Raw genomic sequence first — 72089 nt, 5'->3', positions numbered from 1 at the left:
AGTCAACCATTTTTATAAAAATTGGCGCTTACTTATAGGCGCCACTTCCTTATTGACTTCATTTGACCATCACCTCTTAAAGGTGCTTCCTCGGCTCATCCTGACCTCGCGCGTTGCCCCCCACAACAATGTGTAAGTACCTTGCTCTCTTCCTCTATGTCATGATGACTTTTCTCTCTACCTACTTGATCTAAGTTTTGTTTTACTAATTTTAAACTAAGCTGTGCCATTAAGCTGCCTCATATCCTTTCCTCTTTTCATCACTGTTGGTTGCTAGTATTCCAATGCTATTGTCTCCTCTACCTGCCTATCACTGTCATGTCACAGTGACCTGGCCTACTTCCCACACTGTGTTCCTTTTGCCTTAGTACACGCTCTCTTTTGCTGACTACATAGTCACGCAATATGCACTTCACTCATCTTCACTCATTTCCCATTATTTTTTCTAGCTCAGTCAGCCCGCCGCGCTATCTTCCGGAGAAGTCCCAGGGGTGCTCTGCGACGCTATCGCCAGTATCAGCTATCCTGTTTGGCCATTGAACTTACTGGTTTCCTGGAGCACCTATCTGAATCCTCTATTCCTGAGTCTCCTTACCTCGCTCACCATATCGTGAGAGATACCGTCTGTCTTGATCAGAGCACCCAATTTCACCTCACAACCTGTGATCAGTCTACTCAGACCTTCTACTGGCATTGGACACGCACCACCTCTCAAGGTGTCCAGACTGAGGATTTCCCTGTTGAGATTTCCTCTAATGATTCTTCCTCTGACTCCTCTTCATTTCCTAATTCCCCTGACATTCCCCAACTTTCTCCTGAATTTGTGCCTATGCCTTACAGTGTTCATGATATTCCTCAGTCTTCTCCTGACTATTCGCCCCCAACTTCTCCCACTGATTATTCTCCAACTTCTCCTCAGGATCCCGAGATTCCGTCTTCTACAACTGACCCTCCGGTCCCACTGATCCCATTGGATAGGCTGGCTGACTGAGTTGTAACTCCTAATGTTTCAATAAATCTCTCCTCTTTTCTGTTCCTTCAGTCCCAGTGTGGTTATTACGCTAGCATGCTGCCATTAATAATTCTGCATGTTTATTATGAAGACTATGAGGCTATATCTGATTATTATAGCTATTTTTAATCAGAGTTAACTACTTACTACGTAATAAATGGCTAAATTATTCTTGATAGATACACACTACTCTTTAGGCAGAATATTGCCAAGTCAGAGCTTAGAGCATTGAGTACATTAGCACTTAAGCTACTTTTAAGGCTAGGTATATAATTCAAAGCTGGGTATATTATATTTTCTCCGACAAACTAATTCTGTTTCCTTCCTGCATAGTGGGAGACATCCACTGAGACCTAGATAAAATCCTTACCCACACTCCATGCCAACAAATTCCAACCATCTTCCCACCTCATAAACTTTTTGTCCCTAACTACCTGTGCACAGAATTAATCACCTGGGCCAATAACTACATTGCCACTGGCTTCCTGGGCATTCAACATAACCTTCAGCTGCTCAAATCCATGTACTGGTGGCCCCTCATGCTGTCAGAGGTGCAGAAGCTGTCACCTCTTGTATGGTATGTGCTCAGTCCAAAGTCCTTAGAGCCCTTGAGATCCTCACAGACCTCCCAGAGTCGCAAGAAAGTACAACTGTCTTGGTAGTTATTCATAGGTCTTCCAAGTCCCTGTGTCTTATTTCTCTCCCTAGTCTATCCTCAGTATTTGTCACAGCAGAGCTCCTATTTTATCATGTCTTTCGTTACTTTGGCATCTCTGATGATGCAACCCAGGCCCTCAGTTTACCTCCCTGGTTAGGACCAGTTTTATGCAGAAACTGCAAGTTACCATCAGCCTCACATTTGGGTATCATCCTGTAACTAAAAGGTTAAGAAAGTTGAAGTGACATTAGATTTCTAATAGCAATTTCTCTGACATATTGAACTCAGGCATGTGAATACAGTGGTTGAGGGAACACTGGAAACAGCAACCAGGACTGTTGGGGGTCCAGAATTCCTCGGTGCTTGGACAAGGTGAAGGACCAGCAACTTTATATATTTATATGATGGAGCATGTGTTGTTAAGTTAAGAAAATGATATACAGATGAACCAAACAAAAAAGGGATGCTTTTGGCAAAAACTTTTTACTATGGATTTAGTTTCAATTTAGACTGACATAAAGAATTGGTTTGCCAAGATTGTATTAGCTCACTATAGGCTATGAATTTTGAAAAAGAAGAGACAACAGATAAGCATTAAATCATTAACAAAATCTTTTTTTTTTTTTTTTTTCATGGCAATTTGACAAAATAAAAATATACAATAAAATAGCATGTCCTGAATCCAAGTAACAGTTCTCAAATACCAGGGTGTATTAGTAGGGCAATGTTGAAGGAAACAGAACTCAGGTCGATTGTGTAAGAGGTGTGAGGATCAGTGGTGCTGAGTTTTTACCACAACTGTTGTGTGAAGGACAGAAGAATGGGTAAAGTTTCTCAGTGAAAGTCTGACCAATGAAAGAGTAGATAAGAGCCTTGCCACCAACATCATAGAATGAGACCAGACCTGCCTCATAATCCACAAACACCCCCACCTTCTGGGGAGCCTGTTTTAAGGAGAGGGGAGAAGGAGGAGAGTCGCAAGCCTCATATTTAGTCTTTTTTCTCAGCCACAATGTCCAATATCCGTTCTTAGGGCTGGTTATTATTGTCCCTTTCCTGCTAATAGACTCTTGGGCCACTCCTAAATCCCACTTAGTCTTCTCTCTGACCTGAACTTCATAGTAAAATCGCCCTGAGGAGAATCCTTCCTTTCCCAGCACACAGAAACAATAATCAAACCTCTCTGGGTTATGAATAACATTCTGTTGCAAGTCGCCATGTCTCACTTGTTTTCCATCATGAGACAGGATGAGTTCAGGATGAGCTGTTTCAGGATCCAAAGTCACATCCACTGAGAGAAAGAGACACAATTTACAACCATTTTATTACATTATAGAGTGTGTAACAGTGAATGCATATATATTTAGTCATATGATTAAGCAGAGTCCACACACCTGCATATTGTTGAATTCTTTTCAGATCTGTTTGGAAAACAGTAATGACATTCTATTATTTGAAAATCAAATCACAAATAAAATATTATTCTATTATATACCTGTAGTGAGGCCAGAAATGGAACAGTGGATGGGCCTTGTTCAAATAGGGTAAGCAAGGGTTCGAAAAGAAACACTTAAATGATTGCAGAAAATGGAAAGCTTATCCCTCAAGGAGTTTGTGCCAGGTAGGCCTATGCTAGACTCACAGACCAATTTAGTATCAGGAATCCCTGTACATCTGTTCATTCAGGCAGCGGCTCAGTCTGAATTGCCTGATCTGCAGGATATTTATATCAGGCGGTGCAGGTCCAGGGGTGAGCACATTGTTAAAGACACTCATCACCCAAATCACAATCTGTTTTAGTGGTTGCCATCTGGCAAGTGACTCCGATCACTCAGGGCACGAACTGAAAGACTGAACAGTTTTTTTCATTCGGCTATATGGACATTAAACACACGACCTCAGTAAAAACTGGATCAGTAATAACTGGATAACTGGTCACTTACTATATCATGACAACAATGCTATTGTTGTATGTTGTACATTTTTTATTTTTTACAGTCTGCATATTTGCACAGTATAACTTATATTCTCCACACCAGTCTAATTGCACATATGTTGTACATATTTTTCTTTTTCTCTTTTTCTTCTTTTTTTTTCTTTCTAATTAGTGTTTATCTGTTTATCTTCTGTTTATCTATTTATCTTTTTAATCTTTAAATTCTTTAAATCGTTAAATTTTTATTCCACACAGTCTGGAGTTGTTGCAACTGCATTTCACTACTGTTGTACAATCACGTATGTGACAAATAAAAATCTTGAATCTTGAATCAGTGCACAAATGCATGTAGGTGTGAGTCAAGAGCATCTTAACAGAAAAGCTTTCCCAAACACACAGTGTTAGACAGTTTTAGAATGGGGTTCCTAATAATTTGGTTATTGGCTTTATTTATTTATTTATTTATTGGATATGCAACTTTGTACTGCAGCCAACCACTAGATGGCATCAGAAACTAGTCATTGGAAGACAGAGGAATCACTTGAAATATTTCTGCTTATAAAATCCTTACTGACCATGAAGTTATATATTCTTACCAAATTCAGCAAACTTGTCCATGTCCTTGATGAGAATCTCTAGAAGCTGAGACAGAGTTCTCCTCAACAATTCCACAGTCTGTTTATCCTTTTGAATAAAAGAAGTATATTGCTTTGTGTGCCTTTAAGAAGGTGATGGGAATTGGTTATTGATTATTATTATTATTGACTCACTTGTTTGCGTTCTGAGGTATGTCCGGCTTTTCCACTGTCCTTCTGCTTGTTCTGCATAACCTCTTCTGGCGTTGTTCCTAGCTGAGTCTATGATAAATGTATATCATCCATTAAATATTCCAAAAAAACCTCGATTTTTTCAAAGGATTTTTTTCTATTTCTAAATGTCACCTTTTTGACTTGACCTTTTTGCTTTGTAGGAATCATCAGTCTGGATGCAGAACTGAAACATACAGATTCAGTCCTCTCTACAGAACAGCTCCAGGAGTCTCCCATGTTTCTGACAGAGTAGTGCTCCAGGTTCTCCACAGAATGAATCAGTTTATGTTTGAAATGAATAAACTGTCTTCAAAGTCTCCAAGAAATGAAAGTGATTTCAATTAAACTTCTGGGAATTTCCTCTGTAGAAACGGATTGCAAAATCACAGCGGCAGTGTCAACAACATTCTTTAAGGCAGCTCATGAAGAAGTTGTGTCCACACTGAGCAGTGTAGAAATCTGATGTGAGAGATAGAGATAGAGATAGAAAGAGCGAGAGAGAGAGAGAGAAATGGTTCTTGTTTAAACTCAGTAACTAAACAGTCAAAAAAATAAAATTATAAAACAAATAATAATAATAATAATAATAATAATAGATACAAGATATACTGCAGTAGTAATTTAATGAACATAAATAATAATAAACTTTAAATTATTTCAGGAATGTCAAAACATCCAACTTTTAGATGGAATTGAAAACTTCTATAAAATATGTCTAATAACATTTGTTGTTAACATTTGTCTGTGATACAGTTAACATAGACAGTTATTTTTTAAAATGATTCTAAACAACACTATCAGTGACACTACAATACAATACAAAATGTATTATTAAATATATAGTATTTATTACACTTTCTTAGAATTTACCCAGAGTGGTTCGAGTTCTTTGGTGGTGTTCAGCTGAATTGATCCGGATTTTCAATTCCAAGAAGCTTTAAACCATACCTTTCATTTCACCTAAATTACATCATGACGGCGCTGCCGGTGGTTTCCTTTCACCAAAAAAGAAAAAAAAATTTGCAATTTCTGATTTGTGCCTCTAGTGGGCAGAAAATCCCACAATTGTCAACAGCCCATGATCCTCCCTACACTTTCAACAAAAAGAAAACTCAAAAAAAGTGTCCATTTGTATAATTTTAAGGCTATTTTGTGGGACTTGGTTATCTCATTATAATCTATAGTTTATATATATATATATATATATATATATATATATATATATAATGTAATGCTTTTTATGACTGTGAAGAGACAAGACAAGATCAAAGATAAGACCATTAGTCATATGTCTGCAATATAATTAGACACAAGCTTAGATGTGTTTTATTGTTTTCAGTAATTCTCTAGTGTGTGAATAAACTAAGCGACAATATTCCGTGACCAGTAGATGGAGACAAAGCTTCTTAAATCTAAAGCAGCAGTGATCTTACTGTATACAATGGCACTGAAATGAGATCTGTGATACACCTATAGACTCTGTGGGACTGAGATTTGAGATTTTTATGCAACTAGCTTAATTAATGTTTATATTTATCTAATATCTGGTTGCAGTTAGCTAGCATGAGCAACACTTGACTAGTCCTGGGAAGCTTTTATTGTCTTTTCGACCATATATAGCTTATGAAATCAAACATCAGATGTCCTGCATTTATTTAAAATAAATTGCAATTAACAATTAAGTTTATGTTCTGTGATTTGATTTGTTAAGTGAACTACGGTAGCTAGCTGAACTAAATATCCTGACTCGCTTATGTCTGTTAAGGTTGTTTCTTGTTTAATTCATTCCACACATCACCAGGGTAACTGTGGATATGTTATAACAATATGATTTATTGCAGGACTGTTGGACTGGATGAGTTTTAGCTCGGTGTTCCTAATAAACTGGCAGCTGCATATATGCATCTCCTTGTAGGAGGTTGAATGAGTTTGTATGAAGAACGACTATTCAAGGAAAACTTATCCATCATCTCTATGAACCTATATTATTAAATAATATGTTTTGTTGACCGGTTTCCTCCCACAGTCCAAAGACATGCTACTAGGCTGACTGGAGTCTCTAAATTGCCCGTAGTGTGTGATTGCGTGAGTGAATGAGTATGTGTGCCCTGCGATGGGTTGGCACTCCGTCCAGGGTGTATCCTGCCTTGATGCCTGATGACGCCTGAGATAGGCACAGGCTCCCTGTAACCCGAGGATAGATCGGATAAGCGGTACAGACAATGAAATGGAAAAAAAAAAAAAAAAAGTTTTGCTGAATACAATAGCTTGCCGTTTTTATTTTTAAATATTTATCCAGCTTTTTTCTTGGATTAAATTGAGCAGTTGCTTGTTTTTATTGATATTGACTTTGCTTATTGCGCATGCTTATGGGAATGTCTTTATATGATGTGCATAGAATCATGATGAAAATATTAATGTGTACATTTGGTAAATTTATTTAACGGTATGCAAGCAATCCATTCTATCAAAAATGTATTAGTCTCTTCAGTGCTGTCTTTCCATCATTCCCCAATAGGGTCACTGCTGCTGTCTTTCCATCTTAAACCCATCTTAAACATCTTGACAGCAAGGAACTGTTTGAAAATATTGAGATCTATGTGAATTATGTGACTACGAGGCAGCAAGAGCAACAGGCTCTGCCTGCATACAGGCTACTGTTCTGAAGCTGTTATGTCATCACGGTTAAAAATACGACAAATGATATGCAAAGGTACAAAGATTTACCTCCATATCGATGCAAAAACTGTGATAAATGTTTTTAAATCCATTCATGTAGACAGTCTGCCATTGCAGGTCCACGTGTAAGTTGTTACTATAGTAATGGTAACATATTAGAACGAATACATGAAGGATAAGAAACAAAAAGATTGTACTATACTTTTGGCTTCACATAATAAAGTTCACTCAGTCCGTTCAACAGGCGTGATAATCAGTGGTGCTGAATTTCTACCTCCATCGTTAAGGAAGGGGCAGAAGATTGGATAGAGTTTATCAGTAAAACACTGACCAGTGAAAGAGTAAATATGAGACATGGCATCAACATCATAGAAGGAGACCAGACCCTTCTCATAATCCACAAACACCCCGATCTTCTGAGGAGCCTGTTTCAAGGAAAGGCGAACATGAGGAGATTCACAAGCCTCGTATTTAGTCTTATTTCTCAGACACACGGTCCAGTATCCATTTTCCGGACATGCAGTAACGCTTCCTTTCCTTGTAATGGACTCTTGAGCCACTCCTAACATCCACTTTGTCTTCCCACTGACCAGCACTTCGTAGTAAAATCTCCCAGAGGAGAAGCCCTCTTTTCCCAGTACACTAGGAAAACGATCAAATCTCTCTGGGTTATCTGGGAGAATCTGTCGCTTTCCTTCATGGCTCACTTGTTTCTGATCATCAGAAAGGAGGAGTTTAGAATTTGCTGTATCAGGATCCAGTGTCACATCCACTGAAAGAGGCACATAGTCATGTAATAAAACTGCTTCCAGTATACTGTATACAGTAGTGAATATGTATAGATTTGTGTCATGTGATCAATAAGAGCTCACACACCTACATACTGTTGAATTTCCTTCAGCTCTGTTTGTGAAAAATAAAAGATAAGTTGTTTTTAGATGATACAATATGATCAGTCAAATAGCTGTATCGGTTTTAAATAAAGAAGGTAATACACATTTATATCAAATGACACACTGTGATTAAAGAAGGAGGCACCATATACCATATACCAACTTTTTAAAGACTCAGGCTCCCTAATAGTTTTTAAAAATACATCAAACCTTGTATAGTTTTTATGTCTTAGTTATTTATTATATTAACTTATAGAGAAAAAGGTTTCGATGTTTTGCAAAAAAAAAAAAGTTTTGATTTACTAACATTAATTGTCCAACAAAAATTACAGAAAAATGTTTGCATGTCAGTAAAATAGATTAAAAAAAAGAGAATGCTGCAGTCAGGGATTGCATGCAAAATCAAAAGTTAGCGGGACAGAGTCTCCTGAAAAAAACTGGCAATAAAATATATCAGCTGATTTTCTTTATAAAATTACACTAAATGAACCTAAAGCTACGGATGCTTTATCTAAAGACAAAAGGACATCAGATTAAAAACTGACTTTGTGTACTTTAGTGCTAAGCATTTCTTTATATACAAGACTTTTGCTGTACATATCTGGTGTCAGGATAGTGGTGACATCCTTTTCCTTTAGTAGTTTTTTATCAAGTAAATAGAAATACTCACCAAATTTTAAAGGCTTCTCCATTGCCATGTTGAGAAATTCTTGAAGCTGAGAATGAGCATACGTTTGAGGCTTCACAATCAGATAAGTCAGGATCCTGATGCCTGTGTAGTGTTGAAAGAAACGGAATGCTGCTGAGATTTATTTCACTTTCCTGTCTTCGGCGTGACATCATGGAGCCCCGCCCACAAGTTTCAGCCACCAGGTGGTGACATTCTCCCAGTGAAGAGTGTATTGGATGAATCCCTGTGTCTTTTTTCTCTCATTTTAAAAATGTCTTTCTCAAGGATTCCAATTTGTCAAGAACAGAAGGTGTGGTTGTTTTGAAAGCAATTGACTAGAAACGGATCCATGTTTTTATTGTAAGCTGTTAGTTTTGCGTATCCATCTAGACCATGGTTTCTGAACTTAAATTCCAGAGAGACAATGTTTATGCTTTAAATTTTCCCTACTCCTGATTCAGCTTATCTTCTAATGCTCAAGTCCTGAAAATTTTAGCTGAAAAGCCCAGAAAACCAGAGTGGTATCAAGTAGGAATTTCAAAGAGGGCCTTTTTTTTGGCTTTTCCCAGTTGGAGATTGGAAATAACAAGTTGCAACTTTGAATCAAACTCAGCATTTCCTATGTGAGAATATCACAGCTCACTGACCCAAATGGGAGCCCTGATACTGTAACTCTACCTGTCTAATCACACACTTTACTGTGACGCAGGAGACTGGAATGTCTGGGGATATGAGAACTGCGATCACTTGTTGTATATGCAGCTGTCGGCTCTTTGTAAATTACTGTACAGACTAAATAGAAAGCGGCATGTGTTTAGTTACCATTATCTCTAAAAATAAATTTCAATCAAACTATCTTTCTATAGACTATTTTTCAAGTACACAGTTTAGTTCTTAATAATTACAGAAATCAAGTGACATAAAATAATAATAAGATCTTCTAACCTCAAAAGCAATTGTCTAATTTCAGTGTGTATTGCTTTCATACTTATTCTGTGAAGTTGTTTTCTGTGGAAAAATAATGCTCAATAGAGGTGATGACCAGCGGTGCTGAATTTTTACCACCATTATTAAGACAAGGGCTGAAGAATGGATGGAGTTTCTCATTGAAAGTCTGACCGGTGAATGAATAAATATGAGACTTAGCCTCAACATCGTAGAAGGAGACCAAACCTTCCTCATAATCCACAAAGATCCCCACCTTTTGAGGGGCCTGTTTCAGTGTCAGTGGAATGAGGGAAGATTCACAAGCCTTGTATTCAGTCTTATTTCTCAGCATCACAATCCAGTATCCATTTTTTGGATTGAATATAATTTCCCCCTTCCTGTTAATAGACTCTCGAGCCACTCCTAAATCCCAAGCTGTTTTCCCTCTGACCTGCACATCATAGTAAAATCTCCCAGAGGAGAATTCCTCCTTTCCCAGCACGTTGACACATCGCTTAAACCTCTCTGGGTTATCAGGTACATTCTGTCCCTTGTTGTCATATCTCACTTGTTTGCTATTATAAGACAGGATAAGTTTAGAATTTGCTGTATCGGGATCCAGAGTCACGTCCACTGCAAGAAAGAGAAACATTATTCAGAGTGTAATACCGAATACAGGTATATTTTGATTATGTAATGAATGAAAAACTACATGCCTGCATACTGTTGATATATCTTCAGTTCTATTTGAGAAAAAAATCACTGTTACTTTTAATTATAATTCAATAATAAGAATAATTTGTAAAAATGAGCTATATATATATATATATATATATATATATATATATATATATATATATATATATATATATATATATTGTATTGTAAAAAAAATAAAAAAATAATTCATTTTAGGACACCGATGTTGTAAAGTTCCTTGAATTATACTGCTTTCTCTATTCTGTTAATATTGATAGGTTTCCTGAAACATTTTGTGCCCCTATGTGAGGGACATCTTTGAAGGACCCCCTGTGTTTGTATTGGCTGGGGTATGTATGGTTTTGCCTTGCAGGGTATTAGGAGCACCAGGGTCCTGGAGGAATGTTGTTTCATTTCACTGTGTACTACACCAGCTATATATGGTTAGAATGACAATTAAAGCTTCTTGACTTAATTAGGGGTCTGAATGTTGAGAGTACAGTGGCTGAGGACTTCCCCATGCCATGTGATGACATGTCTGCCCTTTAGGCCAGACAAACCATGCTCAGCCCAAGTTCCCTCTAGTGATTCTTCAGGAGTTTGACATATGCAGGGGATGCTTCCTACACCTAGAGGAGGGCCCAGAATCTTGCTATCCATTAATTTACCCCAAGCATGTTTGAGTTCGAGACATGATTGGCCCAACTGAGCATACATGAGATCCAGGTAGCATCCAGTGGTGCAGCAGAGTTCTAATAGGTATTGACTAAGCCTAGAGTGAACATGCAAAGCAGTGGCTGGAATTTTCTGATTTGCCCTATAAAAGTGACAGGCTATGAATGCCTCATTGCAGTGAGGGCACCACAGGCAAGTTTGCAAATGTGGCATTCTAGGACTGAGGCTCACATACTGTGACAGAAAGGCAAGTATCCTAAGCTAGGTAGGTTGCCTGAAATTAGGGCAGTTAATGTTTAGAGGATGACCCGGAACCAGTGTAATATGGGAGAGCATGGCCAGGTCTACCTATCAGTAGGGATGTCCCACTCATAGGTGGATCTCAAACATGAGATAAAGAAAGAGAACCTGTTAAAGAAGATTCTTACTGATTATGCTTACCAATCTCTGGAAGTTTTTTAATCTCCTCATTGAGAGACACCTGAAGCTGATTCAGAGCTCTCCTTAGTGGCTCAATACTCAGAGGAGAATGACATTTGACATAATTCCAGTTGTTGTTGTGTAAAGGTCCATGGAGAAATGGGTAAATCTAAAGTCCAGAAAGAGCAGAAATCCCTCAGCATGAGGACTGTTGTTCTGTCATATCAATATTAAGAAAAAGAGTGTCTCTAACCTGTAGGAACATGAGGTGATCCTGTGTTTGTAAGAGCTGCACCATCTCACTGTTTTTCTTCTTTAGCTCAATTATCTCCTGCTCCAACTCTCTAATGAACTGTTCAGCCTGCCTCTCTGCTGCTTTGTGCTTTTCTTCCATCCCTTTGAGCAGGTCAGCCTGGCTTCTCTCAATACAGCGCATCAGAGCACTGAACATCTTCATGCTTTCTGTTTTTTCTTTGTCTGTGTGTTTCTAACACAAGAATAGATTGTGTTATTTTTTGATAGAAAATTCAGTGCAAGTTAGCAATCATTAGTTTAGACACTTGTTTTGGACTCACTTTATTGAATTCAATAGACTGTTTGAGCTCTTCAATCTTTTCCTGTCGGTTCTCGATCATCTTCTGAACATGTTTCTGTGTCTCCACGAGGTGACTCTAACACGATGATACAAATATGATGCCACAGTTAGAACTAAATAATTTAACGAATATCAAAACAACAAATGCAAATTCTCAGACTATATAAATCTCTCACCTTCTTCTCTTGACTTTCCTCCTCCATAGGAATAGCATTGTGAGTTTTGTGGTCTCCCAAAATACAGAACTGACACACACACATCTGGTCATCTCTACAGAACAGCTCCAAGGGTCTCTCATGTTTTTGACAGATATAGTCCTCCAGATTCTCCACAGGGCTGATCAGTTTGTGTTTTTTTAATCTAACTGTCGTTTTATGGGGCAAAAAATGAGTAATGCATAAAGAAACCCCACAATCTAGACACGACCATAGAGCCTCAGCCTTTTCCTTGGTGCAGGTGTCACACAGAACTCCTTTAGGTTTGAGGTATGGAGGTTGATCTGCTCCACTGCTGGATTTCACCTGAACCGACATCTTAAACTGTGCAGTCAGTTCAGAAATAAAAGTATTTACCCGGAGCTCGGGTCTTTTAGGGAATTCCGCTAAGCACATTGGACACTGGTAATGTGAACTGGTGTCCCAGAACTCTTTGAGACAGATCATACAGAAGTTGTGTCCACATGGAGTAGAGACTGGATCAGTGAACACATCCAGACAGATGGAGCACTGGAGCTGCTCTTCGTATAAGAAATTGCTAGAGGAAGCCATGACTAACAGAAGAGACAAAGATATTTTTAGATGAGTCTAAATTTTGCTGATTTTTCTCTGTGCTAAGTACTTTACTGTTTTTTTATGCAATGTAAACATATTTAAATGAAAACAATTAGCATTCACACAACCTCTCCTAAAACCCATTTCTCTACTGCATTGTTAATAAGATCCTCACCACTCCCATAAAAAAGTTATTATTTTATTTGAATAAAATGTTTCTTAATGCAAGTGTTGTAACGTTGTAATAATGAATAAAACACAGGACAAGTTTCATAATAGTATTAGAATGGTGCTGAACAGGTTGCACCAGTAGCAGGCAATAAAAGCAAAAGAAATCTCAAGTTTACCTTTTCTCCTCTGTCCGTTTTTTTCTTCCTCCCTCAGATTTCACCTCCAGTGGATTTAGTCACTCGAACACAATCTGTGCCTTTGCGTGGAGATGTTGTTCTGATGAAGGCATCGGCATTCTGGTTAGAAACTGGTTATGCAGTTGGCAATTTCCAAACCTGAGTGACATCACGAAGCCACTCCCAGTGTTTTTGTTTTTTTGCTTAGTTTCAAATATTTCCCACCAGATGGCAGGCATTCATGTACAAATCCCGGTAATACATTTCTCCAGAACATCTTAGGGACGACTCGAGTGTTGATTGTGATCAGAGCTGTGATTCACAGGGGTGGTTCTTTAACTCATTGTCTACACAGTAAATAGGGCTGAAGACATTGTGCATGTTGTAGCACCAGAATGAGGTGTGTTTATGAATGAACAAAAGGTAAAGCATGTGTTAGTTACATAAAAGCGTGTCTGACGTTAAGCTGAACATCATTATAAAAAAACAATAAGGAAGTTCTGCCTCACTACGTCTGTCTAAGGAATCATACTGTCCAGTCATTAGTGGTATGTGACCAGCTTTTCACTGTTCCAGTCAAACATGGTGCAGGTTACAACCTGTTATTCTCCACCTCCAACCAGTAAAAGTCAGAGAAAACTTCTGTTTATCTTTACAGTTCATCTTGTCAACTTTGGGAAGTAAGGTACCAGTCAACACCCAGTTCTTCCCAGTTCATGGAGTGACGTCAAAGCAACATGGCTACACAGACTATAAACAACGTAAAGTTCCCTGCTTCTATTTTTGCTCATTTGTAAGTCACACTGGATAAAAGCCTATGCTAAATGAATAAATAGAAATATAGACATATGCAGTTTTGAGAAGCATCAATCTTAGATCATTTATGTAAGTGATGTAACATGACATGATTTTACTGGCCAATTTGCTGCTGTCCAAATGTTTGAGATTCACTATAGAATAGTTTTTCACTTCAATTCATTGTCTGTACCGCTTATCCGATCTATCCTCGGGTCACGGGGAGCCTGTGCCTATCTCAGGAATCATTGGGCATCAAGGCAGGATACACCCTGGACGGAGTGCCAACCCATCTCAGGGCACACACACGCTCATTCAATCAATTCAATTAAACACAATTTAGAGATTCCAATCAGCCTAGAAGCATGTCTTTGGGCCCAGAGGAAACCCACCAAGCACAGGGAGAACATGCAAACTCCACACACACAGCGAGCAGGAGAGCGAGACTCAAACCCAGGACACCTGCTAACCACTAAGCCACTGTGCTGCCACTATAGGATAGTTTTAATGTTTATTTCTCCACCCTGCATGTGCCACCAAACATGGCGAGATGGCAAATTACTACCTACAAGGCACCAGAAATACAGCAGTAAATTGTTCGACGTCGATAGTGCAACTCCAGACTCCCGTATTTCCTCCTGATCTCAGGTTACTGTTTGGGTAGGGCTCTGGATGTTCTCCTGAAATCTGTCTCCAGGTCCTACATTTTCCTTTAACCTCCCAAAACATATTGAGGTGTGAACATGTTTCCAAGATAAACTCCAGATCCAGTCTATCCAGGCCCCTTGACCAAAATGAAGTGCTTACTGAGGTGTTTAAACCAAAGTTAATCCCCCCCATATCACTGAAAGCACTGGACTCAAGGAAAATCAAGATACATCATGGATCAGAGGTGGCTTTACCTTTGAGATTACTGGATGGTTGAGTTTACTCAAGCACAGACTTATGTGTTACTTCTGTCATATCTCAAATCAATAACAATTTAATGCTTATAATCTCATGTATGAAAATTGAATCTGCAGTTTTTGCTCAGCCCTTCTCATGTTGGTGGTTAACATGAACAATATGTACTGCCCCTGCTAAGATCTTCATGTAATTAACACATGGAATCATTTCAGAGAATCCCCACATTATGTCCAGAAAAAGTAAGAAACTAGTGAATTTTTTAAATTCTTATTTTATTACAGGTCTATCTATGCACTACACTGTGAAATGTCTAGCTTTACATAGGAACCGGCTGATATTTATTTTGCATTAACAGTGTGTTATTTCCTGCATATTATTCATATGATGTCACATACTGACATGAATACACTTGTTCTTTTCACACATCTTGCCCTTTCAGACCTGAAGTGCTTCTGGTTTTTCAGTATTGTGAGCCTCACAAAAATATCGTATACAAATGACTAACATCAAAAAAAATAAAAAATAATAATAAATAAATAAAAACACCTGGGGAGGAAAAAAAAGATGTGATCAAGAAAAACCTGATGAAGCTAAAAATAATCTCAGGCCAGCACAGATTATTAGGGATGGAATGAAGGAAGTATGAGGAGTAAATAATAGTGTCTTTATTATGTTAACCAATTATTTAAAAACAGGGGTGTGTTTGGAAAATGACGCTTGAACCAGATTTACACATACACCAGTAGTGATGGGAGAATGGTGTACGTCTAGGTAGTACATTTTATTTTAAAATATATTTTAGGTACAAGCGAGGAAACAGGCCACATTATACTTATTCCAATGTCAAGTGGGCAGGGTAACACAACACACACACACACACAATATAGTTCGCAAAATTAAGTTAAGTATATTCACGCCCTGGTGGTGTGAAACCTTTAATAAACTTTTTAAAATATTCATTTAGTTTATAGTTTAATGAACACTTACAAATTAGCAAATTTTACTCAATGGCTCATTTGATCATTTATGTCCCTGAGCTTATTGCTCTATTTTGGCCCCTAGTGGAAACATTAACTTAATTAATTAATGCATTATTAAGAACAGCGCTAAAGAATGGATATATTTTTCCATTTAAAGTCTGACCAGTGAAGGAGATTTGGTATCAAAATTATAGTAGGAGATCAGACCCCCCTTATAATCCACAAACACCCCGACTTTCTGAGGAGCCTGTTACAAGAAGAGGCAAACAGGAGGAGAGTCACAAGCCTCATATTCAGAGTTATTACTCAGACATATCACCCAGTGATCTAATCACTTTATGTTATCGTCTAGTTTCTGTGGCAAGTTTCCATGGTTCACTTGTTTCTCATCATCAGACAGGATGAGAGCAGGACTTCTTGTATCAGGACCCACAGCTACATCCACTGAGACAAAAACTTCATTTTTATAAAATGTGAAAATAAATTAAATCAAAACATTTAAGAAGCAACACACCTGAATATTGTCAAATTTGGAAAACAATTATAAAGACATTATTACTTTCTGTAAAACATAAATGTTTGCCTGTGATGATCGGGATTGTTAGACAATTAGAATCCCCACCAAATTCCGATCTTTTTGCTATACACTGATGGCATTTGGATTGAGATCACAGGATTGATAGGAGACAACAGATCAGAATTTCAGCTGTTGCTTCCTGATATTTTATGCATTTTGTAGGTGATAAAATGCATAGGAATAGATAGTATTAAAGTGAATAACATATTCGGTTGTGTATCGCATGCTTGCAATAGCTGGATCAAGGCGGTGACCCAGTGACATCATCAATCTGATGCATTCATCTTTTGTAATGCTTTTACAGGTTTCTACCACAGCTTCTTTCGGGGTTTTTTTCCCCCCAAGTAAACAGTTTTCTTGGAAACCATGGCTCATCATTATAGGGAACTGATTTTTTTACGCAGACTCTTAACCATTTTTTAGAATCAGACTTACAGTTCAGCTCAACATGGTCCTTGGAGCAGTTTAGTTTGGCTGAAGCCAAGGATAATACATGCACATTAAGATTTAGCACCACCTTCTGGCCACTACAGTACTCTCACATGCCTCAGAATGGCCTCTTTGGGGCAGATAGATGTCGGCAAGTTCAATTATTTATATTACATATTTTTCTCTTAAAAATATTTTTTGCCAAAATCCAATTTTTTTTTTATGGATCAGGTAGTTATCAGTAGTTCCTAATACTCGGGAACCTTTTCCATTTCCTCACTGAGAGATTTTTGAAGCCGAGACAGAGCTGTCCTCAGAGTCTCCACAACGAGGCAGTGCTGGTTAAAGTGGTAAATTACATTTTATGGACCACTGACAAATGTCGTTTTCCTTTCCTTGTATTACCAGATCTCAGTACAGTTTTGATACTACAGATAATACTCATTTAGGCAGACTAGAAAATCCAATTCATGTGAAGGACACAGATTGTTTCCGACTCAAATCTTATGTAAGTAGCAGTTTGTATCAGTCTCTGTAAACGTTAATAGTGGCTGGCAAAATTATTCAACCACCTTAAAAAGTCATCAGATTCATTACATATGACACACACTGTTCCAGCCACAATTTTCTATTGCAAACTGCTATGCTCTTAGTTAAATAAAGCAAAAAGGGTCAGATAATTCTTCATGACATATCTGACATGTGTCTCATGCCATCAAACAGCATCTTCACTGGGTCACTGTCATGCTTTCTTATTTTTATGCTGTTGACACAGTGCTGTATGTTTTTAGCCAGTCCAGATGATATAGAGTTCCCTATAAGAGCAACAGAAAAGAGTTTACAGGATGTGGGGATATCATGGTCTTTCCTTCGGAATCTTTGCATAAAATAAACTAGTTATTACTTTGAGTCTGAAAGTTATTGTAAGGACAAGTTACTGTAAATTTGTAAGTTACTTAAGTAAACTGAACTCATTTCATATCATTGAAGACATTAACAGAGTGCCTTCAAAAACGTACAATAAAATTTTTAGCACCACATATTTTACCACAAGGTGGCACTAAAACTCAAGTAGAGAGAAAAAACACTCCAAATATAAGACGACTAGTCTCACTTGATTGTGCTACCTTTACATGGCAAAAAAAAACAAAAAAACCTTTACATAAAAAAAGATTCCTTTTACATAATCAAATAAAATTATAAAACCCCAAACTAGCAATTATAACTTAATTACAACAAAGGTTCAGTGATGGTGGTGTAGCATCGAAAAGCTTCGTTTTAATTTAAGTACTAAAACCCATGAACTAAAATTTTTCTTTTTTAAGTAACAATACTAGTAACAAACTGTTTTTTCTTCAATTTTCCGAAGATATGTTTTGTATTTATTCCAATAATTTTGTGTTTATATACATGCACCCGAACATCCACGTGATGTAAAAGAAAATGTGATTCATTAGACCAGGCCACGTTCTTCCATTGCTCTGTGGTCCAGTTCTTTCGGCGGTGCACAGGGGTCAGCATGGGCACCCTGACTGGTCTGTGGCTATGCAGCTTCATACCCAAACTGTGATGCACTGTGTATTGTGACACCTTTCTATCAGAACCAGCATTAACTTCTATAACCAGAATTCACTTATAACTAATATATACCCACTAACAGGTGCCATGATCAGGAAATAATCACCTGTCAGTGCTCATAATGTTATGCCTGATCGGTGTACATATATTTTTCCCTATTTAAATCTATATAAGTGAAAGAAAATCCTTTCCCTTGCACATCCAAACTAAGTATTTTTATTCTAAAGCACATTATACCAGCACATTGTGGGAGTAAAAACCAGGCCCTTGTATCATCTACATCTTGCTTCAGTTCCCCTTCAGCTGTGTTAACATCAGAGTCTCCTTTCAGCGTGTAAGTGAGGGCAGTTAAGATCTTCTGAGAAGAAATAACCGTTTCAGACCATCTGTCATCTTAAGTGAATTCTCTGGGATTAAATGTTTTCATTCTCATATTCCGGTGTTAAATAAGTTGACCCCCAGAGCTGTAACGACGGCTGGAGATACCGGTGCGTGTGTGAGAGAGAGGAGTGATTCATGACCGGCGGCATTAAGTTTGCGAGCTGTAATCCATTATAAGGTAACGGGCTGAAATAAATCTCACCATAATTGAAATCAATCCCTCATAGCGGCGGGACAAGTCAGCTTTTTAAGACCCAATTAGCCCTTTCTGTGAGCCGCACGTCAGAGAGATAGAGAGATAGAGAGAGAGAGAGAGAGAGAGAGAGAGAGAGTGTGTGTGTTTGGAGATGAATAAAGAAATATCCTCTCTTTCTCATCTCACACTCACTTTCTCTCACTAATAGATTTATGAGCAGCACACGCAGGCTTAATTTGTGTCCGGCGAACAGATCGGCCTCGCGCCGTGTTTCATCACTGGATGTTTCTTTAATTATATGTCAGAGGCCATAAAACTTGGAAACCAATTCTCCAACCATACACACACAGACACACAACCAAACACACACACTGATAAAAACACAAACACACACACACACACACAGACACACAACCAAACACACACACTGATAAAAACACAAACACACACACACAGACACACAACCAAACACACACACTGATAAAAACACAAACACACACACACACACACACACACACACAGACACACAACCAAACACACACACACACACACACACACACACAGACACACAACCAAACACACACACTGATAAAAACACAAACACACACACACACACACAGACACACAACCAAACACACACACACAGACACACAACCAAACACACACACTGATAAAAACACAAACACACACACACAGACACACAACCAAACACACACACACACACACACAGACACACAACCAAACACACACACTGATAAAAACACAAACACACACACACACAACCAAACACACACACTGATAAAAACACAAACACACACACAGACACACAACCAAACACACACACTGATAAAAACACACACAGACACACAACCAAACACACACACTGATAAAAACACAAACACACACACACACAACCAAACACACACACACTGATAAAAACACAAACACACACAGACACACAACCAAACACACACACTGATAAAAACACAAACACACACACAGACACACAACCAAACACACACACTGATAAAAACACAAACACACACACAGACACACAACCAAACACACACACTGATAAAAACACACACAAACACACACACAGACACACAACCAAACACACACACTGATAAAAACACAAACACACACACAGACACACAACCAAACACACACACACTGATAAAAACACACACAAACACACACAGACACACAACCAAACACACACACTGATAAAAACACAAACACACACAGACACACAACCAAACACACACACTGATAAAAACACAAACACACACACAGACACACAACCAAACACACACACACTGATAAAAACACAATCAACACAGACACACAACCAAACACACACACACTGATAAAAACACAATCAACACAGACACACAACCAAACACACACACTGATAAAAATACAAACAAACACACACAGACACACAAACTGATAAAAACACAAACACACACAGACACACAACCAAACACACACACACTGATAAAAACACAATCAACACAGAGACACAACCAAACACACACACTGATAAAAACACAAACAAACACACACAGACACACAAACTGATAAAAACACAAACAAACACACACAGACACACAACCAAACACACACACACTGATAAAAACACAATCAACACAGACACACAACCAAACACACACACTGATAAAAATACAAACAAACACACACACACAGACACACAACCAAACACACACACACAGACACACAACCAAACACACACACACTGATAAAAACACAAACACACACACACAGACACACAACCAAACACACACACACTGATAAAAACACAATCAACACAGAGACACAACCAAACACACACACTGATAAAAACACAATCAACACAGAGACACAACCAAACACACACACTGATAAAAACACAAACAAACACACACAGACACACAAACTGATAAAAACACACACACAGACACACAACCAAACACACACACACTGATAAAAACACAATCAACACAGAGACACAACCAAACACACACACTGATAAAAACACAAACACACACACAGACACACAACCAAACACACACACTGATAAAAACACACACAAACACACACACAGACACACAACCAAACACACACACTGATAAAAACACACACAAACACACACACAGACACACAACCAAACACACACACACTGATAAAAACACAATCAACACAGACACACAACCAAACACACACACACTGATAAAAACACAATCAACACAGAGACACAACCAAACACACACACTGATAAAAACACAAACAAACACACACAGACACACAAACTGATAAAAACACAAACAAACACACACAGACACACAAACTGATAAAAACACACACACAGACACACAACCAAACACACACACACTGATAAAAACACAATCAACACAGACACGCACAAAAATACACACACACAGACACAACGAAACACTGATAAAAACACACAGACACACACACAAATACGTGCACACACAGACACGCAAAGAAACACACACACTGATAAAAACACACACACAAACACAGACACACACAAAAAAACACACACAAACACAGCCACACACACAGACATGCATGTGCACACACAGACACACAAAGAAACACACACACATAAAAACACACACAAACACACAAAAATACACACAGACATGCACGCGCACACACAGACCCGCAAAGAAACACACAAAGAATGATAAAAACACACACAGACACAAAAAAATACACACAAAAACACAGCCACACACACAGACATGCATGTGCACACACAGACACGCAAAGAAACACACCCACACTGATAAAAACACACACAAACATACAGACATGCACGCGCGCACACAGACACACAAAGAAACACAGACGCACATAAAAACACACACACAAAAATACACACAAACAGCCACACACACAAAAACACAGACATGCACACGCACACACAGATACACACAAACAGAAATGCAAACAGACACAGGTACGTACACACACAAACACAGCCACATACAGAAACACACACAGACATGCACGCACGCAGACAAATACACACACAGACAAACAAAAATAAACACACACACACACAGGTAAAGAAGCGCACACACAGGGAAAAAAACACACAGAGAAACGCAGACGGACACACACAAACACCGAAAAACACACACACAGAAACACAGGTACACACACAGGTAAGACTCTGGTACGCATTCACACAAATACACACTGACAAACAGAAAAATGCACGTGCGTGCACACACACACACACACAAACATACACAACAAACACAGGCACACACACAGACATATACACACACACACAAACATACACAACAAACACAGGCACACACACAGACAGATACACACAACATAAACACAGGCACACACACAGACAGATACACACACACAAACACACACACAACATAAACACAGGCACACACACAGACAGATACACACACACACAAACACACACAGGCACACAGACAGATACACACACACAAACACACACAACATAAACACAGGCACACACACAGACAGATACACACACACACAAACACACACAACAAACACAGGCACACACACAGACAGATACACACACACACAAACACACACAACAAACACAGGCACACACACAGACAGATACACACACACACAAACACACACAACATAAACACAGGCACACACACAGACAGATACACACACACACACACACAACAAACACAGGCACACACACAAACACACACACACAAACACACACAACATAAACACAGGCACACACATAGACAGATACACACACACAAACACACACAACATAAACACAGGCACACACATAGACAGATACACACACACACAAACACACACAACATAAACACAGGCACACACACAGACAGATACACACACACAAACACACACAACATAAACACAGGCACACACACAGACAGATACACACACACACAAACACACACAACATAAACACAGGCACACACACAGACAGATACACACACACACAAACACACACAACATAAACACAGGCACACACACAGACAGATACACACACACACAAACACACACAACATAAACACAAGCACACACACAGACAGATACACACACACACACAAACACACACAACATAAACACAGGCACACACAGACAGATACACACACACAAACACACACAACATAAACACAGGCACACACACAGACAGATACACACACACACAAACACACACAACAAACACAGGCACACACACAGACAGATACACACACACACAAACACACACAACATAAACACAGGCACACACACAGACAGATACACACACACACAAACACACACAACATAAACACAGGCACACACACAGACAGATACACACACACACAAACACACACAACATAAACACACACACACACAAACACACACAACATAAACACAGGCACACACACAGACAGATACACACACACAAACACACACACAAACACACACAACATAAACACACACACACACAAACACACACAACATAAACACAGGCACACACACAGACAGATACACACACACAAACACACACAACATAAACACAGGCACACACACAACATAAACACACACACACACAAACACACACAACATAAACACAGGCACACACACAGACAGATACACACACACACAAACACACACAACAAACACAGGCACACACACACAGATACACACACACACAAACACACACAACATAAACACAGGCACACACACAGACAGATACACACACACACAAACACACACACAAACACACACAACATAAACACAGGCACACACACAGACAGATACACACACACACAAACACACACAACATAAACACACACACACACAAACACACACAACATAAACACAGGCACACACACAGACAGATACACACACACACAAACACACACAACATAAACACAGGCACACACACAGACAGATACACACACACACAAACACACACAACATAAACACACACACACACAAACACACACAACATAAACACAGGCACACACACAGACAGATACACACACACAAACACACACACAAACACACACAACATAAACACACACACACACAAACACACACAACATAAACACAGGCACACACACAGACAGATACACACACACACACAAACACACACAACATAAACACAGGCACACACACAGACAGATACACACACACACAAACACACAACATAAACACACACACACACAAACACACACAACATAAACACAGGCACACACACAGACAGATACACACACACACACACAAACAGAAATAAAAGAGTCTCAGATCTCAGTTGCAAATAAAATTCCCCCAAAACATATTTAATCATTTGTACATACACTCTGATACATAGATATTTCTCTCTGTGCTCAGATGGCGGTGTTAATGACGGTCAGGCTGTTAACGGCTCACAGCGCTGGATTTCGAGGCAGCCCCGCGTCCCGTGGCCTTAACAGCGTATTGCGGAGTTCCCCTCGGGTTGAGATAGTAGGCGGGGCAGATCGGTGGCATCGTTTTCTTTTTTTTTTAGTTTTTAATCATTAACAAGGATACTGCGAGATCGTCCTGCTGTACAGAGGAAAAGAAAAGAGAGAAAGGAAGCATTTTCCAAAACACTGTGCAATAGATAGAGAAGGACACATACACATACACACACACACACACACACACACTCGTATTCGTTCTGCAAAAAAGAAGAAAAAAAAACAAAAACAAACACACACAAACACTGAAGGCGAACAGCAGAGAAATGAACAGGCACGTGCTGGAGCCGGAGAGAGGGTTTTAGCCTTATTGCACAGACGTCAGGGTTTCAGTGCCGACGGTTCGAGAGGACGTGCTGTTTGTTCAGTGCACAAAATGAAACACGGCCATGCTGAGGCAACACTGACCGAGAGAGAGAGAGAGAGAGAGAGAGAGAGAGAGAGAAGCACACACATTTATATAAAAATCACTCGCACTAACCAGCTAACTAACTCTCTAAATCGTACACACGCTTGTAAAAACGTCACGTGACGCAAACCTATGGGAAGGTCTTCACTCGCACCTTCACCTGTCGATCCTTCACTAGCAGGGACGGACAAATCAGAACGCCGTTCTCTCGTTATGCTAAGAAATCTAGCGGCTAATTTAGTTTAATCTCAACATGAATATATAACAATCTCTGTGATGAATAATGATGGGATTATTTCAGGTCCTGGTTCGGGGGAAGATCATCATCATCATGTACCTCCTATTATTTATTTTACACTCTAGTGTGTAAAGCTTTAATGTTACATTTGACAGCAGTTTGTAGACGCCCTTATCCAGAGCGTCAATAAACGTTTTATCTTATTATAAAAAGTAAGCAATTGAGGGTTGTGGGGCCTTGCTCAGGGGCCCGGAGGTGAAATGAGGGACTTCAGTTCATGACCTTCCATTCAGTAGTCAAACACCTTCACCAGTAAGCTACCACATCCCCCATAACATCTGCATGGAGAAAAAGTGATAGCTGTTGTTGCCTGGTGGAGATGATTGGTGTGAAGAAGACCTCTAAACCTTCTGTCTTTATTCTGGTAGATGGGATATTTCTGATTTATTCCAAAGTCTTATTACATCTAAAACACTATAGATGTGCAATATACCAGTCCTGGGTTGCTGATTTGTCCATCCCACACACACACACACACACACAGTATTAGTGCTTGAAACCTTCATCGGTCGTCCTGTAAAAGGAAACTCCAAAGGGAAAAAGGAAATTCTAAAACAAACCCACGCTCTTATTTATCAAATAGCATCACCACCACGTCCTGCTACCTTACTCAATCACCAGGTCAAGACAAGCTGCGGAAATCAATGTTACCCAGAAGGCACTGTGAGCTAAAGCGACTTGAGCTGAGGCGCTAGTTAGGAATGTAACATGGAAGAAAACTAGTAGCTGCTGGCTGTTCAGAGAACTAGCTCATTAGTTTACTAGCGAATGCAAGAAGAAATAAAAAGCAACATATTTAGAAAAAAAAAAAAAACTAGCTAAGCGCCAATTAGGCTTAAACTACTTTATAGTTAGTGGGCTAGCAAAGACGATAATTAGCACAGCAGTTATTAAGCATGAGTGGCAAGCTGTGTAGTTCGAAGAACATCAATGAGATAGAGCTAAACAGTCGAGTCAGGACATGATTAGCAAGAAAAAGAGAAAGAAAGAAAGGAAAAAAAAAAGTGGAATTTCCCTGTAGCTTCTGAGTCAATCATGCTAGCCGGTTATTAGCAAAGCTAAAAAAAATCACGACACGCTGTTGCTAACGCTAAACTACTACTATGCTAGTACGCGCAGGGTTTAGAAGCTTTTGATCTCAGAGCAAAGCTAAGTCCGCGTGTTAGCATGAAGAACCTCAGCGCTACATCGTCCTCACAGTCACAGCAGCGTCTCGTCCTACGTCCAGCACCGGCGCTACAAAAATAACCTAGCAAAAATCTTTGGTGAGTTATGCATCGCGTGTTTCGCTTTGTTTTGTTCATGTTTTTTTTTTTTTTTTTTTAACGATGTGCAGTGCTTTGAATGACGGCGTCTCGAGCAGTACAGTCACTTCCTCATCCGTGTTCAGGATTAAAATTCACTGTTGCCTCGGCGTCCGAGCGTGTCAAGCGTTCCGTTTCCTTCCGTCTCACATTTGCGAATCAAGAGCCCGCCCCCTGTTTGGTCACCGTGGCGACGGCATCCCGCCGGCTCTCAGCTGAGCTCGAAGCCCGAGGACGACTCGATGGCGTAGAGCAGCTTGCTCTTCATCAGCTGCTGGTCGTAGAACTCGGGCAGCTTGAGCAGGTTCATGCAGGTGCTGGCGGTGGGAAGGCGCTCCAGATCATTCCCTCCGTTATGGATGCAGAAGGCGGGGTAGAGCTCCTGAAGAAGAACCGGAGAAGGAACACAGGAGAACTGATCACACACATGAGCGTGGAGATGATGGAGTCAAACTGCAGCACAGTATCACTGTGTTAATGAAACAATTCCTCAGGTCTCACAGCTGATCTGTCCTGAGTTTCAAAATCCACATTCTCTGTACAAATATACAGCTGCTGTGGAAGATAAGAGTAAGCAGCTAGGAGGAAATATGGTTCTTCTTTTCTTCCTTCCTTCCACTTTCCCCCCTCTTTATTTCCTTCCTTCCATCCTTTCTTCTTTCCTTACTTCTTCCAGCCTTTCTTTCCTTCCTTTCCTCTCTCCTTTCTCCCCAATCCTTCCTTCCTTCCTGTAAGAGATTCCTACTTTTTGTCACTTAAAGCATATCATAACAGACCCAAGAGATCTGCTATACTCTAGTTTGAATCCTTTCCTTCCTTCCTTTCCTCCCTCATTGATTCCTTCTTATTCCTACTTCATTCATTTCTTCTTTTTTCCTCCTTTGTTCTTTCTTTTCTTTTTTCTTCCTTCCATTGCTCTCTCCTTTGTCCCCTTTCCTTCCTTTCCTCTCTTTCTTCCTTTCCTCCCTTCCTTTCTCCTCCTTCCTTCCTTCCTTCCTCTCCCTACTTTCCTTCCCTCTCTTCCTTTCCACTCTTCCCTTCCTCCCTTCCTTCCTCTCCCTACTTTCCTTCCCTCTCTTCCTTTCTACTCTTCCCTTCCTCCCTTCCTTCTTTCCTTCCCTTCCTATTTTTTGCCACCTAAAGCATATCATGACAGACCCAAGAGAGCTGCATATAGTTTGAATCCTTTTCTTTCTTCCTCCCTCCGTTCCTCCTGTCCTTCCTTCCTTCCTCACTTCATTTCCTCTCTCATTCCTTCCCTCACTTCATTTCCTCTCTCATTCCTTCCCTCACTTCATTTCCTCTCTCATTCCTTCCCTCACTTCATTTCCTCTCTCATTCCTTTCCTCCCTCCTTTCCTTCCCTCCCTCCCTTCCTTCCATCATTAAATCCTCCCTTTTCTTCCTTATTCCCACTCTCCTGTCCATCTTCTTTTCTTTTTGTGCAAGATCCTTTATTTTTTACCCATGAAAGCCACATTTCTGCAGTTTGAATCCCTTCCTTCATTTCTTCCTACTTCCTCTTTCCTTTCCTATCCATGCACATCTGTTCCTTTCCCTGTTCTTTCTTCCTTCCTTCTCACGTCGACCAAACATTTAATAATGCATGGTTTAAAAATATTTTTCTTTTCGAGAGCAGCATGTCTAAAATTCTTATTTTATTGTATTTTTTGGTCATTTGAAGCAGGTCATCAGCTTTGCCCTGTGGGAGCTGTAGATCTGAATCCTGCATGAGGCGGATGGGAGTCAGAGTCACTCTGACGGCTAATCGTTCATCACTGAAATCAGCGCTGGGCATGAGTGACGGCTAATAACCCAGAAGGTCACCGCTGCCACCAGATCCCACAGCAATTCTCTGGATCTGTTAGAGAGTGCGTGAGCGCCGGGGTTAGAACCCGATTAAAACCCATCTCAGGGTTCTGCTTTAACGGCGCCATTTTTCTAACAATTAACGTATTAAAGTATCGTTGCTTATGGAGGAAGTGTCAGAGCAGGAGCCATCGCTTTGGGAAAAGGATTTCCATCATCTTTTTTAAATGGCTTCCTCTGACAGGGCCATTTCTCCCTTAATGAATCCCCGGGTGTTTAACGGCACCTAATTAAGGCCGCGATGGCTGGAGATGAGGTAGAGGTGAGAGGGCAAAGCGGCTTGGACCGTCTCTCTCTCTCTCTCTCTCTCTGTGTCCGCTCCAAAGTCAAATTCATTAAAAAGCATCTCTTTAATTCTTGCCAGTTAAAGTTCACACTTTTTTGAGGAACTTTTCCTTCATGTCTGCATCAGGAGCTACACCATGAACAGAGAAAGACTTTCTGATCAGAAGACATTCGATTCAGAGCCTCGATTAAATCGTTCCTCAGCTGTAAGCTTTCTTCAGTTGAACCCTGACATATTCTATAAAAATCCTTTCTTTCTTTCTTTACTTCCTTCCTCTTTTCCTACATTCCTCCTTTCTTTCCTTCCTATCTTCCTTCCTCCCAACACGTTTTTCTCTACAGAGAATCTGTGACAGAACCTGTTTCTTTAAGAGGGTAGTTAAAAATTAATATATTTATTTTTCAATATTATTATTATTATTATTATTATTATTACATGTTATTGTTGTGATATTAGCTATAAAACCTATTTATTTATTTATTTGTTTGTTTGCTTGTTTAAATCCTATGATGCAGGGTGCTGTGAATAAATGAAAACCTTTTATACATGGATGTTTTTATACATGGACTTCTGTTTTTTGTTGTTGGTTTTGTGTGTGTGTGTGTGTGTGTGTGTACTGACTTTAAATCCCAGCAGAGGAGGACGTGAGCAGCTGGTGACGAACTTGAGCAGCTTGCGTTTCTCCTCATCACTGAAATTCTCCACCACATCCCAGAAGATCTTGATGACCGGGTGAGTGGGTGAGTATCCTCCTGCAGAGCATCAGTCACATTCATCAGTCAGTTACTCACTCACTCACTGCCTCACTCGCCCACTCACTCACTCACTGCCTCACTCGCCCACTCACTCACTCACTGCCTCACTCGCCCACTCACTCACTCACTGCCTCACTTGCCCACTCACTCACTCACTCACTGCCTCACTCGCCCACTCACTCACTGACTGCCTCACTCGCCCACTCACTCACTGACTGCCTCACTCGCCCACTCACTGCCTCACTCGCCCACTCACTCACTCACTGCCTCACTCGCCCACTCACTCACTCACTGCCTCACTCGCCCACTCACTCACTGCCTCACTCGCCCACTCACTGCCTCACTCGCCCACTCACTCACTCACTGCCTCACTCGCCCACTCACTGCCTCACTCGCCCACTCACTCACTCACTCACTGCCTCACTCGCTGCCTCACTCGCCCACTCACTGCCTCACTCGCCCACTCACTGCCTCACTCGCCCACTGCCTCACTCGCTCACTGCCTCACTCACCCACTCACTGCCTCGCTCGCTCACTCACTCACTGCCTCGCTCGCCCACTCGCTCACTGCCTCGCTCGCCCACTCGCTCACTGCCTCGCTCGCCCACTCGCTCACTGCCTCACTCGCCCACTCGCTCACTGCCTCACTCGCCCACTCGCTCACTGCCTCACTCGCCCACTGCCTCACTCGCCCACTGCCTCACTCGCCCACTGCCTCACTCGCCCACTCGCTCACTGCCTCACTCGCCCACTCGCTCACTGCCTCACTCGCTCACTGCCTCACTCGCCCACTGCCTCACTCACTGCCTCACTCGCCCACTCACTCACTGCCTCACTCGCCCACTCACTCACTGCCTCACTCGCCCACTCGCTGCCTCACTCGCCCACTGCCTCACTCGCCCACTCGCTCACTGCCTCACTCGCCCACTCACTCACTGCCTCACTCACCGCCTCACTCGCCCACTCACTCGCTGCCTCACTCGCCGCCTCACTCGCTGCCTCACTCGCCCACTCACTCACTCATTCAATAATTGACTCACTCATACACTCACTGCCTCACTCGCCCACTCATTCATTCCCCCCACCCACTCACTCATTCACTCAGTCATTCACTTACTCACGCATTCACTCACACATTCAGTGAAACAATCACACATATAGCTGTGTTTATTAATGTTTGTACCATGATTTGTGTCATCAGAAATCAACTGAAATGCTCAGTGTAAGTAACAGGTGTGTGTGTGTGTGTGTGTGTGTGTGTGCGTGTGTGTGTACCTGAGTAATTGGTGAATTTCTTCAGGTCATCCAGACAGATAGGCACATGTGCACCGGAGACCAAAACCTGCGCGATATTATCAAATCATTCAGCACACATACACACACACACAGATAAAAAGAAGCTTAACACCTTATCCAAGGCTATGAACTGATTCTGTATGGTCGTGTTATTTCTTTCTGAAGCAGGAAGTCTGAGTGTTACGAATTGTGTGACTGTACAACCAATAGGGTTCGAGATGCACCACAGTCCCGCCCAAAGCTAACTGATAAGTCAAGTGGACGACAAGTGTGTGCGTCTCAATCCACTCCTTAGTTCACTTCTCATCAGGTAGTCCGCCATTTTAAGAGGTCTCTCTCTCTCAATCTCTCCTCCTTTCTCAATCGTAAAATCCTTCCAAGAATGTTCGCTCGATAAAAAAGATCCCACAATGCACCACAAAACCCAGGGAGCATCAATGCTCACTATGTTCGATTCCTTACAGGAAATTACATCATACATGAAGCTGAAGAGTCTCAGCTTAAAGAAAGAAAAGCTGGACAAAAACTTTCATCAACTTCATCTACAAAAGTAAGAAAAATGTTAAAATGTTTAGTGATATACTTTCAAGCTTTTCTACTTTACTTGATGCACAGTTTATTTGACTTTCAAGTGTTTAATCATTTGTAAGAAATCCACTAGCTGGAAATAAATTTTTTTAATGCACTTTAAACAACAATTAGTTGTTTAAATCCTCGCCAGTGGCGATGATTTACAACACGGGTATGTAGTTATGACGCTGTAATAATAAATGGATCATCAGTGAATAGGTGCTGAGAAAATGTGTTTGCATGATAAAATAAAATAATAAAATAAAATAAACTGGAGAATATTTCCAACACTGAGGTACATTTAGAAAAAATAAATAAATAATTTTAAATAATAAATTAAATAAAATAACACTCATTTTAATGTCTGGAAAACTCAATACATGCATTTAGTGTGTATTTTATATTATATTTATGTACACAAAAAAAAAAATATATATATATATATATATATATATTTCAGCTATTTATTTTTAATCATTTTAAGAACTTTAGTACTTTTTATACGTTTTTAATATTACTGATATTCAACTCTCCTGCAGTTTTGACTCATTATTTCTTCTCTTGGTTCATCTTTGGTTGTATATTTTGATTAATGTGAACTTCTTGTGTATCAGTTTAGCTAATTTAATGGTGGAACTTTCTCACTACACAGAAAGGAGCAAGGTGACACCAGACTCGTAAAGTAAAATTATGTAAACAGCAGGATCAGATTTCTGGTAAAAAGGAAAAAAGTGAAAGCTGTGTGTTTGTGTGTGTGTGTGTGTTCGGTTGAGCATTACCTGGATCTCCTGCTGGTCAAACATGCGCAGCCACTCGAGGTTGAGCACGTTGGCCAGGCCCTGTCTGAATGCCAGGCAGTGAGCTCGGATCTGTTTGTTCAGCCGGTAATCGGCCACTAAATGGATGTAGGCGATGCGGTTCGCCGTGGTAACCGGGATGTCCTTCCCGCCTGGCTTCAGCTCAACCACCTGGAAAAAAGCAGACAGAGTGAGAATTAGAGGGGGAAAAAATGATGGAGTGATGAAGGAACTCTTTCATATACAATGACGACAAAGTGTCATACAATTCCAGCAGTTTAATCGTAAAACTGTTAACTCACCAATATTTACTTCAGCACACAAACACACACTGAGTCAGAGACAACATACACACACAAATACACACACACAGGTGGTGATTATGGCTAGATTCTGGTTTTTACCTTTAATACCTTTAATCCACACTGGATAAAAAAAAAGTGTGTGTTTTCGTGTTAAATGAATGTAATGCATATACAATGAGCCGGACATTAGCTTCAGAGAGAGCGAGACTGTGAGAGAGAGAGAGAGAGAGAGAGAGAGAGACATGCTTTATCATCCAACTGTTGGTCTCACAGTCAGAGTCAGGTTCAATTATTTACCTAACCACAGAAAAGCAAAAAAAGAAGCAAAATACTAAATGAGTGGGAGAGAGAGAGAGAGAGAGAGAATGGATAGAGGGAGAGAGAGATGGAGAATAGACGAAGTGTGAAAAAGCAACAGACAGATAGATAGATAGATAGATAGATAGATAGATAGATAGATAGATAGACAGACAGACAGACAGACAGACAGACAGACATAGAATGAAAAACAGACAAGCAGAGAGTGAGTGAGAGAGAGAGAGAGAGAGAGAGAGAGAGAGAGACAGTGAAAGACACAAAGTAAGATCGATAGATAGAAAGACAGAAAGAGAGAGACAGAGAGATAGAGAGTGTGATATCTAACCTGAGCCTCTCCCAGGTCATTGTTGACGATGGTGAAGTTGAGCCCCAGATCCTCCACGTCTCCCTCGTAGCTCTTGAGGAACAGAAGGTTCCGGTACATCTCGGGGTCGAGTGAAGCCAAGTGATGAATGTCCACGTCAGCGCTGGTCCCGAGCAGCTTGGACAGGAAGAAACTGGCAAACGGCAGCTCTACTAACATGTTCTCATACAGAGCCTGAGGAGGGAAGAGAGAGACACATAATTAACATTCTAAACGAATCAACATGCACTTGACTCACGTTAGTTGTGGCTTCACACTGAAACGACCCAGCTGGCTGAGGGAGAAGTAAAGAAACCTTTATCTATTGTGCACAGAAATCACTCGAGTGCTGAAAATACACTGCAACCCAAAGCACACGACATGACTGCTTCACTTCCTGCAGATGAGTCGATTCCAAGTCGATTCCTTTTCTCACTAGAGTTCACTCAATGGTAAATGACACCTTTTCACCCAGAGAGAGAGTGAGAAAGAGAGAGAGAGAGAAAGAAAGAAAGAAAGAAAGAAAGAAAGAAAGAAAGAAAGAAAGAAAGAAAGAAAGAAAGAAAGAAAGAAAGAAAGAAAGAAAGAAAGAAAGAAAGAAAGAGAGAAAGAGAGAGAGAGAGAGAGAGAGAGAGAGAGAGAACAAACCAGGCTTCCATTCAAATACACTAAACAGTGCACACGGTGCTGTGAAAAAGTATTTGCCCCCTTCTGATTCCCTCCACTTCGGTCACTCTAAATGGTTTCCAAACCTTATACAAGATATAAGACAAGATATAAGACAAGGAAAATACATACAGATATCTGTACCACTTTATTAACACCTGTGTGTGTGTGTGTGTTTGTGGTCTAATCTAACCTAATTATCAGTTCAATTTGTAGTAATAAAAGGGGGCAATTACTTTTTCTCAGATGGGCTAGCTAGGGGAGAGAGAGAGAGAGAGATCTATCTTAGACAGATAGAGAGAAAGAGTGAAAAAGAGAGATAAGAGAAAGAAAGAGATGCAGTGATTCAGAAATCAGCTTCTAGTGTATGAATTTTGAAAGGTAGTATGGTCTTAAATAGGGAAAAACATTACTTTGTATTTTAGTGTAATAAATATGCAAAACAAACAAACAAACAAAACAAACAGAAGAAATCATGAAAGAGCCATGATGCTGGGTGAATACTTTTTGTAAAGGTAGAGTAGAAAACCTTTTCCCGAGAGTGGTTCTATATTATATACATGCACCAACAAAATGCCCCCACGGGACAGATAAAGCAATATTCAATTCAATTAGATTCAACTCGCACCAAACTTCTCCGGAGCATTAAGAATCCCAGCAGAGCCATGTTCCTGTTCGACAGCGTTTTACAGGACACGGTGGGACACGGAGGATCAGCAGTCCCGAAAACTTTCCCCAGCATCGAGTCCTGACCTTGACCTGAAACCGGACCAGTCGTAAAAGAGCCGCAGCTAATGCAGTGCAACCGTGCTAAAAAACCCCATTTCAGGACATTAAACTCCGGCGAGCTCGTATAACGGATTGCACTCACCCTCCTGGCCACATCAACTAAATGGATTATAAATTTCCCAAATTTCCATAATGCACGCATCGAAAACACACAGGCAGCTCGTAAATCAGGGCATTTTTCTAAACACGGGTTAATTGTGAGACTTGGAGGCAGAGAGGGGGAAAAAAACAAAAAACACATCACTTCATTTTTTATGCAAAAATAATCCACTTAGCGGCAGCTCGCCTTCACTCCGGCGGCAGAGTGGAAACGTTTGCGACATACGCTAGGCCCCTTGAAACCTATCAATAACGCCGCTGCCGGGAACAAGCGGCGAGAACAAACACGGAGGCGGATCCCCGGTCGGCCGACGTTCTTCAAGCGGCTGTATTATTTATCACTGTTTATTGCTAGAAATTGTGCCAAAATGACTGTGGATTTGAAAGAGAAAAAAAAAGAAAAAAGAGGATTAATGGCAGCGGTGGCTTTTAATATCAGTGAGTGCAGTGGCAAGGTAATTAATGCAAATCGCAGGTCCATCAGTGCGGCCCGGACGCGGGCGACTTTAAACGTCTGCCTTCTGGTCTCTGCCAGGTGGATTTGTTAATTTACTACATTAAGAATCGATATAAAAAAAAAAAAAAAACATAACAGACTGCTTCAGGAACGTCGACGCCATCGGTCAAAGTGTGACCTTCTACTACCCTCAGAAACTTTTCTTAAGAATTGTAACCAACAGAGAGATCATTATGTCCGTCGCGGCTTCAGATAGACAGTGCACACGGTGCTGGGCTTCCAGGATATTGATCCTTAAGGCATTGAATTCTATTACGTTTAAATTGACACCAATCAATACATCATCATACTGGTCCACTAAGACTAAAAAGTCTTAATGAGCCTCTTCCTGTCTACACTGACGGAATTTATCGAGATCGCTGAATTCTCTATGATGAGAACACAATTTGGACTTTTAAACCTTCAAATCAATTTGATGATTCTGCTGAAAGTGACAGGAATACGATTCTGATTCTTCACATAATGATTCAATATTTAACTGAGATCACTAAATCTACTACCATACAGGATACAACGTTTATTCTTAGCGTAATGACTTGATATTTGATTGTCGCTGAATATATATTAGATTCCTAACATAATAATTTCATATTTTCACAATACCACAGAATCAGATACACATTTGATTCTTAACCTGATGATTCAATATTGGCTGATGTCATTGAATTCACTATAATGTGATACAGATTTATTTTTAGACTTTTAAAGCATCAAGTCGTATTTGATGAAATGACTGAAATTTGAGATGACACTATGATTCATAAGGTAATGATTCAAGGTCACTGAATCTGCAATGATACGATGCCATTTATATTCATAATGTAATGATTGAGTATTTGATATCACAGAATCTCGTGATACAATTTAGTTTCTTAAGGTAGCCATTCGACATTTAATGCTGTCAATGAATCTGCGACGAAATGACACAGTTTGGATTTTTAACGCAATGGTTCATATTTGGTGACACAACTGAATCGCCTAGCTTATATCCAAAATTTTAGTCACTTTTTAATGGGTTTAATGGTGTGATGAAATGGAGTTACTGTGACCACAGTGCGGTTATCGTCCTATAAGAATGACACACCATTTATAGTTATGTAACAAGTTGGTTCCTGATTTCATTTAATTACAGAAGGAGAAAACAGTCACTGTGTATTCTGACACCTTTGTATCAGAACCAGCATTAACTTCTTCAGCAATTTCTTCAACAGTAGCTCGTCTGTTGGATCGGATCACACGGGCCAGCCTTCACTCCCCACGTTATCAATGAGCCTCGGCTGCCCATGACCCTGTCACTGGTTCACCACTGTTCCTTCCTTGGACCACTTTTGATAGATACTGACCACTGCAGACTGGGAACACCCCACAAGAGCTGCAGTTTTGGAGATGCTCTGATCCAGTGGTCTAGCCATCACAATTTGGCCCTTCATCAAACTCGCTCAAATCCTTACACTTGTCCATTTTTTCTGCTTCTAACACATCAACTTTGAGGACAAAATGTTGACTTGCTACCTAATATATCCCACCCACTAACAGGTGCCATGATGAGGAGATCATCAGTCTTATTCACTTCACCTCTCAGTGGTCATAACGGTATGCCTGATCAGTGTAGAAACGATGCCGCATCAAAACATAAACCCATTTTTAACCCGTACTAACCCTTTTTTTTCCCTCTCAATAGTGCCACAGATTGGACCCCACTATCCAATCTCACCAGTGACTTTTACTGATATAAGATTTCCTTTCCATAACAGACGGATTTTAATGCCTGCTGATGTAGAAGCGTTTCCTGTGTGTACATATAAACAGCATTTTAGCAATTTCTAGACTAATTTGGGAAAAAACAACTAGCTAAGCCAACAATTAACCATTCCCACATCCCTTCGGTTGGGCTCGTATTGTTCCGAAGTGTGCAAATATAAAACTAATGGATCGGACACGACTCTGGAAGTCCTCCATGAGCAGGGGTCTAAATATTAGCACAATCAATTTCTCCCTGTAATAAACACAGTCTGATATCTGATCGGCGTTATGACGTTATGCTTTTAACGAGTGCACCTTTAAAACAAAGCGGTAATAAATTCAGTAAGTAGTTTAAACACTTTATTCGAGTCCATCAAAGCTCTAACGGGAGTGTATCGCATTAGCCTGGGCAATGCGGACAGACCTTAATCATGAATTAGTATAATGAATGCTTGTGTGTGTGTGTGTGTGTTCGATACAGCAACAGTGATGTAATTCTAATCTACATCAGGTGCCTTTATAACAGCACTAAACAAATATCAATAGCCCACTCTTCCTGCCACTCTTCAGCGTATTTATGAAGAGAGAAAGAGGGTTAATTGAAAGTCAAATTCAAATTAATCTCCCAAACCTTAATTGCCCCAGCCATTAGTGACCAAGTGACTGGGGGAGGGGCCCATTTCTCACTAAGAACTCTGCTCCTTGCTGAACAGTGTGTGTGTGTGTGTGTGTGTGTGTGTGTGTGTGTGTAGGGTCTCTAATAAGTGGCCCGAGATGCCTCGTCAGGAACTGCGTGGATGCTCGTGACTGTAAAACAGATCAAAACTCTATTAGCAGCAGAAAGGGTGCAGGTTATTTATGACGCCGGCTGATTTAGCAGCACAAACACGGCCGGTGGCTAATGGAGGGCCAGAGTCGAGGAGCCGAGCAGATCGTGGTGTGAGGTCATTTATTTAGGCGGACTATATGCGGGTGCATTAATGAAAAAAAAAACAGGTTTGTAAATCAGTGTGTGTAAAAGCCAGAGGGATCGTGACAGATCTGATCCCCAGCAACAGAGGATGGGATTTCTGTTCACAGCGATCTGAAAGAGGTGGAGTTAATGAGCAAACCTCTGATATTTGTCTTTTTGTTATTACAGACATGTTGAGCTGGAAAAGTGTCAGGATCACAAGCCTGAAGGGAAGAGAAAGGGAAAGGAATGGAAAAGGGAAGGGAAGAGAAAGGGAAATGAATGTAGAAGGGAAGGGAAGAGAAAGGGAAATGAATGTAGAAGGGAAGGGAAGAGAAAGGGAAATGAATGTAGAAGGGACGGGAAGAGAAAGGGAAATTAATGTAAAAGGGAAGGGAAGAGAAAGGGAAATGAATGTAGAAGGGAAGGGAAGAGAAAGGGAAATGAATGGGAAGGGAAGGGAAGGGAAGGGAAGGGAAGAGAAGAGAAGAGAAGAGAAGAGAAGAGAAGAGAAGAGAAGAGAAGAGAAGAGAAGAGAAGAGAAGAGAAGAGAAGAGAAGAGAAGAGAAGAGAAGAGAAGAGAAGAGAAGAGAAGAGAAGAGAAGAGAAGAGAAGAGGAATGGGGAAGGAAAGGAAGGGGGAAGGGAAGGGAAGGGAAGGGAAGGGAAGGGAAGGGAAGGGAAGGGAAGGGAAGGAAAGGGAAGGAAAGGAAAGGAAAGGAAAGGAAAGGAAAGGAAGAAAAGTGAATAATTTAATTTAAAAGACAAGGGGATTAACAAATAAAAACATAACGAAAAATACGAAAAAAAACAATATAAACAGAGATGGAGATGAAAAAGTAATGGCCCAATAAATCCAGATGAACGGATAGTGAACACGACACACATGAAAGCGGCTGGGAGCAAAAACAGTGTCTGTATCTAATCAGCTGTTGAAATCCAGTCTAGACTGAAGCTGTGAGAATTGATGTTGATAAAAGGTTCTGTTGACTTTTCTAATCTAATCATCATCATTTGCTCATTTCTTGGTTTAATCCAGTTCTGATAAAAGCTAGAGGAACAGATCAACACAGCAGTGTGCCTTATCACCAGCTCTCTACACTCACACAGACACATAACACAAATCAAACACTGCCTTTATTACTGCAGCCTCACACCACTGCTTAATAATCCAACCACACGCTCTGCTAACCCACACCAGCAGCTAGCTCACTGTTAGCCGCGGAGCAGAGGATGAAGTAATACTGCATGCCAGGAGGATTCAACAACAGCTAACTATGTAGACAGAATAAATGCATATTGTCCTCTGTACTCATCTTTAAAGATTCGACATGTTTTCACCATCAGCTGTTTTTATTTTCCAGACATGTCATGTTGTCAGTCACTAATCAGATCAAAAAGGGAAAATAAACTAGACTTGTAGCTAGCAATGTAGCTAGACCTATGGTTAGCCATTCAGCTAGACTAGTAGCTAAACTTGGAGCTAAACGTGTAAGCCATGCACTAGACTTGTGGCTAGCCATGTAGCCAGGTTTTTAGCCTTGTGGCTAACCATGTAGCTAGACTTATAGCTAGTCATGTAGCTATCGTTGTAGCTAGACTTGTACATAGACTTGTAACCAGGTAGCTAGACTTGTAGCTAGACTTTTAGCCTGTCATGTAGTTAGTCAAGTAGCTAGGCTTGTAACAAGCACAATAGCTAGACTTGTAGCTAGGCTTATAGCTAGTCCAGCAGCTAGACTTGTAGATAGCCATGTAAATAGGTTTATAGTTAGCCATGTGTCTAGCCTTGTGGCTAGGCATGTAGCTAGACTTGTAGCCATGTATCTAGCCTTGCAGCTAGACTTGCATCTAGACTCTTAGCTAGACATGTAGCCATGTAGCAAAAGTTGTAGCTAGACTTTTAGCTAGCCCAGTAGATAGTCTGATGAGCTGCCTTGTGCTAAAAAATTCACATAAATGCATATGATGGGCTGAGGCCAAGCTGGCTCATGTCTAGAAAACAGACCACCAGGAAAAACTCAGCATCCTGTAAAATGTTTCGACGAGAAATGGTGACTCTTCTACACAAAACCACTGTTATAGTTTAATATCGTGATTATGGGCCTCAGATCACAAAGTCAATATTTGAAATCCATTTCAGACGGGGGCTTTAACTGTACCAGACTCCTATCTTGATTGGATGATATGTCATACTATACAATACGCTGATGTCAAAATGTGGAGTTCCTATGCAAAAGCTATCAGTTATCCAATTTAATGCCCCTCCCATATACGCACCTTCCCCAGTATCCGGCCAAGGAAGTAGTAGTGGCGTGTGAAGCTCTCTCCTATAAGCATCTCGGCCGTGGGGCTCGGGTACAGCAGTCCCTCGTTAGTGGTTCTGAAGAAGCCCTGGTTGGGGTTGAACCCTGACTTGAGCAGCTCGCTGAGGAACTCGCGGAAGATCCCCCCGCCGTCGATGCCGGCTTCATCCAGGCCGTGAGCGTTCAGCAGGTGCACCCGGATACGCTTCTTCAAATCCGGCTCTGAAACCAGGAACAGGAAGTGATTTAACACTCATCCGGCAAGGCAAAAGGGCTTCTTGTAAAATTCCTTGCCAAAATTTGTGTGTAAGAATGAGACGGTGAGTTCGGCAAAGAGAAATCTTCTAGACCTTTTTATTGCAGGCTGCTGCAACACAATTACACAGACTTTTAATCAAACCACATTAATTAGCTACAACTCTGACTCAACCCACTGATCGACCACCCAGTCCACCCACTGACCTGCTCTTCAACACCAGTAGGTACTTTAGGTAAGATTAGGGTTTTTTTTCCTCCCAAAGTCTCTAACAATTAGATTAATTAGGTTCATGAAGCTCCACCCACAGGATCTAGAGTGGTCTGTAGAGTGTCTATCAAATGGCTGAGAGGTGCATCCAAACACAAAGATTGAGGTTTTTCTCAAAGACCTAATACACTTAATCTGATAAAGCTCCCTAGCTACCTACTTAACCCACTACTGTTTATTTTTTTTGTCCTACAAGTTACGTATGAGTAAGTAATAAAATCTTTAAAAACCTACTGTTCCTTTAAAGCACCTTTGATAGAAGTGCAGAATATTTTCCATCCTGTTAAACACATACTCTGACATCTCAGTGTTTTAAGGAAGAATTGAGTGAAATGTATCTGTACATCATTTTCTCCTCTCAAAATGTACTATAAATAAATTATAAAATAAGTCTATATATAAAGCTACTGTACACTTCTGGACATTTAGGCCATGCCCCTTTACTTATCGATTTTTTTATTGTTATCAATAAGTACTAATAACGCACAGTGATGAGTTCTAGATTGTGATCAGAAGGTGTTGGTTAATTGTCTATGGCATCAGTAAATCAGGTTTATTTTTGCAGTGGAACCTCTGCATACAAACCTCGGCCTCCTTAAGGATTAAAATTTTGCAAGAATTTTGCATCAGCATATCAAACATTTTCAGCATACAAACGAACCGAATGCCGGCCAAGTTGCACGTACGTCTGGGAGGCGTTCAAAACTTGTTTGAGTCAGTGGAAAGCCAAGCGAAGCAAACCGAAGCCAGGTTATGAATTTTCAGATTTTTTTTTTTTTTCAGTCAGTGAAAGCTGTTTGGAAAGAGTCAACCCACCATACCAGTGTTACCTTCGGCATGTGTTCAAAAGCTAGGTGATTTTTTGGGTGTTTTGTTGTTGACAGATTGGTGGCGTGGGTGGTCTGTTCTATTTTTAGCCCAAGCTTGGTGGCAACGACTTCCTGTGAGGGAATGCTTGGCTTGGGTCAGTTCTTTGCAAGCAGCCATACAGTTTAAATATGCTTCCTACTGGTAAAATTGGTACGTTTACATTATTTCCTATGGGATTTGTTTCAAAATACAAATTTTCGCCTTCAGAACGAATTAAATCGGTATCTCGAGGTTCAACTGGACATTAAGACGCTTATTCTAACAGGTTATTGTTTCTATTGCAACAGCTGATTGGAGAAGTCTAAGAGAGACGTGTTTGATCGTACCATTCTCCGGAGACAGTTTGTCATACGCGTCCTCATAGATGTAGTTCCTCCTGATGGTGATGTTGATGCCATCAAGGAAAGGGCCGTCCCCCTGTACATCCCGTTTGTCGGCGTAGATCAGCCTCTGGAAGATCTGCAGGAGACAGAGAGGATGAGAGAGTAAAGATTTTTGTCATTTTTTGCATAGGCAAGCATTTTTCCTCCAACAGGAAGTGAACCATGAGGCAGCATTAAGAATCCTCATAGTATAGTACAGGAAGTATTTTCTTAAGGTCGAATTTGATCGTTAAGTAATTTGGCACACGAACAGGTGGGAAATAGACTTCCATACCTTTACTCTCTCCTCGAAGGGCACGACGAAGGGCAGCTCTGTGAGGATGGCCAGGTGTCTCTCCTCCGAAACAGACAGCGGCGGAGGCTCCAAGCCAACTGTGGAGGAGAAAAAAGAACATTTTATCATTTAATCATATGTAAAAAAAAAAAAAAAATCCTTCTAGTTTAAGGAATTTAGACATGGTGATTAAGCGAATTAACCTCAGAGATATCTTCACATTTGAAACCTGTTTTCATAAAGGGTGCCAATAATTCTGGAGCTGAGTGTATACAGTAGTGTAATATATATTCAGGTTAAGTTCGCAGGTTTCTGTGTTTGTCCTGGCCGCCGCTCACTTTTAATTAACTCTGTAGTCGTCCGTCCATCCAGCTGTCTGCTGTGTCCATTACGAGGACGTTTGTTTGGGATTAAAGCTCAGTCCTGTTTGATGGAGATTGGAAGGGGGGGATAGAAAGTGCCGGAACAGCAGCAGAGAAGCATCATTTGTCTGCCACGCTGCTAATACAGCGCAATTATTCTGCTCAATTAGTCAAGCCTTCCTCTCTGTCTCTCTGATCCGGCCATCAACGCGCCATCTCGGGGAGAGAGTTATGGCACGGCGTGGTCAATGCGCTCGCCGTTCATCACCAACACAAACGTCCATTTAGGGAAATGAAAGAGCTTCGGACAAACAGGGGGCCAGATGTGACCTGCCTTAGGCTAATTGAATTTTTAAGCACCTGTGCCCAAGAGAATTGAACAAGAGTATGTTATTGGGGAGTTTTCACACCAAACACACACAAACGGGCTATTAGGCTAATACACACTCACTCAATCCACTCAGGCCCCCGACTCACTCGGGCACTCTCAGCTCGGCTCTCAGCGCTGTGTTTAATAGGGGCTGCAGTGATACTGATAGACTCTGCTGTTGGAGATCGGTGTGATAGCTTGCTAATTTACTCAGAAAATATGACCTGACATACTGCACATGATGTAAGGCTATGATGTGATAATGAAAAGATTAAATTAAATAAAAACAATCTGGACAAATGATTAATAACCAAAACAGAGATGACTACAAACTGTAATCTTATAAAAAAAGAGAAAGAAAGAAAGAAAGAAAGAAAGAAAGAAAGAAAGAAAGAAAGAAAGAAAGAAAGAAAGACGGACAGATGGAAAATGGACAAATGGACAGATAGACGGATGGATAGATGGATAAATGTTCAGATAGTTGGATGGACAGCTGGATGGATGGATGGATGGATAAATAAATGTTCAGATGGATGGATGGACGGCTGGATGGACGGACGGACGGATGGACGGAATGGATGGATGGATGGATGGATGAATGGATGCATGAATGGATGCAGGAATAAATGGTCAGATGGGTAGGTGGTTGGATGGATAAATGGTCAGATAGATGGATGTATGGATGGATGCATGAATAAATGGTCAGATGGATGGACGGACGGAATGGATGGATGGATGTACGGATGGACGGATGCACAGCTGGATGGATGGATCAACACCTCAACCAACTCAGTTCATTTAACTAAATCAACTTGTGTATTATACAGAACAGTTCTAGAAGCTTTAGTGTAAACATCAACACTGTTTATGTAAGCATTATGTAACAAAATAATTCCTTAACATCCCACATTAAATCATACTAAGTAGTTTAATGCTGTAACAGTATCCTTACCAGTATCCATGACAGCATATGTATCAGTATGTATACCAGTAACCATATCTGTATCCCCATCGATATCAGTACCAGTATCCAGATCTATATCTGTACCAGTGTCCATATATATATATATATATATATATATATATATATATATATATATATATATATATATATATATATATATATATATATATATATATATATATATATATATACACATACACCAGTGTCCCTGTGTGTACTAGTGTCTCTATCCCTATGTGTACCAGCATCCTTATACATACCAGTATCCCGATGTGTACTAGTGTCCTGATATGTACCAGTGTCCCTATATGAGTGTCCCTGTGTGTACCAGTATCCCTGTGTGTACTAGTGTCCCGATATGTACCAGTGTCTCATCTGCATCAGTGTCTCTATGTGTACCAGTATCCCTATCTGTACCAGTGTCTCGATATGAGTATCCCTGTGTGTACCATTGCCCCTATCTGTACCAGCATCCATATATGTACCAGTATCCCTGAGTGTCCCTATCTATATCAATGTCCCTATATGAACTGGTGTCCCTGTGTGTACTAGTGTCCCGATATGTACCAGTGTCCCTATATATACACACACCAGTGTCCCTATTTGTATGAGTGTCGGCATCCGTATCCCAATCAGTATCAGTACCAGTAGCCCTACCTGTATATGTCCCTATCAGTATCAGTATCAGTATGATCATTTGTATCAGTAGCGATGAGTACCAAGGCCACATCATTAGCGTTTACACACACCGGTGTTTAAATGAGAATGCAGAAAAAGCACACTACAGCTCAGCATTAACTTTGAATTAATTAACTAATTAGCTTCTGCTACATCAATAACTCGTTTAACTCGTCATGGCGTTATCAGAAAATCAGTAAATCATGCGGTCTGGACTCGATACGATAAACACAGCAGGATCTCACCATCCAGCGTGGACTGCAGCGGTCCGATTCGGCCCATGCGCCTCGTCCTCCACACGTGTCGAGCAGAAGGAACGTACAGCTGAGTCACCTGTTTACAAACAAACCGGATACAGCTGTTGAGTTGTGTAACCACAAAACAAACAAATAACCTTGTTTTCAAATCACTAAATTATATTCCATACAGAATAATTTTCAGTTTGGGCAAAAAAAGGGTAAAGCCTTTCTAAGAGACACATTTCATTTAAATCATTTATTTACATTTATTCATCTATTGGAAATCGTTCATCTACTGAAAATCGTTCATCATTTATCATCATAATACAGAATTTTCTATTTTTTTCTAAATGTATTTTTAATCTAAATGTATTTTTTGTTATTCAGCTTTTTTTTTTTTTTTTAAATCAGTCTTAATTTTAACAGCTAATTAGGGATTTAGTTTTAATTAGTTGAATTAGTCTCTATAAAAAGAGACTCCTTCCATAAACAGTAAACAAACATCTCTCAGACCATATCAACATTTACACACTGAGCGAGCCGTTACTATGGAAACGATAACGCATTAATATGTGCGGCTACATTTTAGTCAGAGCTAATCGATGTCTTCTGACCAATCAGAATGCAGCTCTCATAAGCGCTGATTGTTCTCTGGATTATTTTGTTTAATAGTGATGAGACTGCGCACCTTATCAGCCCTGATGTTGACCTCGTCGGACAGCCAGTGACCCTCGGGGCAGAAGGGCCTCCTGATGTCCCTCGCCTTCAGCATCTTCACTAGGTTGGTGATCACCTGTAACAAAACGAAACAAAAAGACAGGAGTCAAAAGTGATGTGATAAGCGGAGCATAACACAAACGCGTGAGCGGCGGTTTTGAATTTGTTCAGCAGCCGACCTTCTGATCGTCTCAATCCAGGCGTAAAGAGATAGAACCGCAATTTATTTGTCTTTCGGTCAAAATGGTCGGTTGTCTGAGTTAAAAGGGCAGCATTAGGGTCATTAGCGGGCGATTGCTGGTGGATAGAGAAGACAGATGAGCTGTCACAGAGCAGCCAGCACTTCTAATTAACCACACACACACACACACACACAGTGAGCAGGCACTGATGTTCGCTGCTCTGCCTGCTTTTATTTATAATTCTGTTTAACTCTAAAGTCCCAGAGAAGTGAAAGAGATTTGATGACAGCTCCATTTAAAAATTACCCATAATCCTCCATGTTGCAGCTACTTTAAAGGCTCTGTAAGAGTGCTATATTTCACAGTAATGGCCTAAGCAACTTCGAAACAGCTTCTAAGCAGTTTTAATACAAAAAACAGCCAATTTGTTGGTTTTTCAGACCAATCGAGACAGGATTAAATGTACACAGGGTTTTGAGCTCACTTCTTGTTTTATAGAAGGTCCTTCTTTTCTGCTTCTTTTTACCGTCTTTTAACCTCGTATTGTGCATCAGTGACACTCAGATGTTAAAATACTAAACTCTTCCCGATTCACGAACTGCTCAGATGTAATGTAAACAGAACATGATCATGTGACCATGTGATGCAATCATCAGACATGTTTAAAAAAAAAGGGACAGAAATCTCCAGATAAACTGATCCAATCCAAATAGGGCTTTTACTGTATGTGCTGCTCAAGTTGCTCATTTTAACAAAATCATACAATACTTCAGGTCATGTTTGTAATAACGTCGACTCAGAATACTCTGCAGTGCAGGAGGGAAGAAGAAGAGCAGATAGTCATCGATCCTGCAGCACTAATAACACTGAGGTAATAACAGCGAGTGCAAAACGCTGTCTGGTCAGTCGACTAACGGACGGAGATGGAGGAGAAAACCCCGGAAACGAGCGCTGGTTAATTATCCCATCAGGTTAAGTGCAGGCCGTAACGGGCTTCTCCCAAACTCCGGCCTTGTCTGCGCTTCTCCAAACACGGCCAAGAGGCAGCCTTCCATTAGCAATATTAATACGAGCTTAGTTGATCATTTTCATTCAATTAGCTTCTTTCGATTAAATGGATGGCCGGGACAATAGGGGTGATAAAACATGGCGGAAGGACAAGTGTGCGCCCGAGGCTAACATTAGCGTGGGCGGGGTCAGCGGCGGGCCGGCCGGCCGTAAATCCCGCCTTCAATTTGGGAAATGCGTTTGTGCTGCTTTCAGCGGCTCGTTTCGGGCTAAGGAGAGGCAGCTATGGAGAGGTACATTTTATTAAAAACACCACTGTTCTAGCACAGAACGGAAAGAGAGAGAGAGAGAGAGACAGACAGACAGACAGACAGACAGACAGACAGACAGACAGACAAAGAGAGAAAGAGAATTTGAAAAAAGAGTAAGAGAGAAAGTGTGTGAGAGAGAGAGAGAGAGAGAGAGAGAGAGAGAGAGAGAGAGAGAGACAGAAACAGAAAGAGAATTCAAAAAAAGAGTAATAGAGAAAGTGTGTGTGAGAGACAGACAGAGACAGAGAGAGAGAGAGAGAGAGAGAGAGAGAGAGAGGCAGAAATAGAAAAAAGAGAGAGACAGAAACAGAGAAAGAGAGAGAGAGAAAGAGAGAGAATTGATGTTTATGATAAAGGTGAAAGGTCATGTGGTCTGTGTAGTGACCTTGAACAGCTGGACCCAGCGTTTCTGTTGGTTCTGGATGCGCTGCTGCACTTGGCTGCTGGTTTTGACTCCGACGCTGCGGAACGCTGCCGCGTATTCCTCGCTGTGGCCGCTCTTCGTCTCGGGATGCGCCAGCTTAATGATCCCCAGACACGCGTCACGCAAACAGCGGGAGAGAGTCACCAACTCAGGGAGAGAGAACGGCATCATGGACGCCTGCCTCTGACCTGCAACAACAACAAGTGTTTATTCAGTAAGACATGTGTTGCGATGTGAAGAAAATAAAATAATCAATGATGGTACATGATGGTGTGATGAAGCGGAGTTACACTCATCACCCCGAAGATGATTGATTTACAATAACGGCATGTGTGTGACTCCATGTCTTGTCTACTCCAGACACTTGTCAGCCATGACTACACACATTCACTACACAACATACTTATTATCCATTTACAGCTACATTTAATGTTGAGTATCTAGAGGACAAGCTTCCTCAGATAACTCTGTGTGTATGTGAGAGCCATTACCATCCATGGCTTCCCCGAAGAACTCAGTGTCATGGATGGAGATGAGCGAGTGGCTGAACAGAGAGCTGAACAGGTAGAAGAGAGGGATGATCCTATTCGAGTCCTCAGCAGACATAGGAGAGCCGCGAGACATCAGCTGCAGCAATGGCACCAGAGACCTGACCCCACACACACACACACACATCATCATCAACTTGTGTTTGGACTCTTAAGCTACACGAGGCATGAAGTCATCACTCACCCTGTGATCATCTTGGTCCTCATGGACGTTATCAAGTGCCACAGATGTCTGAGGAAGCGAGCGTTGAAGGCCAAACTGTACAGAAGCCTGGAGAGGACAAAAAGCATATTCACTGATGGCTGGTTTACACTGTAATCCTGACACATGAACATGAAGTTAAGCTTTAATGTGAGTCTCTGTGATTTAACTGAGTTTATATTTGGGGAAACGGAACTTCTGGACTTCCTGTGTAATTTCTATAGCAACAGATGGACACTCTGCATCCACGTGTTAAATGACATGTTCTTGATATGACGATGATATTGGCTGTAATATTTATTAACACAGAAGGAGTCTCCAGTGCGAGGGTAAAGCTGTAACCTCTTGTTGTCTTCAGCTGCTATAACATGAGCAAAGGATGTAACTCTAAACAGATAAAAAGAAGGATGGCATTTAATTTTTTTTTCCTTTTTTAAAGCCAGCTGTAATTGTTGGCAAATTTTTGTGGTATAAAAAGAATACAAAGAGACGAAACTGATCCAACATCTAGAATTGGACAGCATATGTAGTAAAAAAAAATAATAATAATAAAAATAAGTAAATAAAAAAGTAATAAATAAAAATAAAATAATAATTAAATAAATATAATTAATAAATAAGTAATAAATAACAATTGATTTTTTTATTTAAAAAACTATATTTATAAATTATATTATTATATATATATAAAATATATATATAAATACAAAATCATACATATATATATATATATATAAATATATATATATATATATATATATATATATATATATATACATATATGTTTATTTTATTACAGTGTATATATAAATTGCATTGGGTATCAGATCCTGCAACAAACATAAAAGATCCTTTTTTTTTGTTATATTTATGCTTTTTTAAAAGATTTATACAATGCTAGTGATTTGTGCATAAAAAAGTTTCATATCTTAGGAGATTTTTGCAATAAGTAAATGCAGGACCTGCATCTGTATCAGCTGATAATAAATCAGTCCAGGATGGACTGTTACAGGAAAATAATCAACAGTCAGGTTTTTAATCTTCATCACTCTACTGTGTCCTGGATTAATCTCCTACAAACTACAGGCCGATTTCTTCCATATTAAAGATTTCCAATATGTATTTCTAATATGATATGTAATAAAATTTCTAATATAATATATTTCCAAAGTCTTAAACATCATTGCTGATTTTTTTTTTTTTTTAATTTGCTATGCAACTTGTTTTTCGTGTTTTGTTGTGAAATCACAAGCCCAGGATACTTCATCCATCACTGATACCGTGGTGTTCCAGTGCGAGTCTAATCAGTGCTCTTCCTGCCCGTGACGACCACCGGGACCCTAAAGCACTAAACGAAGCGAGGAGTTCAGAAAGGTGGAAAAACAAACGGTCCGGACCGGTCGCTTTGCTCAACAGCAGGACGAATTAAAGGAGCTGTTAAGCTTTATTAAGGCGCCCATTAGTAAAGCGGTGATGCTCTGCGGGCTCGTAAAGCGGCCGCGGTTTCCTGAGAGGCTCCGTTTAACTTAATGACCTGCAGAGAGACAATGCCACAGTAACTAATCCCCAAACAGCACGGAGTGTGTGGGAGCTGACGCGCTGACTCACAGAGCTGACACGGAGGTGTGAGAAAACACACTGCTGAGGGAAAGAAAAGAAGCGAGCACAAGTGATTAACTGAGGAGAAAGGACAATGATGAGTGTGCGAGTGTGTGTGTGCTAGTTTACATCGTTTACATGGTCTGCACACACAAAAGCTCAGCACAAAGACCTCAGTTAGCAGAAAGAAGGAACATTCCAGCTGTTTAATAAACCTCTGAGTCACAATTAAAATTTTTCCTACTGTAGAATCTTCCGGATTTTAGGTTTTAGCACTATACACCATCTCAAGAGAACCAAGGATAATCTATTCGAATGCTGCAGCATGTAGATCAGTGTTTCTTAGAGTAAGGTCTGGTGAAGTGTATCCAGAGGATCTAGTAGTAGAGTAAAATGATCACACGTTACACAGTTATAACATTAAGGGGTCCAAGCACCAAAGTTCAGGGAGGGAAAAAATAAATAAATAACGTTGATAAAACTCATGAGGGATTTATTTTACGGTTAAAGTAGTCAATAGATATGAAAAGTCTATGAACTCCTGATTTCTGTCATATTCATACAGTCCACATGCCAAACAACAGAAAGTTTTAAAATTCCCAAACGTTTCTGGAGGATGAGCTTCGTCTCATGCTGGAGGAAAGGAGCGATCTGTTTGTCACGGACAAAACATTGTGTTTTTAATTTAAAGTTGTGGTTATACTTTCATTTCATTGTAACATTGTGCTTTTACTGTAACGTCATGGTTTTAGTGTAAGTTTATGTTTTTAATGTAACATGGTTGTAGTTTAATATTGTGGTTTCATGCAACATGGATCTAGTGTAACGCTATACTTTTAATGTGACGTGGTTTTAGAGTAACATGGTTCTAGTTTAATATTCTGGTTTTAATCTAATTTTATGTTTTTAATGTAACGGGGTTCTAGATTAATATTGTGGTTCAAGTGTAACATGGTTCTAGTTTAATATAGAGGTTTTAGAGTAACATGGTTCTAGTGTAACATTATGCTTGTAATGTAACATCGTTTTTAACGTAACATGGTTGTAGTGCAAATTTATACTTTTAATGTAACATTGCAATTTTACAGCTTTTTTTGTTGTTATTAAACATTGCAGATTTTACAGGTGGCTATCAATGCAACCGCTAAACATTAGCTCAAACATTATGACTGGCAAATTAAATAATATGTGTTACATCACAACACTCAAAAACCTGAAAAGCTTTGTGTGGAAACGCAACGGAGCAGTTTACAGCTGGTGTCTAACATCTAAAACGCAACGTTTTAAATTCATTACAGTGTGTGTGTGTGTGTGTGTGTGTGTGTGTGTGTGGGTGGGTGTGAGATCATTAACAAACATCACATAATGTGGAGGTTAATATAACGTGCGGTTTTTGTTGTACTTCAAATGTAATGTGGTTTTCTAATAAGGTTGTAGTAATCAGACATTATAAAGTTCATGGAAAAAATTCTGCAGGACAGAATAACACTCCGGCACGTCGTATGTTATAACTGTTTATAGCTCAGAAGTTCATAACTTTTACCTTTTACACGGCTTTACCTCTGACTAATACAAAGTTCTGACACTGGAGACTCCTTACATAAATGTTAAATAAATCTCCTGACAAAAACCTCAACAATTATACTTTTTTTTAATATATATACAGTGGAACCTCGGCATACGAATGCCCTCCCTTATGAACTTTCGCCTTAAGAATTGAAATTTTGCAAAACTTTTGCATCGGCATATGAAGCATTTTCAGCATACGGATGAACCAAACACAGGCTAAGTTGTGTGAATGAACTGTTACTATAAACTCCATAACATATTCAAACAAGCAGGTTACAGCTGTTGCACAAAAACAATGCACGTGGTCTGACCAATCAGATTCGAGAATTAAAGCGCAGTACAAAAACATGTTGCATCTCTGTACGACTAACAGCATGCACTAAAGCGCAAAAATGTGTTACAGTATTAAACAATATAAAAGACACGCAGGCAAAATGAAGCAAAATTGCTTTTTCAGGTCATTTAAACGACTTCTACACTAAAAAATTAGAGAGATAAATAAAACTAATAAGAGCAGCGGCGGTGTTTATGATCCCAGCTGGTGTTACAGGAGGAGGCGGAGCTTCGGCTCTTTATGGAACACGAGTGTGTGATTGAAATGAGACAAAAAGCCCTAAAGAGCTGATTTACTGCCTGTGAGGACGAAAAAAACTCCACTTCAATTACCAAATGAAGTGCTGATACACACACACACACACACACACACACACACACACACACAGAGAGTGAGCAGGAATGAGAGTGGGAGTGAAAATGACCTTGATGAATGAGCAGTGACCACACTGCCCTTCTGTTAGTAAAGAATTATTCAAATACAAAACAAGAGCGAGAAATAAAACGGCCTCGGGGGTGAGGAGACGGTTCGGTTCACTTCTATGCTGTTTCACTAGAATGGATTACATTTGTTGTATACGTTGTTTACTGAAATTACAGTGTCCCATTTATATCTTTAACTGAAGCTGGGGTTTTAGGAGATTTTAAAAAAATGTACAATTTACTCATTTATTACAGAAATCTACAAGTTTAGCTCAAAATCTAAACTACAGATTTAAGAGGAGCCTTGATTAAGGTTTTCGGTCCAAAAGGCCAGCACAGGAATGCTGCCCTTTATCCAAATAGCCTTTTTTATTCATTCGTCTTCATACATATCCATCAGTTAATCTACCCATTCATCCGTCCATCCCTCCATATCTCTAGGCATCCAACAGTCCATCTAACTACTTATATATCTATATATCAGGCTATCCATCTATTCATCCATCCACACACCTACCTCACATATCCTTCCAACCAACCACCTTCATGCCCAACATATCCTTCTACCTACTTATCCATCAGTTCTTTCATCCAACCACCTACTAATCCATCCACTGATCCATCTACCTATACCTCCATCCATCCAACTACCCACCCACTAATTCATAATCCATCCACCTAACAATCCATCTACCTACACATCCATCCAACGCATCCACCAATCCATCTACCCACATATCTATCCAACCAATCACCTACCTACTTATCTATCCATTGATCCATCTATCCAACCAACCACCTAGCTACTTATCTATCCATTTATCCATCCATTCATCCAACCACCCACCTACCAATCCATCCATACACACAATTCCATCCACCTACTTCCACCCATCCATCCACCTACTTATCTATTCATTCATCAAACCAAACAACCACCTACCAATACATTCATCCATCCATGTACTCACCAATCCATCTACCCACTTATCCATCTGTTTATCCATACAGCCTACCACCCATCTATCAAGCCATCCATCCACCAATCCATCAATCCAACCTCCTACCTACCCATCATGCCATACACCAGTCCATCTACCAACTTATCTATCCACTCATCCATCCATCAGTCCACACATACATATAACAAACCTCCTACCCATCCATCCACCTAACAATCAATTTACCTACTTATCCATCCAGCTATCCATCCACTCATTCAACCATCAAACCATCTTACCTATCAATCCATCTACCTAAACATCTGTCCATCCATCCATCCAAACACCCACTTACCTTTCTACCCAGCTAGCTATTTATCTATGGATCCATCCTTCTATCCATCCAACCCAACACCAGTCAACCTACTTATCTATCCGTCCAACAAACTGCCCACCAAGCCACCCATGTGCCTAATCTATCACAAAATCTAATTATCTAACAATTTTAGATTTATTTACTTACTCTTTTCCACATTATTTCATTTTATTTTCACAGAATAATGACATTTGCTGTAAGGAACGGTTTTGAAATTCCAGAACAGGTGTAATTATAGTAGTACTGCACTATGAGAATATGTATGTGTGTTTATTTTGTTGTCCTTTTTAAGGATCAAATCCAATGACAATAATAGATTTTTGAGGACAATCGGCTTGTGGTTAGAAAAAAAAGGAACAATGAAAAGAAGCAAACAAAAAAATAAATAAGAGAGCCAAATTAAGCTATTAAGCTGAAGGTTAAGGATAGATGTACAGGACAAATGTAATTAGATAAAACGTATGTGTGTGTGTAAATTCCAGCCAAAAGACATTGGTTAGTTGGTAAAAACAACAGGCAGACCTTAGCGCTTGTAAATCACAGAAGGCTACAATCTGCTCCCCTTTGACTCCTGTAAAGCTTGCTCTGAGATGGATCTGTGCAGGAGAGCTAATTATTTCGCACGGATACCCGATAATGACAAAGCTCATGGAGTGGGATTTACTGTAGGAGAGTGTGATCCTGAGGGAACGGCATAAAAATCAGAAAAACACAAGGAAGACGACGAGAGATGGGACAGGAGTGGAGGAAGAACGTCGGTAACATATGCGAGGATGGACAGAGTGTTCCAGGTAGACTCATGTTACCATATGGTTACATATAGTAAGTCTTAATGTAAATGTTAAAGTTTGCTGTATATTGAATAAGCCTTAAATTTCATCTGCTTCCACATCCTGTTGTTTATCTTGCCCTGATTTATCTTTTCTACACCCTACACTTAGCTGAGATGACATTTCTGCTATGATAATCAACATTTATGGTGCCTTGACCCAGATAACCTCCTGAATTGAATGAACCATATGCATGTTGAAAGGAAAGGTCAACTGGTCCTTATGTTAATATCAATGTATTGTGTGTGTGTGTGTGTTTGTGTTGTGTGTGTGTGTGTTCTGACCTGACTCTGGGCACCATCATGCGATGCTGCACCATGAGGATGTGGCAGATGGATGCCATCATGGTGAAGACGTCCTCGCTGGCCGAGTCTCTCCACACCAGAGACAGCAGAGCGTTCGTCTGCTGCTTCGAGTCCAACTTCTGCACACACAGCTGTGTGATCAACTGCACCGACATCCTGTTGTTGTCCTACAAACAAAGACACACACACAAACAAATAAATAGATGTGAGAACTGAAAAGAGATATGTAGCAGGACAAGACCTAATCACAAGGCTACATATAAACAGATACTTGTGTGTGTGTGTGTGTGTGTACCTGTACAGGAGGAGGGTGTGACGAGTTGTCATCCTCGTCCTCTGAGTCGCTGGCGACGTCGGCTCTGGTGTGGCTCTCACTCACAGGAAGCAGAGGGAGTAGAGCCTGCAGAGAGCTCAGATACAACAGCAGCCCTTCTTCCGAGAGAGAACCTAACACACACACACACACACACAATGAATGAAACCAGAGACTAAACAGCATGCCTGGATTTTGGATTACACACGCTCCAGCTCACCGAGGCCTGTTTCCCCAAGCGACAACACGAAGTAGAAGAGCCACGGGGCGTGGCACTGGGCCCGGTCTGACAAAGAGATGGTGGCCTGCAGGGAGAATAGGAAGTCGTGAAAGGGGAAACGGAGTTTGGGGTCCGCCAGCGCCGGCACGAAGAAGTGAAACATCTGCTCAGTGAACGGAGGAGAGATGAAGTCTTCTGTAAAGGCAGAGAAAACTAACTGCCTGTGTGAGAGAGAGAGAGAGAGAGAGAGAGAGAGAGAGAGAGAGAAATTTTTAGGCCTGCATTGGGGTCATCTGGCTATGTGTGTGTGTGTGTGAGAGACAGAGAAAATTAACAATCAGCAGGAAATGTGTGTGGAAGCTCTTTCTCTCTCACACTGGAACATGGTGAAACTCACAAAGACCACACACTGAGCAAACGTTACCGCTCAAACACACACACGCTCTTTTACTGCTCACTGTAAACACTCTGTGATAATCACACACACACTCAACTATCAATCTTCTGAGAGTCATTATTCAAAGTGTCTGACATTTACCTTCTGTGTGTGCGTGTGTGTGTGGTGTGTGTGTGTGTGTGTGTACCTGGCACCCGCAGGACAGGAGCTGTACATAAAGTGCAGTGGTTTGAGTGTGTGTTCCAGCAGTGTGTGTGCCAGGGGAAGCGAGGGGGCGTCGCTGTAATCCAGACTGGACGGTAACTTGTGATTGACCAGCACGTACAGCATCTTGTAGTATCCTGCAGAGGGGAAAATGAGCAGGGAGAGAAGTGAAGAGAGGAAACCTCACTGCATATATGGCTTGGAATAAAAGTGGGACGGGGACACGGTACCTTTCTGAACCATATAGTGCAAAACCTGCTCCGTGAGCGCGGCGGCAGCGCCGACGTCCTGCAGAGGGGGCAGGTAGGTCCTCTCCGAGGAAAACACCTCCAGCATGCGCATGGGGACGGCCACGTTCAGACCGTCGTCCTGGCACAGCTGCAGGAGTCTGACACACACACACACACAAAACAAACAGAACGGAGACTAATCACATCAGTTTGCTCACACTGGGGTTCAATCCTGAGCTCGGAATACCGTCGTTAAGGGGATTTCATCTGGGAATTCCAGTTTCCTCCAACCTCCTAAAAACATGTCAGTGGGTGGATTATACAACCTAGATGAGAATGTCTGTGTGTATGGTGCGCTGACATGGACTGCATCCCATCCAGGGAATATTCCCAATTCACCGCCAGCGTTCCTGGGATCTGTCTAATGACTATGTCAGTGAAAATTACACATATATACACACACACACAGAGAGAGGGTGTGCAAAAGTTTTGGCACCTGCAGCAGTGTCCGAGAAGCCTCTTGATCTGGAACACGCATGTGCTTCTCTCAGGTCCGGTCAGCAGCTTCACAAACTGAGCATGGTGCTTCACTACACTCTGACACAGCCAGATCTGCAACAGAAAGCACAGACGGAGGATATCCGGGTCACGGCACCATTACTGCTGTGATACAGTGGGACTATGCACCAGTATTTCTTAAATCTAGACTTATTTAAAAAGACAAAAACGCAGCTGTACCTCTGACTGTTACACAAAGCTCTGCCGCTGACGAGAGACTTTAAATAAACATCTCCTTATAGAGAACATTATCGTATCACAGTGGTGAAAAAGGTGATGCAAAGATGCTAAGAGATAGATAACTCTATAGCTAGATAGCAGTAGCATCTATTAGATGTGTACCGTGTGCTATATGGGTATATTTGAAGGATCTGAACCTTCAACCTTTTCTAAACTACAGCTACTTTCAAATGTATTAATTTAAAGGTTTTCGAAGTCAAATGAAGTTCACATTGTTTGGATGTGCGTTCATGGAGAAGTACCTGCAGCTAGTCGAGCACTAAGTGCTTCAACTGCAGGTTGTGAAAGCTTTTTGTGTCCGAAATAAATGTCACATAAGTCTGATTTGTGATTGGCTCAAACAGAATAACCTGAGGTCCGTCACATTTGACTGGACCACAGAATACCACTGAATTTCATTCCACTGAACAGTTTTTTTTTTTCTTTCTTAAATAACAAATCTGTTTACTATCAGTCTTAGCTTGTGTGTATGAGTCCCTGAGCAAGTAAGCTGTTACTATAGAAATGGTAACACATTAGAATGATTGATATAAAGCTGTGATTTGAGCTGCGCTACTGTCAGAGCTGCTGGTACGGAAAATGAATCAGCTTCTCATCCAAAATGGAACGGCCCTGAGTGGTTTAATCCTGTAGCCACGCTCTAGGAATATTATTAAGACGCTGATGTTTCGATGAAAAATGTTCTTTAAAAGGTTTCAGAATCTGACATCTTAGCTGTTGTGTCTGTTTCATGTCCTGCTGTGATACATACTGATTACTGTGTAGAGCTCTGGAAAGGTGCTTTATGAATTATTATGAAGAGTGTGTGTGTGTGTGTGTGTGTGTGCTCACCAGTCGCTGTGTGTCCTCGCTGTTGCGGTAGAAGAAGAGCAGGCGGCGGATGAGCAGGCTGAGCGGAGCAGCGTCTGGGAGCATGGATCCGGAGGAACACTGACTCTCACACACACAACGGTCGAAATGGCTTCGCTGAATGCCATACTACACATATACACACACACACACACACACACACACACACACACACACAGGAAGAAAGCAGACTTTTCAAACATGTATTAATAAAGAAGAAACATCTACAACTGTGTGAAACACTGATACACAGCAGAGCTCTGCCCTCATCCCAGATTACTGCTGTTTACAGCCAGGTTGAACATTAGTTATCAGGAATTCTTGGAATTTTATTGAAATTCTATCCTTAGTATATTTTTATTCTTTTATTTTATTTGCATCGACTCTATTTTTATGACAAGGACAAAAGAAAAGCTTTTTACTACATGGTGTACTGTGTACAGTTGCATAAGCAGCAAACAAATACAATTTTTAATTGTAATTTTATTTTTTTTTTAAAAATAAACAAAAATAAATTAATAATAATAATAATAATTCAACACCAAGTAGAAAATGCAGTTTTAAATATATAAATAAATAAACTAACAGACACCGATCAGGCATAACATTATGACAGGTGAAGTGAATAACACTGATGATCTCCTCATCATGGCACCTGTTAGTGGGTGGGATATATTAGGCAGCAAGTGAACACTTTGTCCTCAAAGTTGATGTTAGAAGCAGGAAAAATGGACAAGCGTAAGGATTTGAGCGAGAGTGACGAAGGGCCGAATTGTGATGGCTAGACCACTGGATCAGAGCGTCTCCAACACTGCAGCTCTTGTGGGGTGTTCCCGGTCTGCAGTGGTCAGTATCTATAAAAAGTATCCTTCAAGTCCCATGGAGGCCCCACCTCACAACTTCCAGGACTTAAAGGATCTGCTGCTAACATCTTGGTGCCAGATACCACAGCACACACCTTCAGGGATCTAGTGGAATCCATGCCTCGACAGGTCAGGGCCGTTTTGGCAGCAAAAGGAGGACCAACACAATATTAAGCAGGTGGTCATAATGTTATGCCTGATCGGTATATAAATAGTTGGTTCTTTTTTAAACTTTGGCCATAGAATGTCTAAACCCAAATGCACTTGTGATTACAGAGAGAGAGAAACCCAGCTGAAATGAACAAACAATTTCACCTCAAATCGATAACAATCCCACTAGTTACTTCGGCAACTAAAAGTTTATTTCTTGTCCTGTTTGTCTTTCTCATCCCTTGAGGCATTGTCCAGCACATTTGTCCTGTTCATTTTCTGATTTGTTGGAGAATTAAAGCTAGATTACTGTGTGTAACATAATGCTGTCATATCATCCGATATCTGACTGCAACATCCAATCCGAATGAAGCACTCGTGTGATGGTTTATATATATATCATATGTCCAAACGTTTGTGCACCCTTGACCATTACACCCATATGTTCCCATATGTTGAACATCTCATTCCAGATGTAATCCTGACGTTGCTGTTAATGAGCTCCTCTAAGGCTTTCCTCTAGATGTTGGAGCATGACTCAGCAGTACGATACTGAATTCCAGTGAGTTCACTGGGGTTGAGTCAGAGTGAGGGCTCAGTACAGGACACCCGAGTTCTTCTACTCCAACAGATCTTGACACACACCATGGAGTTATGTGCTTGTCATGCTGGTAGGGTGTTTGAGCCTCTTAGCTCAGATGAAGGGAAATTTTAACACTACAACCTACAGAGAGATTCTATAAAGGAAGAACCATATATGAATGTGATAGTCAGGGGTGCGCATACTTTTGGTCGGCTAGTCTCCTAGCGTGTTTGACCTACTTGACGTTTTCTCTCCTGGAAGCCTCGGATGTAGGACTGGATGATTATTGCGTTCTTCAGCCTTTTCCTTTCATCCTGGAAGAGAAGAGAAGAGACATGAGCACGATCTCGGTGTACACGATGCAAATCCAAGGTCACGAATACAACATCACACAAACCTCTCGCTTGCGTCTTTCCTCCTGCGTCCGGTGAAGAAGTGACGCTTTCTGCTCCTACAATACAAACAGGCTTGTTAGTAAATGTATGAAAACACAAAGCTCTGCTCAGGAGGAAGTGACGGACGATTCACGGCAGCGCACCTTCTTACTCGCCCCTCCAAGGGACACTTTGGGCGTCCGCTTGAAATCTCCCTCGAAGCTGAACATGGCTACACTTTTCCCATCGAGCTGCAGCGGCCACAATGTCCTGTGTACAGAAAGATGAGGATGAGATGGTCACTCAACAGGACAAACTGTGCATGAGGTCAGGAATAAATCACTTCGAGGTATACAGTTCTAAAAAAAAATGATCACTGACAAGGTGGTGTGATGTGGCCACAGCGTCCTGAATTGTTTTATTCTTCTTACACCACTGACCAAAGGATGACTCGTTGCACTTTTTATCCGTTTATGGTTACATTTGTCACGATGCTGATCAAGTGCAACTCACGGCTTAAACTCGAAGCGCTGACACTGGAGACTCCTTCCACGCCTGTTAAATAACTCGAAAAAATGCTCACACGCGATTGGACGGACTCAGAGACGCCCCTAAAATTCGATTGGCTAATACGTGTTGAATGATTTTGTAAAGTGTCAAGAGCACTTCCGGCATTAACTTTTAGGTCATGCACACTATATGTATGTGAGTGTGTATAGGACATGGATTTAAACTGCATTTACGCACATACACACACACACACACACACACACACACACCAGTCATTTCAGGAAACAGCTCAGGCTCTTCACTGATCATATAAAAAACCATCTAAACCTCATAATTGTAATGATTTGTCAGGATTCTTCTTGGAAACATTTTAGAAACATTAGATTTCTACATAGAACCTTTACAGGTTTCCTCAAAGGAACAAGCGAAGAACCCTGAAGGACCTCAGAGTGTAGAGGGGAAACCCCATTGCTCCGTCTGACCAGTTCTGCAAAAAGAACATCACCGTGTTGTGCTTTTATAGGAAAATAATCAACAGCAGATTGGTGTGATGAAGCAGAGTCACTGGTAGAGTCGCCGACACTGGAGACTCCTTCCACGACTGTTAAAAATCTGTGTGTTCCTCTTACACTTATACACACACACACTGCATTCTACATCTGAGTGACTCAGCTAAGAATCGCGACCCAAAAAATGTCAGAGATACATCACTATGTCTAATGTATGCTGAATTCTGGATTCTGATTGGTCGTTGATTAGCTTCCTATAACAGCAGTCTGACAGGAGCGCAGGTTTATATCAAAGCCCGTGTTCTAACACGTGCTAGTTTCCATAGCAACAGCTCATTCAGTGGGATGTGTAAAGCAAACACTCCACATAAACAGAAACATTCTGATCAATTATGCACTTCCAACCGGAAGAACCATATATGGGCTCAATATGTTCCGTTTCCACAGAAAGGGCTCGTTCACAAGAAATGTGCACGGCGATAAGGAGGTAATAGAGTTTTTATGTTGTTGTTTTTTTAAATGTAAGCTTTTTAGGAAACGTCTGTTTGTAGCTGCTATAACAGATCAGGAACAGGAAGTAAGTAAATGTAAATATAAACGGTGAAGGTTACAATGTGTCCATGTTTACATCCTGCTAGCTAGCTATGAAGCCAAGGCAAGATATCAAACTTCCCAAAAATAAAGAAAAGATATTAAACACTAATTTTGTTGCTTATATTATTCTAGATATAAGGGCTGTTGTTTTCTTAAATAAATCATAACGATATTCACGAGCAAACAGAGATCAGCTTAGCTAGGTAGAAATCCCTGGCTAAAATAAAAAGGCTTTAAAAAAGATAATCAGTTAGTAATATGTTGTAGTGTAACGCTGGATAAATAACCTTCGTGGATATAAGAGTTTAATCGAAATAAACCGACAGAAATAACCATATACTAAACGATTATAACCGTCAGGCTACAGGCCGCAGCCCAAACAGCGCCATATTGAAAACCAAGTCCACTAGATAGGGCGCGATCCGCCATTCATTCGCACCCTAAGTAGTGCGCTGCTACAGGGTGGACGCACGGTATTCTAGTTTAGCGAACACGCTAGATAGCTAATGACTCAGCGTGATGAGTCCCACAACATCTCTTCTAATCACACCACTTCGGTTCGTGTGATCAAAAAAAATATTCCACCATTGTCTCATCCCTCCAAAAAAAATTAATGTCTATATTAGCTAACAGTAAGCCGCCATTTTAATTCGTAAAAGAGCTAATTAGCTTTAGCCGGCGCTAACGCTTTCGCACATTGCCTTCCTCTTCGGTAGTGACTTCTGTTCAGATTTCTTTTTAACCGTGTCTAAGCTTTTTTAAAAACAAAATCTTTTACCTGTTTTACTGAATGGTGATTCAGATTAGCGGCAAGAGAGAGAGGGGAAAATCGGAGAAAAATGAAAGGAAAACAGTGCTGCTTTTTCCTCTTTTCCCCAGCTGGTAGCTTCCAGAAACACAACAGAGCCGTTGTTCCGCCCATCGACAAAATGCTCACACGCGATTGGACCGACTCAGAGACCCTAAAATTCTATTGGCTGATTTGTGTTGAGTGATTCGTAAAGTGTCAAGAGCACTTCCGGCATTAACTTTTAGGTCATGGAGTATAGTACTGTATGTGTGTTAAACTTCATTCACACACACACACACACACACACAAACACAAACACACACACTCACACACACACACACACACCCCAGTCATTTCAAGGAAACAGCTCAGGCTCTTCAGTGATCATATGACACCATCTAAACCAATACATCATCATTATTGTGATGATTTATTAGGATTTTACTTTTTTAAAATATTTCTACATAGAACCTTTTACAGGTTTCCTTAAAGGAACAGCCGAAGAACCCTGAAGGAGCTCAGAGTGTAGAGGGAAACCCCATTACTCCCTCTGCTCCAGAGACGCTGTGTACGGAATAAATCACACTGTGTTTTGCTTTTATAGGAAAATAATCCACAGTAGATTGGTGTGATGAAAGAGAGTCACTGTTAGCATCCTGAAGTTATTTATTTTTTTCTATAACAGAGCATTCCGAACATTTGTTCCACTTATTCCACAGCATTTTGACAACAAATACCATTTTATTAAAAAAAGATAAATGTTTATCCATTTATCCAATGTTTATGCAGTAGTTACTACACACTTTCTTTGTACTTCTTCTTAAATAATGATAAAATCCTCTGTCCTGAAGATGTCAGAAAGCTTTAGAGCTGGAGACTCTTTCCATGAGTATGAAAAATTATTTTTTTACATAAAAACCTGTCTGTTTTTTTGTTAAATAATAACACTTTATAGTTTGAGCAAAATCTCTTTTTGTGTCACGCTTTGTGGAGCATCTGCTAGACAACTACTGTTACTTTAGAAATGCTGCATATTAATATATATTAATATTAACCTGTGATTTGTTGCTGCACTATACTGTCAGGGCTGCTGTTATAGAAAATGAATCAATACATTTTGACCAATCAGGATCCAGAACTCAGCAGCTGCTGGCTAGGTGAAAATAAACACTATCCCAAATTCTGTTTTTTATTTGCAAGTGCTGCTTTCCAAACAGGAACACGAGCATCTAAGGAATCTCGAGTGTCATCAACATAACAGTGGAATGAAAATGAATATGAGGATGCAGTGTCACTGAGAGGGGAGGAGGTTAGCGGGAGAACAGAAGAGGACCCAATATTGAGCCTTGAGGGACACCAGCGGAGATGCTGTAACAGAGTTGTACATATGTTAGTACAATTACATCAAACGTTCTCATAGATCATGCCTGATTATCTAACAACTGCTCTCCTGCCCCTCTCTTGTAATTGTGTCTATTTATACTTATTGTTGCTGCCCAGCCAATAGTTCACACGTTACAGCCAATATTCAGTGTATTTATTGTCCTGCGCTTGTCTTGCATACTGCTATGTCTTGCACCATGCCTTTGGAAGGACAACATTTAATTCTCATGTGTATAAAAACAAGCTATAGAGAGGAATGACAATGATATAAAGAGGAAAAATCCCAAGACACAAATTATTGCTGCTCTGCTGTTACCCAATATCCATATAAGGTAAAACGTGTCATATTTTTATATTTAGATTTAGACACTTCCACCCTATTACACGCACGCACACACACAAACGCGCGCGCGCGCGCACGAGAGAATGCCGCTGTTTAGCTGAAACACACCTCTGAGAAATAGCGACATATGGCGCGTGTTTTAGAGAAATGAACTCAGCAGTCCTGGAAAAAAATATTAAGACTAAAATCGAAGCTGGCCAAGAACCCTAAATAACCCCAAATAACCTGCCCACATCAGCCATCCCGGGCTAATTAAATGGGTTAAAATGATTATGAGTCCCAAATGTGTTTAAAAGCTGTGCTGCAGGCTGCACCACTTTGTGCCAGTGTAATTAAATGTAGTATTTATTGCAATAAAAGAGACAGCGCGAGGTTTCCCCCCTTTAAATTGTCTTTTCATAATGAACACATTTAGCTCGGATAATTCAGATCTAAACTATTTCCATTCGTCACTGTGATTTGTACTCTAGTTAATTGGAGAAGTGATTACAGAAGCTTTGAGGGAAAGCCGAAGAGGTTGAGGGGTTTTTTTTTTTTCCCCCCTCTCTCAGCCTCCTCCTGGGAGGTCAGCCTCCATCTCAGGGTGGAAATATTCATTTCACCCTCACTTGATGTGATGAAAAAAAAGAGTGATAAATCTCTGGGATTGCTGCAGGCCAGTGTTAAACGCCTTCATATTTCACTAGCCGCTTTAATCGCAATATTCCTGCGCTCCCTTAATGAAATTAAAGCCGGGGAGGGGGGGGGGGTGTTGGGTTCACTGCCGCCGGCCTGAACAGCCCGACTTCTCTTAACAACATGGTGCCTGATTCACAACGAAAAGCAAATCACCGATATGGGTTTTTTAAATAAATAAAAATAAAAGTGGAAAAAGAAGATGAAGAAGAAGAAGAAGAAGATGATGATGATGATGATGATGATGATGGAAATCCTCATTTGAGAAAAAGTAGGACTGTTTAAATGTTGAAATAAAAAAATTGTACATGCGAGAAAAAATGTAAATAAATAAATAAAATAAATGCCAAAAAAAATCGGAGATTGTACGCAGTCCTAATTTACTACTACTACTACTACTACTACTACTACTACTACTGATAATAATAATAATAATAATAATAATAATAATAATAATAATAATAATAATAATAATAATAAATCAATATTACATCACAAATATGAAATTTCACTAAATTAAAAAAAAAGAACTCACAATTTATTTAACGCAATTAGCAACAATCAGTCTCAGTTATTATTATTATTATTATTATTATTATTATTATTATTAGTAGTAGCAGTAGTAGTAGAATGGAGGAGTCTTTGCCAAGGAGTGTTTTGTTTCTAGGTTTGTTTGAACTTTATTTGTTTTGTTTAGTATCCTAATATTATTGTATCCTAGTTTGCTTACCGATAAAATTCAAAACCTTGAAGCTGTTTTAACATGATTATTTCACCAGTGCACGTTTATCCTCATTCGTTTAATCAGATCTTGAATGACTTGTCAACATTAAAATAAAAAATAAAGTTAAATAAATATACAAAATGAGATAAAACAGTACAGTTGTGTAACCCCTGCTGTTTAACCTATAGGCAATTTCAGGTAAGTTGAAACATTTCCTCAATTCGTCATAATGTTTTGATGATTTATTGATTTTGTTATAACACGGTTCTATTTATTTTATGTGAATAGTCGTTTAATCAGTACTGTTTCAGGAGCCAGATCAGCAGCTATTTTCAGTAGATTCTTCCAGTTTTGTCGATGTGACCTTCTTTCTGAGATGTTCTGATTCCCGTAATGTTGCCTATAACTTATAACAAATTTTAAACATATTTGTATAAACATTTTGCATTTCGGAAACAGCCAGCTATTTAATTTCCTGCTGTTGTATAAAATAATTTAATAATATTGAGGTATTGATTTTTTGATTTTTTTTTTTTATTTTAATTTCACAGTGTTTTATGATATTTAGCATTTTTAGTTTCGAATAATTACATATACTTGAACGGGTTAATTGAAATAAAAAGAAATATTGTTGATTTTATTGACATTTATTGAAATATTAAGGACTTTGGAAGGAAGATCTGTGGGGATTGTTTTGTCAAGTAATTCAAAATAAAAATAAACTAAATGGATTAAGATGGAATTGTCGGTGTTGACAGAGGAATATTTCGACACACGTCATATATTTAGGTTCACATGGAAATATTTCATTTAAATGAATAATGTGAATATAATATCAGTGTTTATTCAACAGATCAAGGTTTATTTACGACGCGGTTTATTTTGTTGGCTTGAGACTGCTGGGTTTTCTTTCTTTGTTTGCTTTTCTGTTTTGTTTTTTAACATTAATGTTCCATAAAATGTAGCTAAATCAGAGCTAAAACGTCTAGCAACCAGTCAATCAATGTTTCCACAATAAAATCTGTTGCGCCGGATAAGAACATAAATTTGAATCTATATTATAAACAAAGAAAACACGGATCTTTAATTAGATTTGAAAGACAAGACAAATTAATAAAGTCTTTAAACTTAATTAAGACTGGTTAGGAGGTTAACGGCACGTGGCGTGAAAGAAAAGCGCGTGTCCTGTTGCACGTGAGTCAGCGACCGAGAGGAAAAGTCCCTGTGGGATTTAGTGATTTCCCCTGAGCTAATAAACAGAGAGAGAGAGAGAGAGAGAGAGAGAGAGAGCAGCTCATCAGCCTGATTGAGAGCCAGGTGAAGGGCAAACCCGATGTCACTCATTCTCTCTCCCTTTCACTCCATTAGCTTCCAGAGGCTAATTAGAGAGAGAGAGAAAAACATCAATCCACTCCTCCGTCGCTCCATCCCTCTGTTACTCCAACTCCATCTGTCCATCCCTTTATCATTCCTTTTGACTATTCTAAATTTCACTCATGCATCTCTACAACCCACAATCTCTCCATCACGCTTTCCTTTTATCGCTGCCTCCCATCCCTCCATTACCCCATCCCTCTATCACTACATTCTTCCATCACTCTATCTCTGTCCCGCTATCATCCTTCATCCCTCTATTATTGCACCCCTACTCCACTCTATCCCTTCATCACCCCATCCCTTTATCTACACTCCTCTGTCACTCCATCCCTTTATCACTACATCTCCCCATAACTACCACCCTCTATCACTCCATCACTCCACCCCTTTACCACTACATCTCTCCATAAATACCACCCTCTATCACTCCATCACACCCTCACTCCATCCCTTTATCACTATATCTCTCCATAACTACCACCCTCTATCACTCCATCACACCCTCACTCCATGCTTGCATTATTCTAAGCTTTACTCTTTATCACATCAACCCCATCTCTTTGCTCCTCCATCACTTTATTCTTCCACCACTCCATCTCTCCACCTCTAATCTCTTCTATTACTCCACTCCTCCACCACTCGGTCGCTCCAACCCCATCACACCATCCACCCATTACTCTCTCCTTTCCTTTTCACTTTATTCCTCCATCATTATGTCCCTGTCACTTTTTGAAAACTGTTACTTTATCTCTCCAACTTCTCATTTTATCCCTCCATCACTCCAAACACATTGCTCCACCTCTTCATTCTTCTAAATGTAATCACTTTATCTCTCAATCCTGGCCTCCTTCCTGATTTCATTCATCTGTCCTCCATTCCTCCACTCCATCACTCCGTCTTCTCTTTTATTAACCCATTCCACTAATGTCCACCTGCTCTTCTCCATCTCCCATCTTCATTTATCTATTACGTCTGTCCACTTCCTCCCTTCATCAGTGCCATTAGTCAAGTCCTCCACGACTTCAACCCTTAATCACTTCATCATTAAATCTCTCTATCATGTAATTCCTTTCCCATCACTCCATCAACTCTCCACCTTTCTATTACATTAATGCCCCAAATATATAGGAAGGGATGAGAGTAATTTCATTATTCTTTAAAGAGTCAAAAAAATATCTCATCTGATATTAATTTTATTGTTTTATTTAGTCTAAGATAGATAGATAGATAGATAGATAGATAGATAGATAGATAGATAGATAGATAGATAGATAGATAGATAGATAGATAGATAGATAAACAGACAGACAGACAGACAGACAGACAGCCTTAGCTATGCAGTGGAAATGAGACTGCAGTGGGAGTGGAGTGGTTTAAGTGCACTAGGAGCCGGGTGGGTTAAGTGCAGTGGGTGGTCTGTTAACAGGTTACACAGTAGCCATGTAGACCTGTTGAAGAAAAAAAGAAATAAAAAGAAAGAAGTAAAGAGAGGTGTGTGATATTCTCTTCACTCGACACCAAACCCACACAAGATACTTCATGTTCAGAATATTATACATAATCCATAATAATGTTAAGATAAAATTTAAAAAAAAAACCCATTCAATTAAAGAAATAAAATGAAAATAAAAAAAGAAATAAAACTATACATTCATATAATATATTAGTGTATTTTGTATTCATCAGCTACTCAATAAACAAAAATAAAATATCAGCAACTAATTTGATCCATCTTTATTATGCAATCCCAATCAATCAAAGATTTTAAAAATCTTTGAGGAAATAATTCAGGGTGAAATAAATTCTGTAGAAGTACAACATTGGCTACATGAAACACAAAACAAAAACAAGAAAAAAACAAACAAGAAAAAAAAACAGATTAAACAAAATGTATGGAAAAATACTTATGGAAAAATTCTTGTTGGGTTCTAATGAAAATGTGAAGAAAGCCTTTTCTTTAATTTATGAACAACTAAATTTAGACCATTTTAAATCGTTTTAACTTTTTTACTTTTAAAGAGTTAATCGTTCATTTCTCATAGAGCTTGAAATTCGATTGATTTGCTTTTTTGCATTCTCTGTTCCACCTATCCACTGGTCACTATATATTTTCTGTTTCGATTTTTCCCCCTATATTTAATGTGTTTTTAAACAGTGTTTAGATATTTATTTAAAAAAGAAATGAAGGGAGAGAGAGAGAGAGAGAGAGAGAGAGAGCGCAATCTGGCAACCCTGCAGGTTGTAAGGCTGAACTCATTGCGTGTAGGCGTGTCATCAACAACCAATCCGACTTCACTTCCACAAAGTTGCCTTTATAGCCCAGATTACAACGCTATAAGGAGAGGAAGCTGCTCACATACACCAACACACACTTGCACACACACACACCTACACACACATGTAAGTCCAGAGGACGGCTGGAGATCCGTGTGGGCCACATGGAGAAATCAAAAAACTTTCGCATCGACGCCATTCTGGCCGTGGAGCCTCCGAAAGCTCAGACTTCTCCCCTGGCTCTGGTCACCTCACTGTCCAGTTCTACGTCGTCCTCTTCATCATCATCATCATCCTCGGGAAGAAGAAGTGTCCCGGGTTCGGACCTCCTGAACTCTCCTTCGGCCATGGTGGGACTCCATCCTCCGAGCAGCTCTCTTTACCACCCGCACATGTTCTCCTACCCTCTGGGACAGCCGCCGATGCTCTCGTACCCATACCCTCCTCTTCCTCATCATGATGAACCCCTCAAGCTGCCCCCTGGTTCCCTGCAGCTCGATCACTGGCTGAGGATCTCCACCGCCGGGCTCGCGCTCCCCAAACTTCAAACTGACTTCAATCGTGAGTACCTTTTATTTTATTTATTTTTTTTAACACTTTTAAACAACCAACACAAACAACACAAAACAATATCACATATCACCGCTGCTGTATTAATATTTTAATACACTCGATTATAAAAATTAAGGGTGCCAAAACATTCATTTCATCGTTTATTTTTGCTTCCTTCTTTGGCTAATGCCACAAAATAATTAATTTCCACCAAATTTGTGCGAAAAAATGCCATATAGAAGAAAACGACTTATTTAACGTCCACAAAGTAATAATTAAAAATAAACAAATAAATTAATTAATTAATAAATAAAAACATTATAAAATGTGCCAGAACAATAACATTAGATAATACAAGAAAATATTTCTGTTATTTAGTGTTCCTTAAAGACGTAGCTAAATGATATTTTCTTTCCACAAAAAATAAATAAGTTAATTGAATAAATTAGTAAATACAAATACTGTAGTAATCATTTATATTGGAAGAATAATTATTATTTTTTGTTTCTTTCAGTTTCAAAACCAACATTTGTTAAAGAAACATAACATAACGTATGGAGATAAAATTAAATTTCCCGATGTCAGCACACCAGAGAAACATTTCTGCAAGCTATAAACCATTACAAGCTAAAACATTTAGCAACAGAGCTTATTTTCAATAGACTACAATAATAAAAAGAACTAAAAGTCGGAAATTGTTGTTGTTGTTTTTTTTAGATTGAAGTAAGAGAACAATGCTTAATTGTGGTTGCTTTTTGTCTAACCTTTTTTGTTGGTTCTTTAGCCATTTTCAATGGTCACGTTTATGCCATATTAATAATAATAACAAGTCAGTGTAAAATAGCTGTATTTTTTATAAACATTTAAAAAATGCATTGCATTTTTTTTAAAAAAGCAATGTTTCCTCACATTATCTTTATTTATTTATTATTCCTTTTTGTGTGCAAAATGCATAAATAAAGGTTTGTTTATTTATTTTTGATCACATAGTCAAGATTATGCATATAATAAATACATTACATACAATAGTTATGCGGAAAATAGGAGGCTAGGAGGATACATTTCGCGTCTAATTTTATACCTGAGGTTAGAAATTAGACATCTACTGTTTTTTTTTTTTTGTTATTGTTTTTGTTTCTCTTTCATCAACATTTAATTCTGAATAAAATAATCACATAGAGTTCATCGAATGAAGACGGAGCAATAAATATTTTGGCGGATGAATTATTATTCGGGAGGTGTTCTCTCGCCATCTGTCTCTCCTTTTCTTTTTCAGACAGAGGGTAAAATGGCTAGATAATGGACAGAGGGGGGAAAAAGTATCGGTCCGGTGAGAAAACCACAAACCGGTCCAAGTGTTTACACACCGAACACAAGTGTGTCTCTGTGTCGGGTTTACTAAGAGCCGACCGCGAATAGCCTCGAGTTAACACACACACACACACACACACACACCAGCTAGGGTGCGGATGATAAACCATGGAAGTGTAATAATAATAATAATAATAATAGCGGTGTATAATAATATTGTAAACAAATTAATTAAAATACGCCTGTTCGGCTTATATCGTCCTTCAACATACACTGATAGAAATGTGTGTGTGTGTCTGTGTGTGTGTGTGTGTGTGAGAGAGAGAGAGAGAGTTTTCATATATCAATTATTTTTCTGCTAAACACCGATTTGACCAAAAACACTGGCGCATGTCCTTTTTGACTCTAAACGACCCGAATTAGTCGTTTTAATATCATTACAGCTCGAATTCAAAGCTTTTACTCTGCCCCAAAGGTTTTAAAATATTTACCGCGTTTCTGCAGGTTCAGTTCATCAGCCAGTGTTCATGATTAAATATTCAGGATTAAATAATTAAATTGTCGCACCGACTCGATCATAATTATCGCTCCATATTCCATTCTATTATTCCACGCCATTAGCCGGTATGACTACAGCAGGATGAAGACTGCAGGGTCCTGGAGAAACCTTGTATCATTTCATATCACTATATACTCCATCAGCTGCATATGATAGAAATGACAATAAATGCATGTGAACAAATATTTAAAAGAAACACAAATTTGACCTGACCACTCTTAGGAAATTATTATAATTTTTTTCCCTCAGTACAAAATCTAAAAGCTCGGATTAACTTTATATTTCCGAATTTATAAAACTACGAATAAATAAATAAATAACAATAAATAAAAAAAAATAACCGCGCAATCACAAATACATTCCACTACTTCATCTTTTTATTACTGCTAATTCCTACCATTTGCTTATATTAGATTGTTTGTTATATTATAGTTTATATTTCACGCAGAGACAGTATCCCTCCATCCATCCTATAACACTTTTACGTAAAGGAAAATGATTCACCTGGTGACTTTACTATTATCGGGAAATTTTGCGCACTGAATTTACTAGTGAAAAAAGAGGCTTCGATTCTGAATCCTTTTCTGTTATTAATAATTAATGAGTATTAATGAGTTTCATTATATGATATATTACCTTTCTTTTGCTTTAATAACAGCGAGCACTCGAACATAGACTCCACAAGTTTGTGTAAAACCTAATGATCCATTTTTAGCTCAAATCCATCGGACTGGCGTCGGATCACAAGCTTCAACAGGAGAGATCGGACATGAGGAAAAAATCTGAGCTTTTCCACAAAGTATTGTTGTGAATGTGGTCAATATAACGTGTTATTACGGCCTAAAAACCATCAACATTAAGCACTAAATATATTGAACATTTATTTTAATTGTTTTACAAAATTATTTTTTACTTAAAATTTTATGATGAGAAAACCCCCCCACAGATTTTCAGTGTGCTCTCAGACCCTCTTTTTGTCTATCCAAAGGGTGAATTTGTGTGTTTTTTCTC

The 72089-nt window shown here is 39.9% G+C and overlaps 5 protein-coding genes across 6 annotated transcripts in view; 1 reads left to right on the top strand and 4 right to left on the bottom strand.

Moving 5' to 3' along the window:
* Positions 1–646: 646 nt before the first annotated feature.
* LOC131356709 (E3 ubiquitin-protein ligase TRIM21-like) lies at positions 647–5598 on the bottom strand. Of its 2 annotated transcripts, none has more exons than XM_058395891.1 (6): positions 5286–5598; positions 4548–4874; positions 4377–4463; positions 4203–4290; positions 3065–3091; positions 647–2961 (listed from the first exon to the last, which is right to left on the bottom strand). In XM_058395891.1, exons 2-6 carry the CDS (start codon positions 4650–4652, stop codon positions 2414–2416), a joined length of 855 nt encoding a protein of 284 aa, XP_058251874.1. In that variant the 5' UTR covers positions 4653–4874; positions 5286–5598; the 3' UTR covers positions 647–2413. The 2 variants fall into 2 exon arrangements, with proteins under 2 accessions (XP_058251874.1, XP_058251875.1); XM_058395892.1 differs by having other exon boundaries at positions 4562–4874.
* Positions 5599–5839: 241 nt separating this feature from the next.
* On the bottom strand, positions 5840–8764 carry LOC131356714 (erythroid membrane-associated protein-like). Its single transcript, XM_058395898.1, has 3 exons — positions 8658–8764; positions 7971–7997; positions 5840–7866 (listed from the first exon to the last, which is right to left on the bottom strand). The coding sequence occupies exons 1-3, from the start codon at positions 8683–8685 to the stop codon at positions 7319–7321; spliced, it is 603 nt and encodes a 200-aa protein (XP_058251881.1). The 5' UTR covers positions 8686–8764; the 3' UTR covers positions 5840–7318.
* Positions 8765–9638: 874 nt separating this feature from the next.
* LOC131356704 (E3 ubiquitin-protein ligase TRIM68-like) lies at positions 9639–13267 on the bottom strand. Its single transcript, XM_058395886.1, has 7 exons — positions 13091–13267; positions 12150–12742; positions 11954–12049; positions 11632–11865; positions 11400–11547; positions 10301–10327; positions 9639–10217 (listed from the first exon to the last, which is right to left on the bottom strand). Exons 2-7 carry the CDS (start codon positions 12738–12740, stop codon positions 9646–9648), a joined length of 1668 nt encoding a protein of 555 aa, XP_058251869.1. The 5' UTR covers positions 12741–12742; positions 13091–13267; the 3' UTR covers positions 9639–9645.
* A 10985-nt stretch (positions 13268–24252) lies between these two features.
* Positions 24253–62027, bottom strand: ube3c (ubiquitin protein ligase E3C). The gene is made up of 24 exons (XM_058395871.1): positions 61869–62027; positions 59642–59747; positions 59501–59554; positions 59343–59417; positions 57490–57636; positions 56357–56472; positions 55861–56018; positions 55614–55767; positions 55030–55250; positions 54792–54943; positions 54476–54663; positions 48103–48189; positions 47862–48019; positions 47332–47558; positions 45417–45521; positions 44735–44822; positions 42116–42213; positions 41785–41917; positions 40037–40284; positions 32974–33186; positions 32008–32196; positions 30638–30704; positions 29229–29359; positions 24253–26835 (listed from the first exon to the last, which is right to left on the bottom strand). The coding sequence occupies exons 2-24, from the start codon at positions 59705–59707 to the stop codon at positions 26665–26667; spliced, it is 3246 nt and encodes a 1081-aa protein (XP_058251854.1). The 5' UTR covers positions 59708–59747; positions 61869–62027; the 3' UTR covers positions 24253–26664.
* Positions 62028–68717: 6690 nt separating this feature from the next.
* Positions 68718–72089, top strand: part of mnx1 (motor neuron and pancreas homeobox 1) — a 5760-nt gene continuing 2388 nt past the window's right edge. The window contains exon 1 of the mRNA XM_058395893.1: positions 68718–69217. Within this exon, the coding sequence (XP_058251876.1) occupies positions 68821–69217 (397 nt within the window). The 5' untranslated portion in view covers positions 68718–68820. The remainder of the gene's footprint in view (positions 69218–72089) is intronic.

Source organism: Hemibagrus wyckioides, linkage group LG07 (assembly GCF_019097595.1).
Source record: "Hemibagrus wyckioides isolate EC202008001 linkage group LG07, SWU_Hwy_1.0, whole genome shotgun sequence".
In the NCBI taxonomy this organism is placed as follows: domain Eukaryota; kingdom Metazoa; phylum Chordata; class Actinopteri; order Siluriformes; family Bagridae; genus Hemibagrus; species Hemibagrus wyckioides.
This window is presented reverse-complemented; position numbering and strand designations above follow the sequence as displayed.

Excerpts from the sequence above, each read along its gene's own strand:
- LOC131356714 (XM_058395898.1), bottom strand. The coding sequence starts at position 8,685 with ATGGCAATGGAGAAGCCTTTAAAATTTG. Across the intron at positions 7,998-8,657 it reads GGAGAAGCCTTTAAAATTTG|AGCTGAAGGAAATTCAACAG; the intron begins GTGAGTATTTCT and ends TTTCACAAACAG. Across the intron at positions 7,867-7,970 it reads GGAAATTCAACAGTATGTAG|TGGATGTGACACTGGATCCT; the intron begins GTGTGTGAGCTC and ends TGCCTCTTTCAG.
- ube3c (XM_058395871.1), bottom strand. The coding sequence starts at position 59,707 with ATGTTCAGCTTCGAGGGAGATTTCAAGCGGACGCCCAAAGTGTCCCTT. Across the intron at positions 56,019-56,356 it reads CTTCTCGGACACTGCTGCAG|ACTCCTGCAGCTGTGCCAGG; the intron begins GTGCCAAAACTT and ends TGTGTGTGTCAG. Across the intron at positions 30,705-32,007 it reads TTGACCAGCAGGAGATCCAG|GTTTTGGTCTCCGGTGCACA; the intron begins GTAATGCTCAAC and ends AATATCGCGCAG.
- LOC131356709 (XM_058395891.1), bottom strand. The coding sequence starts at position 4,652 with ATGGGAGACTCCTGGAGCTGTTCTGTAGAGAGGACTGAATCTGTATGT. Across the intron at positions 3,092-4,202 it reads GGACAAGTTTGCTGAATTTG|ATCTGAAAAGAATTCAACAA; the intron begins GTAAGAATATAT and ends TTTTCCAAACAG. Across the intron at positions 2,962-3,064 it reads AAGAATTCAACAATATGCAG|TGGATGTGACTTTGGATCCT; the intron begins GTGTGTGGACTC and ends TCTTTCTCTCAG.
- LOC131356704 (XM_058395886.1), bottom strand. The coding sequence starts at position 12,740 with ATGGCTTCCTCTAGCAATTTCTTATACGAAGAGCAGCTCCAGTGCTCC. Across the intron at positions 12,050-12,149 it reads AGGAAAGTCAAGAGAAGAAG|AGTCACCTCGTGGAGACACA; the intron begins GTGAGAGATTTA and ends TCATCGTGTTAG. Across the intron at positions 10,218-10,300 it reads GATATATCAACAGTATGCAG|TGGACGTGACTCTGGATCCC; the intron begins GCATGTAGTTTT and ends TCTTTCTTGCAG.